The 71,602-nt window shown below is 42.3% G+C and overlaps 3 protein-coding genes across 4 annotated transcripts in view; all 3 read right to left on the bottom strand.

Moving 5' to 3' along the window:
• ICOS (inducible T cell costimulator) overlaps positions 1–862 on the bottom strand; it is a 12,450-nt gene extending 11,588 nt beyond the window's left edge. The window contains 2 exon segments of the mRNA XM_071562220.1: positions 746–818; positions 821–862. Of these exon segments, the coding sequence (XP_071418321.1) occupies positions 746–818; positions 821–862 (115 nt within the window).
• A 19,054-nt stretch (positions 863–19,916) lies between these two features.
• CTLA4 (cytotoxic T-lymphocyte associated protein 4) lies at positions 19,917–24,181 on the bottom strand. Of its 2 annotated transcripts, none has more exons than XM_071562206.1 (4): positions 23,813–24,181; positions 22,398–22,748; positions 21,813–21,922; positions 19,917–20,882 (listed from the first exon to the last, which is right to left on the bottom strand). In XM_071562206.1, the coding sequence occupies exons 2-4, from the start codon at positions 22,744–22,746 to the stop codon at positions 20,712–20,714; spliced, it is 630 nt and encodes a 209-aa protein (XP_071418307.1). In that variant the 5' UTR covers positions 22,747–22,748; positions 23,813–24,181; the 3' UTR covers positions 19,917–20,711. The 2 variants fall into 2 exon arrangements, with proteins under 2 accessions (XP_071418307.1, XP_071418306.1); XM_071562205.1 differs by having other exon boundaries at positions 23,954–24,181.
• Positions 24,182–55,343: 31,162 nt separating this feature from the next.
• CD28 (CD28 molecule) lies at positions 55,344–67,202 on the bottom strand. The gene is made up of 4 exons (XM_071562214.1): positions 67,039–67,202; positions 59,956–60,309; positions 59,580–59,698; positions 55,344–56,868 (listed from the first exon to the last, which is right to left on the bottom strand). Exons 1-4 carry the CDS (start codon positions 67,091–67,093, stop codon positions 56,728–56,730), a joined length of 669 nt encoding a protein of 222 aa, XP_071418315.1. The 5' UTR covers positions 67,094–67,202; the 3' UTR covers positions 55,344–56,727.
• Positions 67,203–71,602: the final 4,400 nt, after the last annotated feature.

Here is a 71,602-nt window from a genome sequence, read left to right as displayed (position 1 = left end):
TGCATGATACCAAATCCTTGGACAGAATATGTATAAAAAAAAGAATCTTCTTAATCATATATTTCCATTCTAACCCAACAATATGTGGCTTTCAGAGAGGTGGTAGACAAATGTGAGCTGTGGTATTTTACTTTGTGTAGATGGGATAAAACACTGAATCCTGTCAAATGCTATGTCCATGTTTATGGCTGGACCAGCATCAGTGCTGTCACTGTGCAGCTTCTCAAACACAGCACAGGAATGCTACACTTCCTTTTAACTCTGTCTGTGTTTCCAGCCTGCACCAAACCAATCTCATCCACTCTTCCATGCCATATACATTTTTCATTGTATAAAAATCCCCCATTCAAACAACTGCAGGTTTACTATAAATAACTTGGCCTCTCTTTATTATGTCATTCACCATCACGCTGCTATAAGATCTTATGCCCAGCAAGGGAAGGTGGCTGAAGTGCTACAGTCCAAACAGCTAAAGGATAACACCGAGCAGATGAGCTGAAGATATAAACAATTAAAACTCATAGGATTTAGTTTCAGAGCAAATGCCCTGTGATGGCAGGAATCCCCCTCCCACCAGCTCCAGTGATATTAAAGTTGAGAGCAGTCTTTTTGTGGCCATTTCACTTAATTACCTTGACCCTCCAGCCCCTTTCTATCACGCCTCATTTACTGTCTCCCATCATTGGCTTAGTTATATTCCATAGAGACATCTACTGCAAGGAGAATAATCCAAAATGCTACTCACCATATAGGGCTTCAAAATGAAAGCAGAGGAGACAGACAGTTACAGCAACTGACTTCATGCCTGCCTGACACAGAGGCACCAACCTTCTGTCTGTCGTGAAGATGGGCAAGAATGCATGGTAGAAAAGGAAGTGGTTTGTGGGCACTGGGGGAAATTGTAAGATTACCAGAATGACTTTTTAATTTAACCCCTGACTATGTTATAGCTATGTCAGCATTAGCTGTTGCACACACCTGTAGAGTTTAATGCTTTTTTTTTCCTACCTCATGGCTTGCTGACACAGACAGGAAGATGAAAGATTGTCTGACATTAGTTTTGATGTTCACTTCTGCAAAGACTTATTTCTGGTGAAGTCTATCAAGATAGAGGCTGCAGTCTCTACGGTACACATCTGCAAATGGCCCATGGCCAGCAACTTGTTCCTTTAACTAATTTAGGATACAACTAGCTTTACATAACTAATGGTCTTGCTCTATGTGGAAACCATTCATCAGTAGGGTAGGAGTTTGTTGTGTGCTCTGGTCCTGAAATCCATTGAAAGAACGTGGCCAAATTGCAAAAAGATCCCTTCAGCCCTGTGGCTTCCTAAAGGTTCACTCCAATGTGACTCCCATTCTGGAGTCACATTGGCTTGCTTTGCCTGCAGTTTCATGAGAAACTTCATGTGGCACCATGAGAGGAGGAAGTCAGATCCAGTGCCCTGGGGCCTTAGGTCAAAAGTTTCTCTCCTTCCGTCTTCCTTGCTTTTTGCAGCACACTCTATTCTGGCCTGGTATCCATCTGTATTCCAGGAATGTTTTAGGACGCTTTGTAACAGCATGTTCTACAATCACTTAGTCCTGGCTATTTGTTTTATGTCTACAACACTAATTTTAGTGCAGATAACATGCAAGAAAAGCAGCTTCTAAATTAAGTTTAATATATTAGATGCAGTTAACATTTCTGATTGCACAAAATGAAAACACAAAAGACAGACACTCCTGGGGTTGAGTCTTTGTAATGGTCATGTAGTGGTACCACATAATTGGTGAATAACAGGAATGTGTTACAGAGTCACTACTATTTTATACTGTGAATAAATCCTCACGTGTTGGTTTACCTTTCCTCAAAAAGTGATTTAATATCTTTCACTACTACTGCTAAAGATCTATTTACATGGACACTGGCAGCAAGTTTTACTTTCTTCAAATCTTTTTAAAGCCCTGCAAATCTTTGCCTTTTTAAAAATTAAAATTAGAGCTAAGCCTGAGTCAAGTTAGGATTTGATCTAAATTTTTAGCTCAAGTCTCTGGGGCCAAAGGTAAGTAACCCTAACTAGAGAAAGTTTCTGCAGTGTGCTTTTAATTCTGAAGCTCAAAAGCAATACATGGAGGTCCAGATCATGATAAAGCCACAAAAGATACATCTGCCTCCTGAATTTTGCCTATCAAGTTATGACCCACATTGAGATCTACTGAGGTTTGAGGTAGGATCATCTTTTCTATCACTCACAAAACCCATGAGAAATGCTGAAAGATCACAGCAGCCCTGTCCTGGCACAGGACCCTTATTGTCACCCAGGTAAGCATAAAGGAGGCAGACAGAAAGGCTTGTAGTAAAAAGAGCTGCTGCTGCTGCAAAATTGAGAGTGGAAGAGAATCATGTGTCAAGTACCCCCACCCACATCTTTGGGAGAGCATGCTGGCAACATACCAAAAACTGAGACCCCACAAAGCCTACCACAGGCTGGGAATGACAATAAAGGTGGAGAGGAATATGATCCTTTTGAGCAAAGTTTTAGTTATTTTTTAAAATGAAAACAAGCTTCAAAACAAAACAGTATTGTAAGAGTTAAAAATTTTGTTATCTCTCTTAAAAATTTAAACTTGTTTTAGGAAAGTAGTTTGATAAAGAAGATTTTTTTTTTCATCAATATAGTTATTTTGGAGCAACTTGCTACTTTCCTCTCTCTCTGTGATTGTATAAGTCATACCAGCACAGAGATAATTAATACACATCTATTTCACTTCTGGGTTAAGAATAGCTACCAGTGTAGCTTGGTTGGCATAGATCTCACTACAACATTTAAAGCCAGTAAACAGTTTGTGTATGTTATGTCCTTTCTCCTTCCCGAAGTCTGGAATTACCCCTTCTTTTTTGTGTCCTGGCACTTGGGATGCTAGGACACACTGATCCCTTTGTTTCAAAAGAGTCCAGCCCAGAGTACGCTTTGGGGTACGTTTGGCAGCTCTCTGAAGTTTCATCTAAACAGTGATTTCAAGTGTATTTGATGATGAGCCAGCAGAGCCTGTGGCTCTCACTGTGTGTATTCACAAGCAAAGGCACACAAAGTCTAGCTCAGGGCCCAGCACGAGGGATGTTCACCTTCTAGTCCTGCACCACCAGAGACTTCTCCGTTGCCTTTCGATTCTTCTGTCTTTGCCTCCCTCCTCAGTCAGCACTTACCTACTTCACAAAGACATCGTAACTGCAATTTGGAAATGTTTCCTCTAAATACTACAGTTGGTTACAGTTAACCACCTGGGACAAACAGTCTGTTTCCACAACACATTTCCTACAACTGTAGCTATTTTTGCTCACAAACACGTGCTTCCTTTTTCCATTCTCATTCACTTTTCTTCTCTGTGTCTTGATTTTCTCTCTCCCATCCACACGTGCCTCTCAGAGCTGGCTTCTTTCCTGCTCTAACCTGACTGTCCCCTGGTCCCTGACTACTCTTCTCCTCAAGCAGAAGCCGCCCATCACCACGTGCAGTAACTCCTGTCTGTAATGTAGCTTCTCCTTGTCTCCAAGCCCCATTCTTTCTTCATGTCCTACCCACAACACTACCCTATAGTGATAATCTTCTTATTATCTTGCTTCTGACTTGCCATCACCAACTATTTAAAACTTGGAAAATTCTTATGTGAATTTTTATGTCTTTAAAAATGCATTCAGTGATACACCAAGTTCCATAGAGAAATGAGCTTATCCCTTGGTTCTTTACCACATATCCTCAGTGCTTCTCCCTTCTTACTCCAAGTAACATGGAAAACAACACTTTCTGTTTCCCTAAGGCCACAGCAAAGATTTTCCCTGTGTGTATGATATGTATTTTCTTTGCTCTGTTTAATCACATAACTCTTATTTATACTTACTGTTATCACCTTAAACAATGCCCATGTTAGCAGAATGATACTGCAATGTCCACTGTGAAACCAAGGTGCATTGAAGTCTCTTTTGTCTCACCAACAGCCTTCCACTTCTACTTATGGATGGTGAGCAGTTGCCCACAGCAATATAAAGTATTCTTGCAATAGAATGTTTTGTGATCCTTTCTGCAGAGGCTGCCACAGTCTATCCACTCAAATTATATTCTGTTTTCTCCTGCTGCTTCTCATTCTTCTCTTCACTATCTGGCCTATATTCTCATGACTCTGGGTCATTCCCTCAGGACTGGAGCAGAGAGCCTCCACACTCATGCGTTTTCATTTCCTGTCCTCCTAACTGAGTAGAGGAACAATGATTTTCACTGTGCTATTTTTAAGGTTCTGTGATGGCTTTAAATCCCACTTCCCATCTGCACCACTCCCCATTAGGTGTATAAACAAGTTGCAGTCATTCAGGATGTAGAGATTTCAGCCTGAAATGCAGCTCGCGTGCTCCCTCATTTGTTCTGATTCCTTTACTGATATATCGGTCTGATCTCTACTGCAGGCCCCTGGGGCATGCTGTAATATTCTCTCCAACAACGTGCCAGTGGAGGCTACTGGGGCTCAGCTCAGCAGAAGGGAGAACACCTCCCTGCAGAGCAGATCTAATGGGACTGTCCCCTGTGGGGTGGGAGTGTGTGTGGCTTTGCTCCTTGGTAAAAGCTCAGGTACCCCATGAGTCACTTTTTTGGATGATGCTTGAGAATATTTCATTGTCATAGACTTCTCTAAAAGAAGAAAAAAAAAAAGAAGTATGTTGAGTTTAGCCCAGCTCTAAGGCTGGCAAGGGCATTGACCTACAAATTCAGTCAACAGGCACTAAGTGGCAAATTCAGTCAAGTCTAAACAGGTTGCCCAGAGAGGCAGTGGATACCCCATCACTGGAAACAACCTGACCTGGTTGATGTCCCTGTGTACTGCAGAGGCTTGGACTAGGCAGTGGTTAAGGCTCCCTTCCAACCCAAACTGTTCCATTTTTCTAAATGCCACTTCAGATCTGGACTGTTTTGAACTGGCTGACTCAAGGCAACTGAGAGCCACAGAGGAAAAGACTGTCCCCATCTGGTATCAGGAGCTGCCTCTGCGTGTCCAGCCCCTGTGCCTCCTGCAACACAGTTACCTAAAAGAGGTACCAAAGCAGGTCTCCAGGACATGGGGTATAGACAGAAAAGGCTCAAGGAAGCTCATGTGCATATGCTCGTGGTGTGGCATGGACTGCAGACCCATGGGGTGGCTGGGGAAAGTTTACTGTCCTGAATAGCAACAACAAAGGAAATCACCATGTTCCTGCCCCTCAAGGGGTACTAGAAAGAGGACTGTGAGCAGTAGGTGTTTTCAGGTGGTATGTGCCTGAGTGTGCAGGAGGTGTTTGGGAGAATACAAGGGTTGTAGGTGGCCTGGGTTAGTGTGCAGTGTTCCAAAAGGAGGAGCATACCTTCTGAAGCAATTGCAGTTCCCTACAGCCAATGTGGTGCTGTGTGGGACTTCATTACAGGGCTGCTTGTATCTAGGTTTGGAATGGAGGTTTTCCAGAATGGAGGTTTTCCAGAATGGATAGTAAATATGGAAAACCCAACTGAAGTGCACACCTGGGGACCCAGACAGACTGTTACAGTCTGGCACATGGGGAGCAGTGCATGACAGATATGTGCTGCTGAGCTGGGTGACCATGGAAACTATTCTGCTTTTGGATGTGAATTTAATAGTCTTCTAGATGTGACAGTGATGAATTATACACATTTTGTAAAATTTTCACACCCCAGCTCTTTCAAAGATTGTAGTAGGGTGGGGACTCTTGTTATGTGGTTATCTGGTCAGCTGCCTTGAAGGAGTTAGGATAGAAAGAGCCACATTCTGTGGTACTATTTGGGGTTTGTGGTGTGATTTTTATCTCGGCATTGTTGTGATTACTTTTTAAAGGTAAACTCTCACTGCCACTGCATTGACAGTATAGCAAAGAACTTTCTCCAACAGAAAAAGTCCCCAAAGTTGTGATGCATTCTTGTAGATAAAAAGAAAGTTACGCTGAAAATTGGAAGGACAGGTGAAGCAGCACAACCCTGGTTTGGACTTGCAGAAACACAAAAATGACTGAGGACACACACATGCTACTGTCTGTTCTCAGCTGTCTCAAAGTGCTTTTGGAAACCCTGTTTCTCAGGTGTTTTCAGGCCAGGCTTCACTGTTGTTAGTGGTTAAGTGGAGCTAGGCTTAGACAGCTGAGGCCTTGGTGGATTTGAAGGAGTAAAAACAATCAAATCACAACTATGTAGCTAGGTCTCCTCTCTTTTGTGCCTGTCATTCAGAATCTCACAGGTTTCTTGAGAACAAACTGCTTTGTACGCTCAGGCCAAGGCTCCCGAAGGCACTACTCCCATTTGCTTGGTCTATTCGCACTCCCCTGAGGGTACCAGAACAAAGACAGCCCAGCCGGACTGCCGTGCCGTGTCACCCCCGGGTCCCGCGGCACGGACCGGTGAGGCATTTGTTTCTCCTTCCGCAGGAGACGCTTCCAAGAGGTGCCCTTCATTCAGGCTGGGCGCTGTGACACGGAGGGAACACCACTTCTGGGCTGCTGACCCGCTGCCCCCCGCCCGCACCGCACTGCAGCCCCGTGCGTGCCCCGGGAGCGCCGCCCGGCCCGGCCCGCACTGCAGCCCCGTGCGTGCCCCGGGAGCGCCGGCCGGCCCGGCCCGGCCCGGCCCGCACTGCAGCCCCGTGCGTGCCCCGGGAGCGCCGCCCGGCCCGGTCCGGCCCGGCCCGGCCCGCACCGCAGCCCCGCGGCACCACCCGCCCCTCGCCGCGCGGGGGCGCTGCCGCACCGGGATCGGCCCCGCGGCGGGAGCCGGGCTGCGGGGAGGGCCGAGGGCAGTGAGGGAGCCGTGAGGGGAGCACTGAGGGCGGGGGGCACTGAGGGTAGGCGGGCACTGAGGGCAGTGGGGCAGTGAGAGCAGGGGGGCACTGAGGAGAGGGGAACCTTGAGGAGAGGGGCACCCTGAGGGTAGGGGGGCAGTGAGGAAAGGGGAGCCATGAGGGAAAGGGGGCCCTCAGGGGAGCCCTGAAGGGAGGGGGCTCTGAGGGCAGGGAGTTCTGACGGCAAGGGGCCCTGAGGGAAGGAAACCCTGAGGAGAGGGGAGCGCTGAGGAGAGGGGGCTCTGTGGGGAGGGGAGCCCTGAGGAGAGGGGGCGCTGTGGGAAGGTGCCCTTAGGGGAGGGGGCTCTGAGGGCAGGGGAGCCGTGACCGCAGTGGGGCCGTGAGCGCCGGCCGGGGCCGCCCGCTGGACTGCACGGCTGTGTGTGCTGCAGGAGGTGCTGTTAATGCCGGACTGGGGGATCTGCCACACCCCGACCTCGGCCCAGCGCAGCTCCCTCCGGGCCGGGCAGCCCTCCAGGGTGACCCCGCACCTCAGGGAGGTGAGACTGCTCCCTGTGGTTTCCTAGAATCCCACACGAGTCTCTGCACGTGCACGTGGCTTTATGTTTATGTTTAAAAGTGTTCTTTTTCATCAGAAAGAAAAGCAGAGAGCAGTGCAATGTCTGTGTCTCTTGATGTCTGTGCTTGGAGGGACAGAGCAGGTTTCATAGCGTGCAGTAGGTTTTGAAAGTGCCACAGTCAAACGGGAGTTTTGGTCTTCTGTGTAGGTATTTAACGTTGTTCATCTCTTCTTCAGAAAGAACAAGCTGTAAAAACAGTCCTTCCAGCAGGCCAGGAAAGACCAAGAGGTAATGGAGTTTGAATAGAAGTCACTTCTGTGTGTCGCTGTGTTTCGTTCTGGTAGGAGCACACCCTCCTCAGGGCAGTGGGTGAGGATTGTTGATTCCAGGCAAGCCTGGGTTGGCTTTTTAGTAAAACTGTGATTACACATATCAGAGCAGAGAGGCTTCAGGTTGGAAGGTCTCCCTTACTATACAATCTAACAATTTTGAGTTTAGTTATATGGGTGAACCTATGGAAGTTGGAGCAGTTAAATAAGGTTAAATATATGCTTATGATCAGCACAGCTTGTGGGGCCACACAAGGTCTGGAAATGTGCAAAACATGTTAAATGTGGTACTGGCCTGCATGTGTTAAACTGGAAAAAGAGGACAAATCCCTCACATGAGGGCATACATCACAACTTCAAGAGAATGAGGAAGTGGATCATGATTATATCTTTGTCTGGTATTGATACCAAGTCCAGTACACAAAAGAAATTCAGAGCAAAATTAATTCTGTCACAGCAATCCCTCTGTAAGGGAGGTGTCTAGGCACACTTCTTGAAGCCAGCTTGGATGATGTCACCACACAAAAAAGAATTTGCAGTAATAATTAGAGTGACAGCAAAAAATAGAAGTCAGATATCTATATTCTCTAGAGAACATGTTGAGATTGAAATGACTACTGTGAAACATCACTTCAACCGCATTGATGACATTGCAGATCACCATAGGATATTCTGGTGAATTGGCCTTTGTCATATAAAGACTCCAGATTTCCTCACTGCAGTTCCCAGCCTCTGTCCACACACCTTTCTGCTCCCGAGAAATACATCACTCGAGCAAAAAGAACTGTCTCTGCAGCTGCCCAGTTTCAGTCTTGATTAGCTGCCCTGTGTGTCTCTAGTGCACTCTCAATACAGTTCAGGGCGAAGGTATCCGAATCAACTCTTATCTGTGTCATCCAGAATGCAGGAAGTGTCTGGTTACCTTCAGGCAAGCTCCACAGTAGCAAATAGACCCTTGTGCTTGGAATAAACCCCCAGTCAGCTCTGCTCAGTCAAAGCTGTTCCCAGATACTCTTAAGTTGGTCTGGGCAGATGTATAAGCATTCTATAGGAATGTGCAGGGCCCTGTTTGCCCATGACTGACTGGAAAAGAACAAGCCTTACATGCTTGGTCTCTTTGATCTCGGGTCTGAGGTTTCCAGTCATTAAAACTGAGTCTTTGCCCAGGGGGCTTTTTTTCACCTAGCCACACTGCTGCTGCTTCGGTTTGGGTCTGTAGCCTCATATGATCCTGACTGAACCACAGCAAAGCACACCCAAATCCAGAGGAGAAGTCAGGCAGCCTGCTGGAGCCTTCTGCAGCGTAGTAAAGCTGGGGAAATAGAGGTGTCCATATTGTTTGTGTAAATACTGCAGAATCCTGGATTTTCTGTCTCCTCGACAGAGTCAGCTGAGCTACAAAGACAAGTCCTCAACTTGCAAATTTTTATAGGTTATGAGAGTCTTTCAGGATAGCGTTGCCATATGGTTTTCTCTTGTTACATTCTTCACTAGGCACCCACTGCTGGATATTTATCTGTGAGGCCAGATACTTGACCTATGATTATTTTTTTTGTTCTCATCTGGTACAGTCCTTACATTTACACACTCATGAATTTAGATGACTGTCAGGACAGGTGAAAGTTGCTGTTTCTCTGTTCTCCCTATGCTGACATGCTGCTAAACATTAATATTACATCAGCATCTGGGGCTAATGATAGCACTGTTCCTGAGCCTGACTTCAGAATTACTCAGGAATTCCCTTCTGGCTGGAAGCTGCCTTGGTTTGCTGCCAGGCCTGGAACAGAGCTATGTCTCATCATATGGCCCTGGAAAATATGGTGTGATAAATTGTTTTCTCTCTGTAGATCTGTTTATAGATTAACTGCTTATTCCACTGTTTCAGGTGTTCACATGCATATGTCCTGCCGCTCTTTAATTCAAAGCCATCTCTTCTTGTTGCTTGTCCTGTTTGGTTGCTCAAATTCTTTATCCTTTGCCTGCCTGCTCTCCTGGGTCAGCAGCAGAGGCAAAGTGTAGCCCTTTCCAGGCCATCAGCTATGGAGTTGTGCTCAGTACATATCATAGAGGTCAACATCACAGCTGATGCCTTTGTTTTTCAGCTGAACTATCCTCTCTTTGACAAAAGCAGCCCTCAGGTAACTCTTCAGAGATGCTGCTGGATGTGAGTATAGTCCTATTGGTTATCCCAGATGTTTTTAAGACTTACCTCTGTGCCTGGTGTTAGGAGGTGAGTATTGTGACCTGGAAATTTGTAAGTGCTGTTTGTTTTGTTGGTGTTCATGGTTTGGTGGGGAGGTGTTACTCCTTATCCTGGATGTCCTGCTGCACATGCAATCAGCAATATAGGATTCTGTACTTACCAGATCATTGATTGATATTACATTGATTTATGCAGGCCATTGGTTTCTTTCCTTCTGTGTTAGGTAAGAAAAAGCTGTAACAAAAGAAAAAACAAAAGGAAGCCAGTCGTGCCACTCTGCTTCTCATTGGCTTGCTGTGGTTGCACTGTGTTTTATGTGACATCAGTGAAAGCTCTGTAGTGCTTGCGTGATGGACTGTTTTGGTGCTTCTTTTGATTGAAGAAAAAAAATAGTTGAAAGGGAAAAAATTAATTTGGCCATTTGCATTTTTCCTTCTACTTACGTTTTTGTAACTAAGTGATTAATGTTAGCAGTTTACAGAAGAGCAAGCGGTGATTTTATTATTAGCTTTATATCATATAGCTACAAATTATTCTAGTTGAGATGGAAACATAACTAATTTTCCACTATGAAAATAAACATTTCATTGTTTCCAAACTTTGAAAACTACCCCAGATATCCCCTTTGGTCTCTCTAGGTTTTTCCACTGTTCTCAAGGCTATTTGTGTTGGTTTGAGTTTTTCCATTTCTTCTGTAATATGTAATAGCTGATCATCCTTGTTTATCTGTACTCAAAGTCCAGAGGGTTTCGAAAAGGGGCAGGAAAAATCCATGGAAGAGAAATCCTTTGAGGTTGGTAAATACAAAGGCACACCCTCTGAAGCTCCTGAGGTTTCACAGCATACTTTATTTTATACTGTTCCCTGACAGCCACTCTTGGTCACTGTTGGGAAGTGGGCAGCTGCTGCTGTGTCTTTGAGCATCATTCTTGCCTTTTTTTATTGCCTGCTCTGGTCTTGAATGATACCTGTAAAGCAGGTACTATTTAATTAGTACTCATTTATGTTATACTCTTCCTGATTTTTGTGAGTAATAATATTACCACATATTAAGAGTTCCTGCCACTGTATTGTTCTGTTGCAGAACTGAGTGTCTGGGTGTTCCCAGAGCCAGGGAGGTGGCAGAGGCTGCACAGGGCTCAGAGCCAAGGACAGTCTGCTACGTAGTTTACCAGTTTCAAAAAGATGAGCTGTGATACCTCATACTTAAATACCTACAAATACTGCAATCAAGATGCATGACTGCAGTATGTGTGACTTGGAGAGGGAAAAGAAAAATGAAACACAATATTACCAGCACAGACAAAACTCCAGCCAGGGACATATTCAAAAGACTAATCCTTGGTAGGTGGCGGCACCTAAATTGTTGATAAGGGTTACATATGAGTTTTTTGTATCAGAGGTCTTTCTTGCATATGAAATAATGATATTTATTGGTTTTGAACCTTATATAACCTGTTCCTTCTGTCATAAAAATCTACTCAGTAAAGGGTGTTTAAGTGTCTGGAAATTGTTGAAAGCAGTGATTCCTGGTTGTGTTGCAATACACAGATTCACAGTGCTGCCTGCTGCTGGTCCACCCTGTAACAGGACAGGGTTGGTAATGACAGATCCTTCTTTGCAATCTCCAAGAGCTTTAATGCAACAAATAAATCAGTACAATGGTTGCAGTTAGACTTGTAAAGTTTCAAGATAAGAATTTCCCAATCTTTATCAGTGCAAAATCACCACCTTTCACCTATTTGCAGTAGGAATCAAGAGGGCCTGCCAGCCTTCAAAGGTTTCCACTGAGAGTGGGTAGCTGGTGGTCTGGGCATGCCACTGCCTGATGTGGGATGGGGCAGCACCACCTGCTGCCTCACTTCCCAGCTGGGACCCACAGCCTTCAGGCAAGGGGCTCTTCTCATTCCTGTCTCTGACACTGAATATGAAATGTTACTTTGATGCAAGGAAAGTTTTGTCAAACATGGTTTAATGGATGCATTCATGCACATGCACACATGTACAGAGGCTTTTTAAATAAATGAGAGTGCTCTGTATGAGCTTTCTGGACAATTCTGGTTAAGTGAAGGTGACTAATTGGATCAACTCACCCACCACTGGAAAGTGTTAGCCTTGTACTTACCCAAGTGAACAAATTAGTCCAGGAACTAAATGAATTTTGCATAACCTATTAAAATCTCATGATTTGAGATTTTGCTAAGGTATTCTTTTTAAACACTCTATTTCAAAAGTGACTTGGTATCTCTGGTGATCACATATCATCAGTGCATCAGTTTCATGCTGAATGAACTGAAAACAGCACTTCAGCAAAAAATGCAGATATTTTCTGGCAACAAGACAGAAATTGGCAACACTTCAATTTTCTGATAATTTATAGGTTTTATTTCAGCTCAAAGTTAAGACAATGTATTACTGAATAAGTCACAGGTTTTGTCAAGAGCTTTTTATTATAATAAAGTGTGGGTTCAGGTAACATGGGATGTCTTCAGGCATGCTCATTATAGAGCAATGCATATTCCATATGCATAATTTTATATTACTGTATTTCCTTGTATATGTTTAATAGATTTAAATCCTAAATCTACTTTCCCACACTACCTGCTTCACACGCAACAAGCTATTTTCAGCTTCTTCTCTTCCAGTTCTGTTGCAGGGACAGCTTTCTGCAACACCTAAACATTCACTAAACTTTACCCTATTGTTACTATTACATGATGAGTAAGATTTTGTGACTTAAAATCACATGGCCTAAAGTCACATGAACAAGCTCTTAGTGTGAGTGATTAATTAGCTACAAGTATCAATGCTTTTTATCCATAAACTGGCCTCCATGACAATTAAATTAATAAGATAAAGAAAGGACTAAGTTAAAAGTTGGTTGGAAAGACCCAGATAGGTCCAACTGGCAGTATCTAAAGTTCAGTTTGTCATAATAATTATCTGACCTTGGAATCACATAATGGTAACTACCTGTAGCATAATCAGAAAAAGGCTGACTAGTTATTGAATAATAATTGGACCTTCATTAGCCAGTCAAATGTCACAAATAACACAGGGCACTCCTGGTTTTATTGCAAGGTGAGAAAGATCAAAACAATAGTTTACACCACATTTGGCCTTGTGGATTTTATGTTATTAAAGCTTCATTACCTTTTTTCTTTACAGGTTTGACACTCACATCCATAATTTCTGTTCTTTTGCAAAGACTAGATTTATGAAAATAGTTTTAAATTCACTGCCTAAACTGAAAATTTGAAATTTTTACAAACTAGGAAGTTGAGAAAAAAATTATTTTCTGTTGACAAAAAGGGGAGTTTTTGTTATAAATTTGAAAGAGTTAAATTTTAAAGTTAAACACTATTTCAAAGCAGTCCAAGTATTTAATTTAGAAATACCAACAGATTTCCTTTTTTCGGAACCTTTCTATACACAAAAATTTGCCAAAATAAATACAGACGTTTACTGTAAATGGAAGAGGACCCTCAATTCAAGTACTTCATCCATCTAGTGCAGAGCTGGGTGCTGAGTATTTCATGTTCTGCATGTTGAAAAGTAAACCTGAAGCATCTGTGTTGCCACATCTAAACCGACTTTTTTAGGGAAAACCATTTTGAAAGGTGCCACATTCAGAGTTGACATTCACGTGGTGTGCAGACAGACTGACTGCCTCTCACCTCCTCCAGACTCTTCCTTTTGCCACCTGACTTCATTCAGGTGCTGTGCAGGTTGGAACCCTCCCCTGCGTATCATACACCTACAGAATCAAATAGAGCCTGCATTGCCTTCAAACTATTTCCCACACCTGTTGGAAGAGACACAAGCAGTCGGGTCCTGTGGCCCAATCCAGCATTGAAAAACAAACAGAGAGAACAGATGGACACAGTTGGTACCGTGACTGCCCTTCCTCCAGGAACCATAATGCAAATGCATAAGGGGTATTTCTAACTGAGGCATCTGAAACACAAGAGTGAAGTGTCTTGTCCACGCCCATGAAAGAACAACACCTTCCTTGTGATCAGTGATAGTACAGCAATTGCTGTATTTAATGAAAGTACATGGAAGCCTGGTCTTCTTAAATCATAAAATATGGAGTAAAAACATGAGAAGCAGTGATGGAAGTTACGCTGAAAATTACAGTATAAATGATGGCATTAATGAGAGGAATTTTTACACCAGATGTGTGCCTGTGGCTTACATGTGGGAGGAGGAATAATGTAAGTTTGGAACCTATTGGAAAAAATTATTATAATGTTATTATATAATTCTAGAGACATGAAGAGAGAAAAGGACTTGAGATGTTTCATCTTAGTGAGAGAGTACTATGAAAAGAAGACTAGACAAATAGTCATATAATATAATATAAGTTTGGCATTATAAGAGAAAGGAAAATATTATTAATTTGTGGAGCAGACAGTCATCTTTGCTACAGAATTAAATGTGAGAAAGTTTTTATAAATGCTACCCACACGATATAACACCTCAACAAAGCTCAACTATGAAACCAACTTATTCTGCTGATTACTGCTGTTCTAGCCATCTTTCCTGCATGTAAAACATTAAGTCAGCCAGTTATGAAGCTGTTAAATGTTTCCAGAGTGTCACTTACCAGAAGGATTTGATAACTTACAGAGAAATGAACTGTTTTCCTTTCTGATCTAGATTAAGTAGTGCTAACGTACCACATTTTGTGACAGTTTCAAGAGTGCATTATTTTTAGTTCTTGTTTCCCCCTCCAAGTATTTTTATAATTTTTATCCAGCTCATTTCATCTACATTTGCAATCTGCATGATGCAAATCAATTAGTCCATAATACTGCCTAATACCCTTTGTAGCACAGGAAGGAGAAGGCCTATTTTTAATCCCCTATTTGTCGTATTTGTTTGGGTTCAAGCAAAGTAGAAGGATGACAATAGCAAGAACTAGCAGCTCTGCCTAGCAGGTAAAAAGGCCAACTCTGGAAGCACACATGATGAGAAGAAGTCTTACCAGAGTTTCTGCAAGACTTCAAACACGTCAGCTTTCCCCACATATGAGCACATGGAGAAAGGTCTCTGGATCAGCTGAAGACCAACAGAGACCAACTTCCAAAGCAAATGTTCACAGGAAGGAGGTTGGGATATTTCTTACAGTTGATGATGTTGCATGTGCCCAGCACTAAGTGCTGTGGAAGTCAGTACACACTGATCTTCACACTTTCTATGTTGCAGAGGGAAGACTTTCTAGTTTGCACAAAAGTAAGCAGTACTTCTGCTGACCCTTTTCATCACTAGTTTCAGGAAGCTACAAATTCCCAAGGAGGAACTCTAAAAACAGGACTAAGGTGTAGTAAGTTAACAGTAACCCATTTAATGTAGAGCAGGATTCATTTATTGCCTGTCTATACTGAACTCTAGGAGGAGTCTTTGTGGTCTGGCTACTCAGTTTCTAGTTTGAAAGAAACATGGAGTATTTGCTCAGTGTATGTGGGGGGTTTTAATATAAAACCAGCAATCCTACGTTTTTCATGTCAATGGCAATCTTGGTCCAAACATTAATGTTCATTTCCTATAGAAAACCCACATCCCAGGCACTGGTCCTGTCTAGGAAGAGCAAAGCATCCTGCTGCTTGCTCCAGCTCTCAGCACAAGCTGCTGCATCGCAGGGTACAGCAGGGATGTCTGTAAATCCCACTCAGAGCACAGCCTACTCCAGCCAGATGTTTCCCAGTGTTTCACGTTTCCCAGCTGTGTCACATATCCCATTACAGGAGGTGATCATCTAAAAGCACCACCTACTGGAATCATAATTGCATGAGGAATTCCATTTTCCTTAAAAGCAAGGGGTTTTTTTTTTGTTTAATGAAGCAGGTCAAACAGAAGTCAGAAAAGAATGAAAAAGAAAAGCCGCCAATGAAGAAACTGAGAATTTTTTGTTCAACTGTAACTTCATAACCACTAAAACATGTTCATTAAAATATAAAAACATGACTGTGGTTAAGACAGCTCACTATGGAAACAGAAAGAAAACTACATTTGAAAAATTGAAAAAAGTGAAATTTTTAGTAGTTAATAACCTCTTACTTCATGGAGACATCTGCCATGTCACCTCAGCAACAATTGCTAATGATTCCCAATGAAGTTTTGTCCCTTACTTAAACTCTTCTTAGGTTTGTCCCTCCAGTAAATAAACAAACAAAAAATTTAAACTGCCTTCAGTGGCAATTTTTGCACAACCCCCCAGCCCACTCCTAGTTTCTAAGATATTTTATCAATAACTCTTACTTGCTCAAACATACCACAGTTCCTCACCATTTCTCTTTCCTATAGAAGTGCCCTCAAATACGACTGTTCTTTTATCAGTCACAAAAACATTCACATAAAATGATAACAAAGTCATGTAAGTGCTGAATGTCTGTGTGTAGAAGTGCCCAAGTGTTGCTCAGGAATCTGCAGGACCAGCAGAGTATGGTGCTGTGGTGCTGTTTTAATTCTTCTGTCATTCTCTGCATCTCAAAAATTTCCTGAATTTCACCTCTACCCCACACCTCACTTCCAGACATAAACCTACATTCAAAATATACATTAACCTTCCAGGGAGTGCAGAAGTCCCACAGCCTGGCCATGACAGAAGATATCCCAAAGTATCTCTTACATAATGAAGCAAGCATGCACTTTGCAAATGACAACAATAAATTGGGTTTTAGTAATGCATAAATCCATCTACTTTGGTTTGGATTTTGTGTTACAACTCTTGAATCTGTATCTGATCCCTGTTTATTCCTGGCCTAGAGGCAAAGGTCTTTAGTCAAGGTTCGTACTGTTCCCATCACAGGGAACCTGGTGCATTTTCTGGTTTATTTTTCAATACTCACTCCTCATCCTCACCATCACATCTCCAGCTTTTTTCTAGTGAAAGAAAGAAGCCAGTTGTATCTTACCTTCCCATGTACTTTGCCTACAAATGTCATCTCAGCCCCTCACACGCATATTCATACCCTTTGGACCTGCAAACCTTGAAGCCAGTACTCAGACAGGAGTTGTATCAAACCCATCAGGTTCCTGAAAAACAAGAAATTAGGCCCAAGGGAATCTTGAGGAAAAGTCAGGAGGTTAGGAAGGATAGCAGTAGGTAAAAAATGTCTGCACTTGCACAGTCTAGGAGTCCTTGATTATTTTTTGGTGTTTTTTTTTTAATTTGGCAAAGGTCTGTGGAAAACAGAATTAATGGATTTTCCCTACAGACCTCAAGATCTGACTGAGTAGTAACTTCAGATTCACATATTCCTTCAAAGAGTGGGCAATCTCTAATGCTAAAATGGTGGACTACTCATTGCCTATTTATAGAGTAGCCATGTGGGAGACTTCTGTCATAGGGGTTTTTGTGTCAGATAGGACTCTGGTAATTGAAAATTACAAGGAAAAAGTAGTTCAGATAAAAAATTGGTTGAAAATGAAAGTAGAATATTTGGGGCTGGGGCGTGGTATGTGCATATATCACTGTCTTTGGTGCAGACAAGTACACCTGTGAATGCCCACTCGTGCAGCCAGAAACTCATGATCTCTGTTTCACAGACAGGCTGCCAGAGTTCCTGACTGGGTGAAGACCACAACAAAAGAGACTCTTCCTGAACCTCAGCAAGCAGTATGGTCTCATAATTTGGTTGTCCAGGTAACATACTCGGTTATGTTTTTAAACTCCCCAGTCTAATGAGCAGAGTTCCAAGACCAAATCCTTTTGCCTTTGCTTTTCTCATTCTTCCCAGAAAGAGGCACAATTTCCTCTTTAGTGCATTTTCTGGGATGTACACTGACTTAAAGTTTGCATCTTTCATTCTGGTGCTGCTGTGATCTGACAGAACACTATAGGTGACTTGTATGTGGAAACTATTTTGGAGTACTGATAATGAAAAGGCACTTTCCAAGTACCAGGGAAAAGTACAGATCTCAAGGTTCTGGAGGGCAGCACAGGACAATGGAAATTCCCTGGGGTCTGGGCTCTGCATTCATCAGAACTAGCTGCTATATGGACCATATGGAGATAGGTATAAATATTATCTCTGCAAGCATTTAGGCTCCACTTTTCTCTGTAGTGCCAGATAAAAATTACAAGAATATCACTGTCAGTAAAATCTGAACTGAAATCTCACCTTGGTCTTCACTGCAGCATCTGCTGATTTGAGTGCACCTATTACCCTGCCAGAAAATCCAAAAGCAGAACATGGCTTAGAACAAAATTCAATAAAGCCAACTGTATAACATTTAGCTCAGGAAAGGCTGCTACGTGGGTAAAGAAAGCCAGAGAAAATGAAGCACTGCAGAAGTAAAAGAAGGTATGAAAAAGTAACTACTGAGAATGAAGTTCAGAAGAGCTAGACAATTGGGGCAAAGTAATTTCTAATAGGATAATTTATAAACATCATACCAAGAACTATTTAAGAGCAGGAGCAAACACAAAATGTTGCTATTTTCATATGTGAGATGATCGTTTTTGCTCTTCTCTCACATAACCTTCACTATTCAGTTATGTTAGCAACCTGCTGCTTATTTATGCCAGAATTCTGGCCTGGTCATTACAGGCTGAATGTCTCAAGGAAATGCTTGTAGCTAAGAGGAAGTAGTCCAAGTGGATGCAGAAGGCCTGACTAACTGCTAGAAGGTCAACCTGTCTGCCAGAAATGGAGGTGAGTTGGAATATACACAGTTTCCACAGTGACACAGATTCATTGCCAGCTGTGGACAGAAGTCATGACATTATGGATACAGGTCCAAAGCATCTTTTCGCCCAGAAGGGATAAACTTAGAGAATAATTTACTTGAACTGCTTTTAGATTGCTTAAGTAAAGTAAGTTCTTGGCTTCGGTATGTAGGAATTGTCAAGGAAAGGACAAAGAAGAAACAACTGATTCCTGATTAGGAGACAGACACATGATTCACAGGATATCTGAACTACTACTTGCTATGGTGGAAAAACTTGCCCTGTATGATTATTCATGCTTTATAGAGTTTGCACAAGTGGATATGTGGGTCAAATCTGTTTTTCATCATGGAATCATGGAACACATTTCTCTGGCCAGACCGCACTTGAAGGCCAGAAATTTAGTCATTTTGCAGTGACACCAGATGTGATCTTTGACTATTTTTTATCCGCAAAACACCAAGTAGTGAAAAGTAACGTGGAAAATCCCAGGCAGATGTCAGAATACCAAAAACACCTTCAGAAAAAGGATGTGTCATCAGATGCTACTTTTACTAAATGTAGTTTAATTGTGTATCAACAAAGAGCAGTTATCACCTGCAAACCTTAGCAAATTGAGAATGGAAATGTTTCTTTGCACAGTTGGAGGTGGGACCAGAAGAATGGGCAAGAGGGGAAAAGCTAACTGAAAGAGCTGTGAGATTCAGTGTTCTGGGAGCTGCTGCCACTGCAGGAACATGGAATAAAGGGCTGTGGGGTTTGACTTCACTCCTGTGTAGCCAAGAAGATGGATTCACAGCTGAGAAACACAGACACATGCTGCCAGGTTTTTGAGCTGCAAGGTGAAATTTTGATAGCAGAGAGTCAAAGTACTAGGTAGAAGCTAAGAATGCTGAGATAGTTTTAACCTCCAGCAGCTTTGTGTGTTGACTAGCATTTAGTGAGTGAGAGTGTCAAAGTGGTGCAAAGGAAACAGGATTTGAAACTAGGACTAGTGTTTTGTTTAAGCATGTACAGGAGATGCTGCCAAAGTCATTACAGCTCCCTTCTGCAAGTAAGTAACTTTGCTGGAAGTGAAAAGGCAATTGGTAGTGTCTCTGAACAGCATCACAGCAGCTCTAACTCGACAAACAGAACAACTGGCAGGTTGTAATGCTGGCTGGCTGAGGAGGGAAGCTGAGAAAGGAGTGTTGGCATGAGCTCACAGGCTGCTTCTGAAGGGCAAAACACAGGGTCAGAGGGGAAAGGTTCATGTTGTCTTCACTGCTTTCTAACATGTAGCCACTTCCTGTTTCTTCTGAGAACAGTGAATAAGAAATGAACTTGAATTTGGGCAAAGCTTCAAGGTTTTTATTGACCAGTACATAACTGATAAACAAGATTATACGCTGTCAGTATTTTCATGGAAAATAGAGTCAGTTAAACACAGCAACATACTTCTGCCTTTTGGATAGATGCTAATTTAGCATTTGTAAAACACAAGGCCCAGCAGAGCTGGAACATCCTCCCAGCACAGCATAAGAGTTTCTGCTGGAGCCTCCTTTGCAACCAAACTGTCAGCACTGGCTCAGATACCATCAGTGTCAGCTCTAGCACAGCACTGCTGGGATACAATGCCAGTGAAGGGAACTGAGGTCAGGCTTTTAGAGCAGCAGTGTCATCAGTGCCAGCCTGTGGTGATGCCTCTGTGGAAGAGCACTAATGCCAGACAAGGAACCAATAAATATCAATGCAGGGAAACAAGTCAACATTCCTTTGTACATTAGTGTGCTCTTCCACCTCTGCCCTCCAGACCTGTAGAATCAGCCTTGCAATGACACACAAGCCTCTGTCATAATAGTGTTTGAATTTCAGTTGATCAGTAGGCGTGACAAAATTTGACAGTAAGATGCTCAACTACAACAGCAATAGCTCTTAATGCTATATATATATATATATGTATATATATATACACACACTACATATTGGTACAATACATCTCAAAGATTCAATGGCCTAATGTAGCCATTTTGATGTGACAGGGTTAATCTTCAAATACTCATGCATATACTGTTTATTCTCCACCAAACTGTAGAAGTCACAAGGAATATTCTCTCTCCTTCCCATACTCCTTTGTAATAAGACAATTAATTTTATTTCTTTAACTGAATTGAATTAGCAGACTCTCCATCCCAGCTGGGAAATGGTTTCTCTCCTTCCTTGTTACAGTTACCAGTGATGTGGAATGGAATCACTTTTTTCTGTAGCTTTTCAGAAGGCATTTTCACATAGACTCCAGTAGTGAGACATCGTCTTCTCTTTATCTGTGAAATATGGGAAGACAATAAAATAAACCAGTGATCATGGCATAATCACTGACCTGCACATTTTAGAGAAAACTGATGGATGATATGTCTTTACTGAGTAGAAGGCATTCTAAACACCTTTCCCTGACATGCTTCTTTATAGGAGATCTGTTGAGACCATTTGAAGGAGGATCAGGATGTACAGAGGCTATTTATATATATTTAAAAAAAAAGTTCTGCCATTTATTTAGCCCTTTGAAGGTGGCCCTACTTCAGACTTCAGTGTTGCTTCACAATTAGGAATGTTAACACCAGACAGCTTCATTTAGTCTCTGGGGACAAAGGCTGATTGAAAAGTATGGGACAGAAGGTACTGTGTGTTTTAAGGTTTTGTCATCAGGTTCATTTCTAACAGACTGTGAGTACTGCAGATTCCCACAGAAAGAGACAATACAGGCTTACATTTTGCATGCCTTTGTGCAGATATTTCTAGCTATGAAGTTAAAATTCTTTAAGTTACAATTCCCCTCTACCCAAGGAGAATACTCTTTAAATTTGCTTTGCACACAGGTGAATGATGAGAAAAGGAAAAATCAAATCCTAGGATTTTGTGTGAATTAGTTGTGAAATCAGAGTATATGTGAAGACTGTTGCCTTTGATGTCAGAAACATCCAGGACCTGTTTTAAGTATCCAACCCTACGCCAAGGCTCAGTCCAGCTGATGGAAGCTGACTGCTTTCTAGTACTCTGGCAACACAAGTGAGCCATAAATAAATATAAGTGGCAGCTCCAGCAAGTTCTCTTATTTTATATTGTTCTAATAGCATTGCATTAGGAAAATGGAGCATCCCAGTGCATTTGTTCCCAGTGTTCTTATTTCTTTCTCCTTGTCCTCATCACACAAAGGGTGTTATTAGCAGAATAGGATGGAATTGATGGGAACTTACCGCTTTGCCCACAAGAATGGCTGAGATGATGATACTGTAAAGAAAAAATCCTGAGGCAGTAGCTCCTAATACCCAGAGATATATGGCAGTGTCTGGACAAGGTTCTGGATCTAAAACGTAGGATATCACACAAGTCATGTCACAAATGAGTCACCTGAGGATGGCTCTAGAGTCAGTAAGTCAGCCTCCACTCTGCTTTTCTCTAGCATGAGCTGTTCCAGGATACTGCCAGGATTGACCTCGGAGTCCCTGCCCACTCAATCTCCAATGAAAATAGGCTTTAACTCTAAAAGAACTTACATTTTACTCTGCTATTTCTTCACTTGTATGTCTAACTGTCTAGGCATGCATGGTGTCACTTAAGCTGTCAAACATCCCTAAGTTGCTAGATACATTGCATGGCTATGTGCTTGCTTTAGGAGTGTGCAGGGAGATCTGAAAGGAATAAAAGCTAATCATGATTTTCAGAGCTCAAACCAGTATTTGCCCTCACTTCTTACAAATAGAACTCTAAAGACCTTTGAGACATAATAGCAACTCCCTTATCTTGGAAATATCACAGTACTGTAAAGCTGCTTGGCTTACCAATGACATAGATGTGTGTCCCATTTCCCTTGTTCATGAAATAGGGAGGGGGGTACATCCGCTCCATCTTGCAAATGTACAGACCGGTGTCATTGACCTGCAGGCCAGCAAGGGTGAGGGTCACATTGTTTTGGCCAGGGCTGACATGGCACTGAATGACCTCTTCCACACTGAATGTTTTAAACTCCGTGGTGTAGGTTGAAGCACAAATTTCAGTGAACTGATCGCCCTTCTGTCTGAGCAGTGTCACTCGAATTTCCTTTGCATTCCCAATGTGCTTGTATTTACACACCAAGCTGGCAACTCCTTGCCTGTTGGCCAGCACCATTGCTGGCTGAGTCACTTCCATTACTGTAAGGAAGTAAAGAGCATGGCAGTAAGTGAACTGTCAAGAAATGACCTGCAGTTATTTCCTTGAAACCTGCCAATAAGGAGTTCTAACACCTCCTATTATCCATGGGTAATTCCTAGAAATGCTGCTTTGAAAAGAAGGACTCCATGACCACAATTCACATTAGCATTGCATTTAATATTCTTTAAAAAGCTCTAGAAATTATTTGATTACTAAAAATGATATTATAAATCTCAGCAATTACTTGTTATTTAAATAGTAGGTTGTTTGGCCCACCTACTGGAGGAGTGAATGACATGCATGCCTCAATTTCCCTCAACACAAACTTTTAATATACATAAGAAAACAAACAAACAGAAAGACTTCACATGGTAAGACTGAAATTTGAGATTTAAAATCAGACATTTAAACTACAATTTCTGCCTAGTAGAAATAATCATGTCATATTTAGAAACAGAAAGGCTGACATCCTGTATGGAACAGGGAATAGAACCATTAGGGTAACAGTAAAGCTGAATGGAAAACCTGTTTGCATGTTTTTGTTTCTGAACTTTTTTTCTCCTTATATTTAACCAGCTATTCCCAAGCCACAGTATAGCAGCAGTATATACACCAAGCCACAATATAGGAACGCTTACCAAAGCCTGATAAACATAATGCAAAAAAATCATTACCAATCTTAAGGGGAAATTAGTGTACCATGTACATCCTCACTGTCAGCGTTTTACGACTTCAGTACTCCTGCTACACAACGAGAAGGCACTGACTCTTGCTTTAATAAGCTGTGAAGACTCAGTATTATTTGTTCCATCTCATTTTATATCCAGTCCATATTGGTGCAGGGCTTATCTTCTTCAATTCTGCAGCGCAAGAATTTGCGATGAAGAAGAGTGGAATTTTTCCATTCATTCAAACCTCTATACCCATGTTATCAGCTGCCACAACTACACTTGCAGGGCCAAGTTTGTCAAAATCTTTCTTCCTTCTTGAGCTACTCTGAATCCTGCCCAGTGTCCCTGCAGATGGTACTGCCTTAAAGTCTGTGTCTGTACTTTCCAGATACCTTGCAGTGCCCCAAGACCTTGCTCCCATCCGGTCCTATGTCACCTTCCTCTCCCTGTTGTACCAACTCCCTCTCCTGCAAAGACATGAAAGTGAAAAAAGGCAGACACCCCCAGATACCTTGCCTCCTTCATCTACCCACCTTCAGCACTGGCAGTGGCTGTGCAGAGAAAGCCCACGGTGACGAGTATTGAGAGCATTCCCATGCTGGGACAGATGTTGAAGGGGCTGAAGGTGTCTGATGCCTTCAGACTTTAAGACAAACTGGAACTCTCAGGACTGGAAAAGAGGTGACACCTTTCAGGATACTGAACCTTCGAAATGTTTGAACCCACACAGAGCCAGTGTATATATATAGCTTTGATCCAAGATGCTGTACCTGAAAGTAATATGAAGCTTTGTTTTGGTTTTACGAGAAAGGAAGTAGTGGGTTTGATTAGTACGTGCACAGTTAACCTCAAACAGCATGAACAAAAAAACAACTATTCAGCAAATGGAAAATATTTATTCAATCTGAAACTGCCGTCCATTCTGCTTGAAGAACTGTGGGAGGAAAGATAATCATCCATTAGAGCAGTTCAGCCCTTTGGTGCTGCCAGCTTGCAGAATCATAGCACTTAATATTTTAGCAATAATCACGTATTTCCTTCTAGGACAACACACAGAGAACTACTGCCTAATGTGGCACAGTGAATCACTGCAAGCTAGGGGTTTTTTTGTGGAGGACTTGCCTTCACCCCCAATTTCTTTGCTTGCTTTAATGTTAGTGCTTTTGATGTTAAAAAAATTGCTGCCTCCTTCAAAATACTGATTACACCTGCAATTACTTCATCTTTCATATCAGCAGTGTGACTTGAATCATATGGGTTAAGCCTCTTTAGGCTTTCCTGTTTCCAAGGTTTAGAGCTAATGACTTCCACATCTGTAGGGGAACTTTTCCTACCTACAGACTTTGCTAACTACCTTGGCATCAACAGATGAAAAATACTACAGGAGATGTGATTGTTGCTGTCTCTGCTTAGAGCACCTGTGTCATTTCAAATGTCAGTGAAACAGTTTTCAGCCATGGGCCTTTAAAAAGTCATGTAAGGTCTGAAAATAGTTTTGCTTTTTTTTTTTATGTGTTAGTCTGTCATATCCATGAATAATTGCCTAAAGAATTCCATAAAAATGGTTCACTTCAGTTACACTGAAGGTCAGCATTCTTTTTTTTTATCCACACTTTAGAAGGTGCTTCATCATTTATATGTGTAGATCTAGGAGGTTGCACAGACCTTCTTTTGGACTGTGACCTAAAAAATAACAGCTTAGTTCTTGAACAGTAGCCTGCCCAATCCAAAGATCCAGGACAAATACTTGATCTTGAAATCTTACAAATACCTAATGATATAAATAAGTTTGCTGCTTCCATACTTACATGATGCAACAATTGTTTGTAGTAACAGATTCACAGTTTAATCTTAATCAGCATTCAAAAGAGATCTGATGATAATAAAAACACAGCTATGGGAAAATGAAAAACTGCACTCTAATAATGAGTCAGGCACATATTGTATTACTGGTTAGACAAGCTTAAATCAATTTTAATATTCAATGAAATTTTAAATAAATGCTATTGCACCATCTTGTACCAGAATATCTGTGAGATTTGTGACATGAAATTACCAGGTTATGCCTGACATTTTCATATCCAGAGTAGTAACTACATTATCTGGGCTTGGGTTTTGTATGCAGTTAAACAAATGATGCATTTGGCCCTCATCAGCTATAATGTCACGTGATAATTGATTGGCACTGCAAATTGATGGTGCAATTAGCCATAAAGCATTGGCAAAGGATTGTCATGCAGAACTCAGTGCTCATGACCCACCCAGCCACAGAATCTTATACACCTAGAGAGAGAGTGCTCTGGCACTCCTCTCTGGTATTTGAGACCGCTTTGGTGAGCACTGTTTCCAGTGGTACTCATCTTGTTTCCTGGCCATTTTGTTCTCAAGGTGTCTTTTCAGATCCACAACTTTTTACTTTTGTTCCTCCTTATTAAAAGTCCCGTATTATAGTTGCTCTTTTAAGTAAAGCACAGTATGTTATTTTGTGGAGTCTCTTGAAGTCGTCTCTGTGTTCACAGCCAGGGCAGCCTGAGGTGAGCCCAGGCTGCCATGGGTTATTCCTTCTAATGACTAGAGATTACCTTGCCATGGTGCCCTCTATCCTTGCTAATCTGACTTTGGATCTTGAGTTAATGAATACAGATAACAGATGGATGATGTAGTAAAAGAGATCTTGTTCCAAATAAGGTCTCACTTTCACTGTTCCCATCCTTCCCAGATGATGTAGCATGGTGTTCCACGGTACAAGGTATTGGTAACTGGATGAGTTCCCCCCTAAAATAAAATCTGCAAGAGTTGCTGGCGACACCTTTTCTCTCTGCTGTGCCCCTCTTCTAGCTGCTTATCAGCTGATAAAGAGGCTCTGGACATCTGCTTGATCCACCTTCCCTGTATGTCACAGCTGTGCTTTGTGGGCTACAGCCGTAGGATCCATCTTACACACTTACTGCACCTTCTTGTCTGTATAGTCTGGTATCTTCCTGCTGTGACCGTCTTATCTTGAGAACTCTTTTTCTTTTACCCTTTCCCATGAATGTAACTCTACACATGGCCAAGGGCCAGGGCAAGGGAATGGGTGAAAGAAGGCCCCTACTTCTGAGATTCAGGTTATTCCTCAGGCTGTTTCAAATGGCCTGTGCTTTGCGCTTGCCGTGTCCAAAAGCTCAGTGTAAGTTACATATTTCCTTTAATGCACATACTTATACTATAATACTCTTTGTCCATAGGGGTGATATTGATTCCCAGGCTACAGGAAACCTTTATACCCTACATATGCTACCATAGTAAAGGGTCAGAGCAGGGGAGAGGACTGAGGGCCTTGCAGAGCTAAACTGCAGAGCCTTAACTGGAGGCATCATTTTAGGAGTGGTTTGGGTCTCATGGCCTCTTTGAACTTAGCTGACAGAGGGACATGCAATTTACACTGAACACTGGACTACACTCCTGTGATTAGTCAGATTGCTAGTAAGTTAAATAATCATGTTTCTCATTGAAGTTTCTTTCTCATTTGGGCTTAGTCACTTGCATTCTAGTGATTTCCTTTTCTTCATTGAACACTTGTTAGGGCAAACCTTCCTGCTGACATCCTGTTAGAATTCCCACTGTAAAATGTTATTATTCACAAAGTTATTTTCACACTTTAAAGCCTGTCTCATGCTGCACATGTTTTTTTCTTCAGTGACAGGAACTTACTTGGTGACTTGCTTGAGATGTAATGGAGAGAAGAGATTCTTATAATTTGCATAAATATCTGGTTTCAGTATATTTTGTTAAACTAAAAATGTGAGATCATGTCTTATTATGTCAAACAGTTCACATTTTTACCACGTTACTTTGCCACAAACCTTGTTGGGGTTTTGAAATGCACTGTCATTTGAAAAAAAATCCAGACCTCTAAGTGCCATGGCTGAAAAAGTCTTTTCTACAAAACAATAGGTAAAGAGAAAAGGAAATAACACAGTGACTGGAAAATATCATTTCATTACCATTAAAGGACTAAAACCTGATTAATGTAAGTAAAGGCCTAGATATGACCAAGTTTGGTGGATCAGTCTTAGTTCCTGAAGAGACCTCAATTCATATCACAAACCCACTGATTTTTAAGTCTCTCAGAAACGTTGCCTTTTTATCAGCTTCTATCTGGTTTTGTGGATGCTTCTCTCCAGTCCTAAGCCTGTGCCCTCAGTCCAGCCTCAGCGGAGGTGAGGACAGCAGTAGCTGAGGAGGGCACACTCCCTGCACAGATCTGCTGACCAGCAGATTGTCCAGAAGGATTTGAGATGTGGGTGGATGTGTGAACTTTTCTTTGTGCTACAATTTTTGCCTTTTCTTTTTAGAATGTAGGCTTTGTTTCCCGTACTGTAATCCTAATTATATCCAGCAAGCGTTCCTCATATTCAGGGCATCTATAGTTATCTAATACAGAGGGCAAATTCCCTCAACTTTTCATGCTACCAGTTTTAAATTAGCTCTGAAGGTCTGCAGTGTAGCTCTTACACAGCTGGGTTTGCTGCATGTTATTTGTCATAGTCCATATGTGCCCCAGGAGCAACCAGGCCCCTGCTCCCCCACCCCATGTAGCTTACAGTCAAAATGTAAGACCTGAGGTGTATGGAAAGAGATACAGGCAGAAGTAAGAGGAAATAGAGAGACAGGGCTGAGAAGCAACACAGGCAAAAGGTCTATACACACTGACTTCCTTACTCTTCTCAGTTTCATGCAGGGGGTTGTGGCAAGGGAGAGATTTTAGGGGGAATTTGAACAGAGACCCTGAAGTATATTAGCAGATGTTTAAGGACCTTCCTTTATTGACAGAAGCTTTCCAAAGCAGAGCTCCACATATCTGCTGTTCCCAGACCGATCACTTGTGAGTGGACACAGAATAAAGCAGATGTTCACCCCAGAGTGAATACTGAAAGCTGGTCTGTTTTCATAAATAGGCAAAAAAGAACCAAAGAACCCCCCCAAGTCTAAAATTAAAGTTAAGTGTACTCTGTGACTGGAGAAATACTGGAGAAATATTTTGCTTCTGTTTTACTTTATTTAAGCCTTGCAAAAGGGAAAAACAACAAAAGATAGCTGTATAGAAATACAGTCCCTGGCTCTGACAGTACAGCAGTTTGCATTTCATGAGGGACACAAGAATAAGTCATAAAGCTTTGCTGAAAACATGTGAGGAGTGATGTTCTAATCAAAAATGAGATGTGTAGGAAATATTTTTAAAGGGTACAAATGAAGATATAATTAAGAGCCTACTTCCAGTTTACACACGACTAATTTAGTCCCTGATTTAAAAAAAAAATGTGGCATTTCAAACTATAAGATCAAAGCAGGACTCCTGGAAAACCCAGAATTAAACCTTTATAAAGCAAAGGACTCAGTGAAGTTTACATAAAGGAGCTAATGCTCCAGCTCAGTAGATATACAGAGAATGCAAATAGTTGAAAGACAGGAGACCTGACAAGGGAAGGCATTTGCCTAAGGTCTCAGTGGGAAGTTCATCCAAGGAAAGGCACAGAGCACATTCTAATGTACCTCTTTGAGTGGATAACAAGTGATAACAAGAGTTATGAAGATCAGCTTTGTTCGCTGCAATGTGGAGGCCATTTCTGATGAGTGAATTTGAGCTAATAGAATGGGATAGGATGGGAAATTAAATTAAATTAAATTAAGTGAAGGAAGGAAACAGTAATGTAGCAGAAGTGGGAAGTCACCAGACAGGCACAAAAAGAATGACAAAGTGTTCAAATTGATAGATTACACTAACATTTTGAATACAGAGCAGTGAGCCAACATTTGTCAAGGCCAGTAAGAGAATGCTTCAGCAGGTGAGGTTGAACAGCAGCTATGGGCTAAGGCTTCCAAAGGTATTTTGTCACATTCAACCACATCCATGTTTGGTTTGATTTGCCTTTGTAGGGACTTGATCTCAGAACTATAGCACAGGTGTTTGTCTCTCCCCAGGGACACGCCAAGTTTTGGAACACAAGCCCCAAGCCTTGGACATCTTGGGGAAACAGCTTCTGTGTGAAAACCTCAGAGGGTTTGTGATGAGATGGAGGTAGGGAAATGAGAATACAGAAGTAGAAAAGATGTTCAGATGGTTGGGAAGAAATATGAGTGGCTGGATTGGTGAAGGTTATATGTAGCTTTTCAGTGTTTTCAGATGTCCACCATTAGGCTGTGAGTGGAACATATTTCCAGACAAAACCTGCCCAGAAGCCCGTTATGAATGAAGAAACATTTTATTGAAGACCAGATAATGCACCATCTGCATCACTGTCAGTAATGCTCTTTAAATTTTGCATGACAAAGCAAGGTGATATGGAAACACAGCACTGAGGGATGGGGACCACTTGAGAATCCCTCCTAGCTATAGCCCAACCTCACTTTTCCGCTTCCCACACCTTCTCCTTGCTTCTTTCCTTGGAGTTTTATTTACAGAAAACATAGAATATATAGTGGGTTTATCATAGATTGTTTATTCAGGCCTTGTCAGAGAATCTGTTCCTGGGAAGTATGTCTAAGATCTGTAGGCTGATGTCCTGATGTAAGGAAGTTATATGCTCAGTCTCAGTGGGGACGGTCCCCTGGCAGTTCAAGCCTCCCTGCCATCCCATCCTGTCACATCTCGGATGCTCAGCAGGGTCAGCCCCGGTCAGTACCGGATGCTGTGACAGTCCCGAGGACTTCACTGTCACTGTCCAAGCTCGCTCAGCTGTGGCAGATGGACCTCAGGACTCAAATGGTGGGGCCAGTTCTGCACACTGTGCCTCACCTAAAACATCCACTGCGCAGACTGGAAGGCACAGCCACGTGGGGAGAGCCCTGCCCAAATCTTCGTTTGCCAAGTCTGGCCATACATACATACATAAGCTCAATCTGTTTACCTTTGGTCCATGCCACCACGTGTTTCTAAAAGTTTACCGTGAGGTATGCAAGGATTGTGAGTCTCCATTAGAATATGTATTAAATCATAGTCTGGGTGCTCTGGAAAACTATGATAAGGAATTTCTAGCGGAAGATTGTAGAATAAATCCCAGACTTGGCAAGAATCTATATGTTTTTGAAGTGTAGCTGTTGTAAAAAGTTAAAAAGCGTAAACTTTTAAAAAAGTTAAAAGTGTAAACTTTTTTAAAAATTGTCATTCCAGTTTTACAGCAGACCCTTGTGCAAATGGAATACTATAGCCAAGCACTGGGTTTGTGGCTGGCATCCTGTGAGTCAGTAAACTAAAAGCAGGGCCTTTACCTTCCAAAATGTCTCAGCTGCAGGATTTGTTGTTCAACCCACTCTTCACCACAGAATCTGATCTCATGTACAAAGCCTGACCCTTGCATTAGTGATAACTCAAACTTCCTTTGTCTTCCCTAGTTTACAAAGTATTTGAAACCACATTTCTAGGACTCAGCAATTCCCCTTTCCCCAAGTGCTTACTAGGGCTAAGCATGAAAAGAAAACCATGAAATGTTAGAAAGGCCAGATGTGCAAGGAGGGGCTGAAGTTTTTCATTAGCCAAAATGACAGCTTGAAAAAGCTGACAAGGCTCTACCTCTCTGCTTGGAAGCTCTTTCTTACTATACCTGTTTGCTGACAGATACTAATGCTCCCTACAGGCTTTATCTTTCCCACATTCTTAGACAGTCACATCTATAGCAACCCTAAGAATATTAACTTGAATGTATGAGTTTGGCCAGTTTGCTCTCCTGGTTATTTAAGTTAAGCACTGATTAATGTCTGCTGTAAAGCCTCTGACTGCAGTGAGCATCCAATTAAAGAGTTTCTTCACAGCTCCAGCTGGCTCCTTCCACTATCATCACCTGGAAACTCATCTAGGAAATCATGCAATTTAAAATTCAGATCCATTCTCCAAAAGGATTCTTAATGTTTTGGCCATAGAGATAACAGATACTAAAAAGTATGGCAGCCAACAGTTTGATTGGCCTGTGTACTAGGGATGACAGGGAGAATCAAGGTTTGCAAATGTATTTCTAGAGGGGGAAGATTATAAAATAAGGCTTCAAAGTCAGTAAGAGGGGTTGTAAAAACGAGGACAGGCTTGTGGGTGACACACCACTTGGGGAATTTTTCTTTTACATATCAGTGAGATTATATCTGGTACATACAAAGAAAACAAATGTGTTGGATGTGGTCCAATAAAAATCAAGCTCTGTGCAAAATGGGAGGAAATGTTTTGAATTTTACAATTTTGATGAAATGTTGAAGGAAAAGGGGAAATTTTTGAGAAAATTCATGTACATATTTTCCTAAAACTTTTTTCAAGTCCTCAACAACATTTGTCATTTGTAAATCATTAAGTCTTTTGCAAAAAAGGCCCAATGGAGCCTTGCAAAAACACACTTGCAAAAAACAATTTGGTCTTTTTTCTATCTACAAGCAATAACGGGTGAAATGAGAAAAACGTGAAGGGAACCTTTTGCAGCAAGAACAACTGCAGTTAAGCAAAACTTTCTTGAGAAAGTTTCACTTCCTAAGGGTTTTTGCTATATTTGCTCCTTTAAATGGCCATTGTATTAACCCACTTTTTAAAATTTTCAAATGTCAGCGACTAACTTGTGTCATTTGAAAGAACTAGAATAAAGCAGACAACCTCATTCTCATTACTCTAAGGATCTAACTGCATTAACAAATTTTGCTGCCACGGCCTTGTAAGTGGCATTGTTGCAGTACTACCCACCTGATACATCAACTTGTGTTGAGTTATTGCTGGGGTCAAGATCCAATAAAAACACTTTGGGCTAGAGGGGTTAAGCAGGACTTGGTCTCTCTTCATTGCCATTCCTCCATTCCTTCAATAGCTACTAAACTACTGCACCACCCATTCCTGCCTTGAAGGGACTTAACTAGAAATGCTCTATAAGAGCACTTTTGTTGTTGCTCTTTTAATACTGCATCCTGAAACAGAGTAATTCCATTTCCAAGCTATGTCATGGTAGACTGTGTGTTAGGTCATAACACACTGAGCTGGCAAATGCATGCTCTGGAGAGAGTGCAGCTATAATTTCTCTCTGAGACTTTGCAGTGACTGGTTAATTTTTTGTTAGAGTCCCTAGGCCACTGGGGACCTGGAGACACATTGACCTGCAGGCTCTGGAGTCTTGAGAAATCTGGATTTGCATCATGAAATGTTGAGCCTTGAAACAGAGCTTTTGTTTTTGAAATGAACTGCTGCAGCCAAAAGTTCAGGCCAGGAGATAGCAATAAATTTCAGGAGCTAGGCCAGTACAATCATATTCTTTAACTACAAGTAAAAAACCCTCAGAATTTCCAATTAAATAGTTTTCAATATTTTTTCAAATAAATTTATTTGGTTCTCTTTCAAAATACTTTTTCCAAAATCCCTATATTTTTAAATGTTCAAATTATATTTAAATAGCCACCATCAAAATCAAGCATTAAAATTTTTAAGAACAAATGTCTGATTTGAAGCCTCCAAATTATTATTTGTTTTACTTCTCAGTTCAAAAAAAATTAATTCTTTTTCCTTTCAGTCTGACTGAAATGAGTCCTCCTGACTTTCCAAATTTGCCAATGAAACACAAAAAAATAATTATTCATTGACTTCCAATGAACACCGTTCATAAAACTTCCGAATTATGCAAAGTAATCTCCTTCTGGGAAATAGTTAGAGATCATTTTATGGTACAAGCTTGCAATGTGACTCAATGCCTCTTCACTTGCACACTATAACTTTCCTCACTCATCTGAGCATTCAGACTTTTGCCTTGTCTATGGTTTTGAGCTCCTTCCCCCTCAAGCCCCCAATACCACCATGAATTTTCTCTAGTTTTGCCTTTGCTTACAAAATATTCTTTATCTTTTGACATATAAAATGCTGCCATGCTGTGAGAGAAGTGCAGCTGGGAGGACAGAAATGGTTACACGAATTGGCTTATGAAGTTGTAAGATTTGTTGCTACTCTGATGGTGTCAGTAGAAAGGGCGAGGAGCAGCCACCTGCCCCTGTCCCAGATACAGGGATGGCAGGGATAGCAGGGGTAGTGGGGATAGCAGGGATAGCAGGCCTGGCCTGCCAGCTCCTCTTGCTCAGGATCTCTAGCAGAGCAGGAGTTCTTCTTTGGCACAGTGTGAAAGGGGTTCTCTTCACAGAGGTCTCTCCTTGCAGTTGAACCTCTAGGGAAGGCAGACACCAAGAAACACAACAGAAAGAAGACACAGAAGTTCAAACTGAGGAACTAGAAGCAGAAGAGGGAAAAGGAAGAAGCTTTGATCTCCACCTCCTCTTGCAGCCACCCCAATCTCTTAAGTTACCTCTTCTCTGTGCCCTGTGACTGCAGACACTGCACCAGTGAGTGTGGTGGGAAGCATGGGCTGCCAGCCTTCTCCTTACCATCAACCAATGCTCTACTGAAGTGAATCACAGCCAGTCGCTCCCCAGCAAATCTCTGAAGCAAGACCCCAGCCTCATTCACCCACGTACTACCAGACTTTTCAGCTGATCTCAAAGAGGAACACACCTGCCTCTTGGTTTTAGTAACACTGCTTACAATTTTAGCACAAGAAATGTTCTCTTTCCTGCACTTTTTGCTCATGCATAGGGCCAGTGGGGCCCTGGGGTGGCATTCTGGGTGCCCCATATTGAGCATTGGTACTTCCCTTTGCACTAAAAAGGACAGCAGAACTGTGCATGCCATGTGCATGGTAATTCATTTGCTCTACACTTTCAGGAATTACTTACATTTTTATTTAATCTGCTTTAGCTGTTATTGGGTTCCACTTTAAGTGTCCATTGTTTCTTCAAGGCTTTTGCTCAGTGACTTGGTTTAGTAGCAAATGTCACAAAGGCCACAGCTAGTTTGTGCACTCCAAGCTGTGTAAATGCCTACTACCACAGTTGTCTGCATAGTAGTTGGACATTTTTTCCCCGTGATAGCTGAAAGTTTTCTACAAGAGTGTGTGCCTACAGCAACCGTCATTCATTTAGCAGGAAAGGGAAGGCAGATGCCAAGGTATTTTGTGATCAAGGACAGATTGGTTCTTTAATCCCAATGCCACCAAGAGCTCCAGTCCATGAAGACTGGGCAAGAGCAGGGCTTAGTTCATGGCACCTTATCTTTTAAGCTACTTGTGTGCATTCCAGGGACATTGTGAAGCCTAGACAATCAACACATTTTGGTGACAAATCACACTTCAGGTGTCTTAACCTCTGGTGAAGACATGACTAAAAAGTTTGTTCTTGTACTCTTAAAATTACAGGCTGCAGGCAGATCTACTTTGCGTTGGGAATCATCAATCTTCAAGAGGAAATTCTCCTCAGGGAGCAGCACTGTTTACCAACAAACTGGGCTACCTTTGCTGTTACACTGTGGGCACCGTTGTTCTGCTTTTGAGCTGTTAAAACACTCCTCTTGTGACAGCAACATTATAAAAGGCAGCACCAAGCCTTCCCCACCAAGGGAGGACTGGCTTGCAGTCAGGTGTGTGCTCCTGCCAGGTATGAGTTCGTATGTCTTAAGCTAAAGTAGCTGTCACCTCAGGATTTCCCTCAGCCAGGCCAAACCTGCCATCTTTAATGATTAAATGGGTGGGGTTTTACTGTATAAATTACTGTGATCCAAGTGAGAAGACATTGCACAATGCCTGAATTGTCTCATCACACAGAGAAGAAGGAAGGTCCCCTGTCCTGCAAGTGTGGTTTTACCGACAGCCTGACCCCATCTAAGAGCAACTTGTACCAAAATGGGCAGGATCTTTCCTTGCCCCCCAGGTCCCTAGTCCAGTGGCTCTTTCTTCCTTGTAGCAGCCATGCAACCTAAATCCTGGGTTTGCTCCAGTTCATCTCGTAGCCAAAATAATCCCAGTGTCACCACAACAGGGAAGGGTGGTGCAGCTGGAGGCCAAAGGGGCAATCTGGACGGTGATGCCTTTTCTTGACAATGTTGACTGAGATCAGGTAAAGTGGATCATGAAAACATGTCCTAAAATATTGTGTGGTACAGAACACTCCCAACAGTCAAGATAAGGCTGGAGAATTCCTCAAGGCTTTCTCCTCAACCACATGCATTTTAGTTTGTTTAAATCTTTCTGAGTCTTGACTCTCCAGTAGATCATATATAGTACATCTCATATATAGAGAAGATAATTAAATCCTAAACATGACATCTGTAATATGACTGAGCTCTGGAGTGGTGACAGATCAAGGAATAAGTTAATTAAGTGGATCTTCGAAATTGAAATTTATTTCTGCACAGTTGCTTTGTGAGGCACTTGAGGTTTTCTCACCTTTGACCTAAAGGCCCCCTAAGCAATGACTGCAGTGGTAAAGTCTATAAAAATGGTACGTTTGCTCTGATAGAAAAGGCTGAAGGAGGGGTGGATTTAATGATGACTGTGAGAAATACAACGGATATTTCATGTGGGCAGGGGAACATCTTCCCAAAACACACAGTTCACTCCAGAGACTGACAGACATGGCAAGTGAATGTGAAGAGGTTAAAGCAGGACTGAGCTGTCCCTCCAAGGAATAGGGCATATCTGGGCATGTTAGGAACCTCAAGAGGGAGCTCAGGGAAACGAAGTTCAGGGTGCCCAGAATTTCACTGCAGTTCTCTGTATTTATAAGGTAAATCCTGTTGGATCAGCCACAGACATAGGAACGACAGGGGTGTGAGGAACCCTGCTATGTGTCCGTGTAAGCAGCAGATGCTGCTTTGGGTGTTTGCCATAAGGTACTTGCTTCTGGAATGCATGGCTCTGGGCTTCAGGAGTACTCTGGCTGCTGTCACACCATTCTCCAGCAGCTGTGCCTGAGTGTTGTAAGGTATTAAAATACAAAGATCAAGTGTTAGTTACCAACTCCTGGTGCTGGCAGGAAAACAGCCCGCCCTTACCCTGGGGCAGCCAGTAGGTGCATCACTGAAGAGCCCCACACATCTGGAGCGAGGATGTTCCAGTACCAAATAAGAAGTTTGGGTGCAGCCACCTGGCTTTGAGGCTGAGAGGTTTTCCCAATAGTGTCCTTGCACCCATTTGATTTATTAACAGACACAAGTCATATAGTCTGAAACAAGATTTAGCCCCAGGAAAATGGTGCAAAGGAAACTTTTTACAAGCTTTCTGAGCCGAAGTTCCTGTAACTCTGGGGGTTGGCACCCTGAGGCTTTATAAGTAACTCTCCGCGTTACCCCCTTCTAGGAAGAACCTACCTTTTACATTAAAGAGTGGGCCTCAAATCTTAAAAGCATTGTTAGTTTCCCCCCCTCCTCTGCCCTAAAATACACCCACACCTTCAAGAAGCATTTGGATAACACTCTCAGGCACACAGTATGATGCTCTGGGTTGTCTTGTGCAGGGTCAGAAGTTGGACTTTGATGATTCTTGTGGGTCCCTTACAACTCAGGATATTCTGTGATTTTGTGATATACACACTTCACATCTATGGTGTGGTCATTCTCACCTTAGAGTCAGGTTTTGTCATCTTGTATCTCATCCTTGTCAATGGGAGTGTGATTGTCATTGTAAGAAGAAATGACAGCTGCTAACTGCATTAACTTACCAGCTCCCCCAAAAAGGGGAAGATAAAAAGAAATGGGGAGTTTAATTTCTCTAAATTCAGCATCCCTTCAAAATATGTAAGCAGAGCCAATTAGGTTATGACTCTGGTGTAAATGGATAATGAAAAAAAAAACTTAAAGAAAAGTAAAAATGAGCTGAGTATGCAATAATGTTCTTCTCAGACCTCCTTGACAGATGGCAGGGCAATATGTATCCTTTGGCCTTTTCCCTTTGGCAAGTGTTATGAGTTAACATGCAGTATATTCTTAGAAAAGCATCCGCCATACCTTCCTGAAGAATTCACTTCTTGCAAGCCTTCCCCTTTTTCAGTTTGAGAGCTGTGGGCTGGTATGAAGCGTCACTGTAAAATAGGTCTACCACAGCCAAATGTCACTTGACATGTGTTCTCAGAATCAGCAGTACTGTGCCCTTAGCAGGAATGATGAAATACTGAGGCTAACTATGAAACACTTGTGAGCCAGCGAGTCTTTCCTTTTGTATCATTCTCAGCACCATTGGTCTTTGCTTTGATGCTGAATGGCTGTCTAGCTGGGTCCCCCTCTCAGATGTTCTCAAGAAGGGAATGTGCTCCTTGCTTTTTCTACTCGGTGTTGCTCGCAGTTGTGCTGGCAGCCCACAGCTGAAAACTCACTCTCCTTCTGCAGGTGACAGGCAAATTGTAATGAGTTTCAGTCACACAGAGTCACCTGGCCCCAGCCAAGGCCCACAAGGCCCATTATGGTGTGTGCTGCATGAGATAGGGAAGAGGCACTACCAGTATCACAGGAGTACAGCCCAAGGCTTGAACAAATCTGATCCTTCAAGTTCATTTCTCACTGTGCAGTCACTACACCATTGTCCAGTCAGCTGGTGAGTCATTGCAGGTGTTGTGTCCTGGCAGTTGTTCTGGTGGGAGCACCAGAAAGGAAAAAACAGCGAAAGTCCTTTGGCCAAGTTTGTGCAGACCCCAATTCTCCTGGCAGGGAACATTTCATCATCACCATGTTTGCTCAGTGCTGCTGTCTGCCTAACTTACGAGGCTGAAGGAGTATCACTGCATGAGGATGTGAGGTGAGAAGCCCAAAGTTTATCAGTAGTTTGGAAGCTCATGGGAAATGAAAGGAATATTTCCTGCTGTTCTGGAATGGAGTCATACTTTGTCTTGCACAGGTTTAAACTGGGAAGCACAAGCTTAAACCTGGAATAGCTGACTACATCAAGTAAATCTTATTCCTGGGTTTTGTACCATTGGGCTTTGTTTACCAAGTGCAAGTTAGCACAATGAAGTGAACAGATTTCTGAGAACTGTGGTGAACCTTCTGGAGCCTCCAGTTCTCTCATTTGGCTTTTCATTTGCTGAAAGAATAAGCAAGCAGACCTCTGACCTACTTCTTGTCTCCCACATCCTCTCATGTGGGAACTGTCCAAGCATCTCCTGGGAGACCTCTAGTACTCAGCACTGAATGTCACCACTTTGGAGAACATTTGTTACTTTCGGAAATGCATCAAATTCCTCTAGACCCTGGGGAAAGTCTGAATGGGATCTCAGCAGAAGAGGCACCTCCAAGCTCCTTTTCCCACATGCAGTTTTCCTCAGCTCAGCTCACAAAGTGCCCACGTTGAACAAAGGACTGCAGCCCCTTGTGTGCGGCAGCCCATCGCAGTAGGTGGTTTCCCAGAAGGAACACACAGCTTTCCCTGCAGCTGCCTAACTTAGCCTCTTCTGCTTGCAACAGTGCATTCAGGTGCGTGCAAGGCTGAGGCGAACCCAAAATCTGTGGGGTGCTCATAGTTAGATTCTCCTAGGCCTTTAAAGGCAGAAGGAGAATTTTAGTCTGGATGGATCAGCAGGTAAACGCTCCTTGAGATACCAGGTACTACCCCCTTTCCTAGCGACCTTCCTATTCCCAAGCGCTTGTGGCAGAAGGGCTGTGGATGGGTGTGAATGTGAGGAGAGACAGAAGGCAGCCCTTGGCTGCGTGCCGGCCGTTTGCTGGCACTTGGTGCGTAAGAGCAGCTCATGGCTTTCTCCAGAGGACCTGAGCTGGGAGCCGGGAGAGGCAGGAGGGGACTCGGGCGGCGGCGGGCGGGACCAGCCGCAGGGGCGAGCGATGGCCGCGGGGGGGCGCGCCGTGTGCGGCGGGGATGGGGCGGGGATGCGGCGTGGGTATGCGGGGCGGTGCAATTCGGTGCAATCGCCGTTGGCAGACACCATCGCACAGCCCCTGCACCTTTCTACCCCCTGTTGTTCCTTCCGTGGTGCTTCTCTTCCGCCCAAAACAGGCATCACTGCGGGAACGCTGTGCCCGCGTACACGGAATGACCGGCGGGGAGGGGAGAGCGCCTGTGTGCTGGGAGAGGAGGAATGCGCGGGACTCGGCGAGTATGAGCTTCAGGGCAGCGCATGCCTCAGGCTGCTGTCACTGACGAGACCACAGCACGGGAACAAGAGGTGACAGCGTGAATGCAGCTTTCTGGAAATTTTAGGTGCTACTGAAGCCCAGTGCTTTTCCATCAGCACACCCACAAGTAGACCTAATAGCAAATAGAAGCAATACTGAATCCACTTGCTGGAGATCTTGGAGAAGTAAAACGTAATCTCAACCACACAAGAGCTTTCCTTCTTTAATATCCATGACTCAGGGGCTCTTGTGCAAGAACATAGCCTATTTTTTAAAGGCAGGGGAATGGTTTGCAGAATTTTTTAGTATCATTTCAGTCATTTAAAATCTCTCTGCCTTGCACACTTGTATCACTGTTAGTAAAGCAGTTGACTTTCCAAGTATTGGGCACACACAGTAATCTATTTAATATTATGATTGTTACCATTTTATTCTGAAAGCAATAAAGGCATAGATGAGCATTACATTTCAGGATCATATTCTGTATTTCTGCATTTCCTCTTTTAATATTAGATGCTCCTTTTAATTTTTGAATCATTTATTTCCTTCTGTTTTATTTATTTATCTCCTATCTCAAAGACTGCCCATGTGTTCAAGGGGAAAAGCTGGATTTCTATGCAACCAAGTGAAAATTGAAAGAGCAAACAGAGCTGTTGCTTGTGCCTTTCTCACTGAGGCAGCCCCTCTGGCCCATTTGAGTGTTGTAGCTCTTAGAGGGTGGCTGGGCTTGGATGACCAACGTACTCCCATCCCCCAAATTACCATGTAAGAGTTACTGTACCACTGCCATGGTTTGCTGAGCAGTCATGGTACAGAGACACAGTTTTTTGTGAGGTCACTTGAGCTAAGTAGCTTGTTGGCAACTGTCTGCTTCTGTGGAGCTCTGGACACTATAAAGCCTTTTAATTCTTTTTCTCCTAGCAAGTGCTCAAGCCTAGAGAATTTTTCTTTTTAAATTCCCTTAACTGTGTCAAAGAATAAAGAAGTCTGCATGTGAAGGATTTCTCTTCTAATCTCAATTTTGTTCACCAGCTTGAGCAGTCTTGCTTGGAGGAGCAGCAAGCAGTTTCCTACCCACCTGTGAAGGAACATCTGCTCTCCTACAGAGGGATGCCAGCAGCAATATCTTGCTACTCCCTGCCCAGGTTACTTTTCCTTTCCAGCTGATATTGTGGACTAGGCCAAAGATGTTATTCTCTTAGGACTTCTGGAAAAGTATCCAGCTCAAAGAGAAAATGAACCAAACAGAAGGTAGAGTGGGGGACAAGCGGTAGAAATTTTTTTTTTCTGGGAACTGCCTAAGGCAGTCTGCTAGCCCATGCATCTTAAGGCAGTTCTCCAGAGACCCTTCAAATCAGCAGAAAGAAATCATCTGTTCACTAATGACAGATGTTAGATGAGATGAACCCTGCTTCTTTAGGCTCTGTCATTGGCCATGAGTGGATTCACTGTGGTGTCATGAAATACAGGTCATTTTAACCATATGGTCTGCCAACTTGTAGTTGTGCCATTGTGAATAAACAAAGCCACTAGGAAAATGGAGAAAGGGGTCTTTGAGTAGTCCTGACAGGAAACAGGATCAACCTGATAGGAATTAAAGAGCTGAGTTCAGAGAAGATCACAATCATAAAGTAGTTCAAGTTGAAAGATACATTTAAGGGTCTCAAGCCCAAGGTTCCTGCAATGAGCAGGGACATCTTCAACTACAACAGGTTGCCCAGAGCCCTGTCCAACCTTACCATGGATGTTTCCAGGGATAGGACACCTCCCACCTCTCTGGACAGCCTGTTCCAGTGTTTCACCACCCTCATTGTATAAAATTTCTTCCCTATGTCTAGCCTAAATCTATTTAGTTTAAAACCATTGCCCCTTGTCCTGTTGCAATCAGGCCCTGCTAAAACTTCTATCCCCATCTTTCCTATACACACCCTTTAAGTACTGAAAGGCTGCAATAAGGTATCCCTGGAGCCCCCTCTTCTCCAGGTCCAACAACCCTAACTCTGTCAGCCTTTCCTCATCAGGAGAAGTGTTCATCCTTCTGATCCTAATCCTCCTCTGAATCCTCTCCAACAGGTCCATATCTTTCCTGTGCTGAGGACACAGTACTCCAGGTGGGGTTCCGTGAGATCAAAGTAGAGAGACAGAATCCCCTCCCTTGACCTGCTGCCCAGGCTGCTTTTGATGCAACCCAAAGTGCAATTGGCTTTCTGGGTTGTGAGTGCACATTGCTGGGTCATGTCCAGCCTCTGATCCACCAGCACCCCCAAGTCCTCAGCAGGGCTGTTCTTGACCTGTTCATCCTTCAGCTTGATACCAGGGGCTGCCCTGACCAAGGTGCAGCACCTTGCACTTTGTCTTGTTAAACCTCATGAAATTCCCGTGGGCCTCTTCTCAAGTTTGTCCAGGGCCCTCTGAATGCCATCCTGTCCTTCAAGTGTGCCAACTGCACCAGTCAGTTTGGTGGTATCTGCAAACTTGCTGAGAGTGCACTCAATCCCACTGTCTGTGTAACTGATGAAGATATGTAGCAGTCTAGGTCCCAGCACAGGCCTCTGAGGGACAACACTTGTCACTTACGTCCATTTGAACGTTGAGCTATTGATCGCTACCTCTGGCCACAATGGGGCAACCAATTCCTCATTCATCCATCAGTCCATCCATCAAATCCATCTTTCTCCAATTTAGAGAGAAAGATGCTGGGGGACCTTGTCAAAGACCTTACAGAAGTTCAGATAGACAACATCTATAGCTATTCCCTTGTCCACTAATGTAATCAGTTCATCACAGAAGGGACACTGGGTTGCCTGGGTTGATCTGTACCATGATATTCCTATGCATAGAAGTGAGTTTGACAGTTCAGTAGTTTACAGGGCCCTCCTTCCTATACTTCTTGAAAATGAGTGCAATGTTTCCCTTTTTTTCAATCAGTTAGGACTTCACCTGACTGCTATGTCTTTTTAAATATCATGGAGAGTGGTCTGGAAACTACCTTAGCCAATTCCCTCAGGACTGGAAAGCATCCCATCAGGTTCCCATAAATGGTCACAAACCTGATCTTCTCTTGCAGTGGGAAGGACTTTGCTCCCCCAGTCTCCCTTCCATGCAGTCCATCCTCTCAAGATGTGTAGGAAAAGGGGTTTCCAGTGAAGACTGAGGCAATAAAAGTTCTTGAGTACCTCAGCCTTCTCCTTACCCATTGTTACCAGTTTGCCACCTTACTTACTGGAGTTGGGAGGGGGGCAGAGGGGCAAAGTGCACTTTCTTGACCTTCATGGGGATATGGCATCAAATCAGGGCATAACTATTTCTAGGGCAAACTATTCATGAACACAAAGTTCCCAGGTATAGAAGACAGCTGTTTTGTTATATGATGATAGTATAGTGAAATTGATAAACAAAGGGAATACGTTCCCTCCCATAAGATTTATTAAGTGTTTGAGCTCTTTTATTGAGGACTCCATTCCAATTTTCTTTTTTTTTCCCCTACATCAAATCCCTTCAATCTTCCACAAGGGTGTTACTTTATTCTGCACCAGAGGAGGGAGATACATATCCACAAACCTTCTGAGAAACACATTTATAGGAAATAAAAACCAAATAAGCAAGTCTTTCTGGCCCATTCTCTGTGTGAAGAGACAATTCACTCTCACACCTGCTAAATAGCTTAGTTCAGGATTAAACTAATGCTAAATACTGAAAATATAATGGGCTACGTAGTGATCATCACGTGGTCTTCAGGTACTGCAGTGCATGAGTATTATCTGAGGGAATTGTAGCCCACTGAGTGTCATAAACAGTCACTGCTGTTCTAAGAAGTCCATCTTTCTAATTGCTTTGCTGGCAGATGGATTATGCGCAGGGTCTCATTTTATCACTGCAGGCTGCCTTTGTTTTTTTCTCACTTTCTAATCATATAATTCAGTATGGTTTGCAGACACATCACACTGTGGAGTCATATACAACACTAAAAAGTTCTCATGTGTTTTTTCTGCAGCATTGGAGTTTCTCCACACCAGTGATTTAACCCTTCAGAAAAGGGAACAGAATTTACACAGGTAAAGGTTGCCATTTTACTTTTGAGATAATGGAGCAATTTCCACTTTCTCTTCATCCTTCTTGCCAAATGAAAGAAAAAAAGTTGACAATCAGGCCCTTCATTTAGATTCAAGCTGTCTCCTGAAATACTTTTTCAGTAAGAGCATCTGCAAAGTTTTTGCAAAATTATTTACTTTATTCACCATGGAAAAGATGATCTGATATTTTGACTCATTCTAAGTGTATGGAAAACTCAAAGGCTTTTAAAGGAGTCCGTGCACTAGAAATTTAATGGATTGCTTTGGTGGCATGGAGAGTTGAGCCTTGTAGTGCCTGAAATGGTTTCTGTACATCTGGTGGCTCAGGAGTTCCTGATTTATTTAAACTGCTTTCAGGTACTTGTCCATGGCGAATAGAGACCTCATATCGATTTGTGATTTTGTTCCTTCAGAATATCTGATTCCTTGAAGAGCTTCTGTCTGTCCTTTTCCTTCTAACAACAGTAGGTTGTTCTGGATGTACAGATGTTCTCACAGCGAGACTTCACCTTCTCACGATCCAGGCTGCTGCCCAGTGAGTGGACAACTAAATTTCTTCTGAGGTTTTGAAGGAATGCTTCCTCTCTGCACACAGGACTTGCTAAGCCTCATCAAGAGGGCTCTGCTTCAGTAGCAGAGACCTCAGGTTTGAAGGCAAAGAACCATTAGACAGCCTCTGTGTATTTTTTATTAGTTTTTCAAACCAACCTCTATATTGCTATACTATTTCCCCAGGGTACAAGATTCTTGCTATAATGTGGAAATACCTCTTCCTACAGTTGATATAATCAGTGAGATGGAATCATTTGCTAAAGAAATACCAGGACATGCTGACATTGCAGAGGGCGCAGTGCTTGTGCTTTCATTCAGCATCACTGTAACCAATTTTCCTATCCTGTCAGTTAATATTTGCAAGTGCAGCTGGAACCTGGAGGCCAATGGGCTGTAGATGACAAATTTGTTTTGATCCAAGGAATGGAGAGTTCTTTTGAAATCAAAGTAATTGGTGTTGAAATCTAAATTAACATGGCCCAATTGCCAAAGCTTCCTTGATGCAGAAGGAGGTTAATTAAGCAGCAGTCTCTTCTCCTGAGCAGCGTCTGCTTAGAGAGAATGAATAACAACATGAGCAGGAGTCTACATAAAACCATTAGGTTTATTACCCCGCTTTTACAGCTTGCAGTAAAGAGGACTAGCAATTAATGAATGAAGTGGATACAATACTGCAGCCAAGATCAGGGTGAGGCATAAAATAGGGAGCCAGCTCTGCCAGAGTTACATGCTGGCAGGAGAATGTACCACAGTTTGTCAGGAAAGGAAAATGGGATCAGGTCATCCTTTCAGAGCCAAGAAATCTCTCGCTCACATGTATGTGACAGCATCCTACCAAAACTCTCTGGGACTGATATACAGGAGCAGAGAGGAAGTTAATGAAGGCCTCAGAGCCCAGGAAGAGAGAGATGATTCAACCAATTAGCCAGAAACTGGAGATACTGCTTTGCAGATTTGCAGATTGCTGGCTGTGGCATGTTATATGTGCTGTTATTTAAAAAAAAAAAGGTGGCTCCAGTTCCAAATTTCTTGCTCTTGTACCAATATAAATCCCAAACAGTCAATGCTGACAGTTCGCTGTTGTGTACCACAGAGATGTAGATTTTGTTCCTCTTCTCAAGCATGAGAACTGGTGCTTGGCTGAAAAAAACCCAACTAAGCCTGAAAGGCTGTAACAGTATATACTCCTCTCTTTTCATTCCTTATACATCCAATTTAAAAGCAAGCAGCCACACATGCCAATCACATTACAATTCCTTACATTTTCTTGTATTCTGTTTCCCAGTCAATCAGTTCTCATCTGTTTTGCCTTTACCCTCTAAAGTCTTCAGGGCATGGAATATTACTTTTCAACTTGTACAGCATGGAAAAAATGGGTCTTTGATTATTACTGTAATATAAAAGCATATTTGTGGTCACAATTATTGCAATTGCATAAAATGGAAATCATAAAGATTATTTCTCAAAGTTCCTATTAAAGGCCATGAAATGATTGCTAATTAAGGATAGAAACACATTTCTTTCAGGGCTAGCTAGACTATCATGAAGGCTTAGTGTCTTCCACTGGAGCAGCTTGTTTGTTGGAAACAGGACACCACTGCCAGATGGAGCATAGGTCTGTGTGTATCTTCTGATGCAAAAAGCCTCGTGAGTTCTGGATCCCCCAGGATGAGGCAAGAGAGTTACTATGATCTAGTTTGCAAGAGGACTAATAATGCATTCCAATAACAAGTTTCTTCAGGCATAATTTTTTCCATTAGAAAGGGCCACACTTTGCCAACCAGAGAACAGGGCAAGCAGCAGTCACCGAGCAGTATGGACTGTTTGTGCAAGGAGACCTTACACTGAGCAGAGCTGGGGGAATAGAAAACCATGCTGGCAGAACTGTAAAAGAAACATTATATTTTCATAGAACTATTTATGTGTGTAAATGTTTATGCCCTTTCAACCATATACACATTCCGTGTGGGATAAAGCATTTTCAGCATGTTCTAATGGTGGGGCAGAGGGTAAGGAGAAAGGGAGCAGAGGGTTGTGAGATAGGTATGCAGCTTCCTTTTACCCTTTGAAAAACACCCATTTGTCTTCTGGCTTGTGTATATGTGCTTGAAATGCACTCTGTTGTTCCCTTTGTACCACCCCCAGCAGGGTGATGTTGCAAATTTGTTGCGAGTGGAGCATCAGCCATTCTCTCCCTGTGTGGAACTGCTTCAGAGCAGTGCTGTGCTTGAATTCCGTGTAATGGGATCACCTGTGGTTTCTGGGTTGTGAAATGAGAGAGAATGTTTGCAGAGCTCCCTGTTGATATTGTGTTCTTGGTTTCCCTTTGATGATGACATGTGTAGCCACGTAAATAAGTGATCAAGTGAAAAGTAAGCTCTGGATAGACCACAGCTCTGATGGCCAGATGTGTTGCAAATGGTAAATAAGAGACACACCATAAAGGAAGTGAAATGTGTGGAAGGAGGAAAAAAAAGAACATTTATGTGTTTCTGTCCCACCCTCTGCAACTTTGCAGGTTTGTTTTTATGATACTTTCTCCTCCATGGCTTTTTGTGATGACATTTGCTGAAGAAGAGATGAGGATCTGATATAACACCTTCTGAAGTTATCACTGTCCTTTGTACTACAACATGAGGACCTTGACTAGGACTTGGGGTCCCAGGTACTGTACAAAGATGTAGTCACTAGTAAAAATAGCCCAAAGAGCTTGCAGACTCTATAAGGAATATGCACAGGAAGTGCCAATGAAAGCCCAGAGGCAGTGCTGACAATGGAGCTTATCTATCTACTTCTCTGGGTCAGTCTAATGAAATCTCTACATTACACTGCTTCTGCCAAATTTTTCTGATGACCTCTCAGCTCAGTTGATTTTGACCACCAAATTGTTGATTTACAGGAACAGCAGATACCCAGAGCTTCGGGGTATCTGTAGGAATAGATGAAGGAATAGCCTTCAGTCTTTGTTCTTGCTGTACATGAATATGCTCACGATCTGTGCAACAATGAATTGCAGACTAATTTAACCTTGGTATGCAAAGCAAGTTCCACAGTTTGCAAAGGGAATGTGAGTCAATCTGAACTGCCTGTTCCCAAGTCAGACACATCACCTTCACTTGCCTTCTAGCTGTGTAATGAGGTGTATTCCTGATCTTTCCTGAGAAGCAGTGGGACATGACCTTCACAAGGGTCTAGACTGGTGGCCCAGACAAATTCTAACACAGATCTTTGACTTTCTGCTGCTTCAATTTGCCATACTCCACTACTACAGTGTACTGCCATACCACTTTGCTCCCACAGCAGCAGATAGGCTGTCTACTTTCTAAATGGGCATGTGTTTCCCAGCACTGTCTTCTGGTAACCAAAGGTTGTCATCCTCTGTCTGTAAGTGCTTGGGGACTTCTTGGGTTATGGAAAGCCTGTGAGAGATGGGCAACTCTTTGACCACAGGAAAACTCATTATGAAAAAACCCAAAACAATCCCAAAGCTTACAAGTGATCAGCCACCAGCTCCTCTAGTTCCTGTGGAGCAGAGTCCGCCACAAGATGCACATGCACACGTGGTGTGTGCGGTGGGTAGAGGTTACAAGTGGTGTGAAGAATGGCCTGGTTGTGCTTTGTGCCCTCACAACTGCTGAGCTTCATACCCGTGTGTTAGCACCCAGCCTCTGCTCCCCCCTTCACTTCCTTTTTCCATTGTTCGCCTCCTCAAGCAGGGACTGGCACATCACTCCTGTGTGTGTTACATGTATGTTCTGTATATGTCACAAGTACAATGTCGAGCCCATCACAGTGCAAGCCCAAGTGCTTTCCACATGATAGCCTAACAGGTAAGACACAGGGAGAGGCCAGGCAGGATGAGCCAGCTGGCTTCAGCTGGAGGAGGGACATTTGAGTGCAAGGCATTGTCACAATGATGATGAGTCACCCAGGTATGCACAGTAACTATAGCGATGGCTCTTCCAACACCCGCAACATCTTTCACACTATCTCTTGGTTTCCTGTTCCCAGCAGAAAACCAGTTCACCTTTAGCAAGTAAAATCTTTTGTTTCTTTTTATTTTCCCTGTCTGAGATCCTTTAGGATTTTGCTCTCTTTCCAATCTATATGCATATATGAGATGTTAAACTTGGAGTGATTACAGTGTGAACTCAGTCCTAACTGATCTGAGAGTGCTACTCAGCTGCTACTGCTCATGCTGTTCAACAAGAGGCAGCACTGGATTGATCAGTCCCTCAGATTTCACAGATTTTTACTTCTGATATTTTTGCTCTTCTATAGCCAAAAGTGCTAAACGTTAGTTTGTTGACCCAGATTGCAACCCGTTTACATGAGGGAAAAGGACACTCCCACAGCAAGTGGCACAGATGTGCAACTTCCTCACACAACTAATGATACATCACCTGTATTCTTCCCCTCAGTAAATGGACATAATAACTTGTTGTTTGCAAAAACAAGGAATTAGTCTTTATTGACTAAGCATTCATTGTTATGGCAGCTATTGAGAACAAGTGAGTTTAATTTTTGTAGAGAGGTCTGTTTAGTGGGGAAGGTGAATGTCATATTGTGCACTTGGGCAAGAAGGGTTAGTCAGGTCCTTGGTTTTCCTGGGCTGTCGCTGGGGCACAAAGGGAGTGCAACAAGCACTCTTGATGATTCAAACAGTTACAGCAGAGCCACAGGGAATCCTCTCTCTGAACTGCAGTCAAAAAGGGATGGTCAACAGCGTTCTCACTGAACTTAGGAATAAAAGTCTTAGGAATATATCTTAAGTCCAGGACTAGAGCAAATTATAGCAAATTTGGAGGTGTAGGAAAGTCTTACTTTTAAATACAGATAGTCTGACTTTAAAATTTTTCTGATACTTCTTATATTTCAGTGGCTGGTGAGTTGATCCAGACAAGTCAGCACACAGCCACGTCAAACATCATTAATCTAAAGGTACCTTAGACACAATGAGCATACTGTGCTTGATGTGCAATCCAAGACATATGCTCACTGGTTTTTTTAAATTTTATTTTATATTTACATATATACAGAATGATGGAGAGAAAAGACCAAAGCTTGTGTCTATGTTTGTGCAGTTGTTTGCATGCCCATACACATCATGTTCCTTAGTCATTCCAAGGTAGGAGATGCCTTTGCTTTAATGCTTTTTTTTCAATAGTGGTTTCTCTGCAATATGTGCAGTAAGCAATGTTTAAGTGTGTGCAGAGATTCATTCTGTCACAGACACAAACACACAAGGACAGAAGAACCACATATTCTACATCTACACAGACACTAACACTTGTGTCATGGTTGGTGACCCAGGACTTGCAGTTTCTGCCAGCTTCCCTCAGCAGCAGCCCAAACAAAATGCTATTCTGTAAATTGATTGCACAGCAGATAGCTTTTCTTGTTGCAAATCTCCATAGTTCAGCAAATGGGGGAGGGGGAAGGGAAAATCAAATTCCATGCCCTGGGAGCCAGGCTATCTTAGTGATTTGCAAATGACCTCGGTGATTACAGTCATTCTGGGCCCTTAATATTGCTCAAGTCTCTCTGTCTCCCTCTCTCTTGCATTCTCTCTCAGCATAATAAAACTGAGGAAATCCAGGAGACTAAATTCAGTGCTGAAGATTAGTGACAGGAAGGAAACTGGATATGCATGAATTAAACAAGACCATTTGTCTTTTTTGACCTGCAGATGTTTTTCTCATAGAAATGCAACCTTTTTTTTTTTAATGCAGGTGACACCCACATGTCTCCTTCTCTTACTGGTGATGATAAAAAAGGAGATAAACAACTGGAGCTTATGCAGTTAGGCTTAATCTTTGTATGTCATCATCGCCAAGCAAACCCACAGCAGTAGGAAAACAGAGCAGTTTCTGCTGCTCGTTTCTAACTGACATTTTTTCACCAGGCTGCTCATGTAACCTGTGGACTCTTTGAACTTCCCTTTGCACCTGCTGTCTCTCACAGTGCGTGGGTACTGCCATGCAGTGCTGAGCTGCAGTACATATATTCTCTGCCTATACCCCAGGCCTCATTTTGCCCCTCTACCTCAGTGGTTTGAAATCAGATTTCAGAACTGCAACATAAATATCTTAATAAAATTTAAAAAAAAAGAAAGTAGGAACAAAGGAACACTGATTTTATAAACCTTATATTGCGGGTTAAATTTAGGATTTGTAAGGAAGTAATCCTATAATACAGAAAGTAAAAATGGCAGAAATAAGAGTATTTTAAATTTTTTTGTATATGTATGGTATTTTTTCTTAAATCTCATTAAATAACCACAGAACCTTCACCCTTCCAAGAGCTGATTTATTGGAGGAAATTCACCAGAGCTGCAGTTCAACCTAATGCATTTCTCTAGTTGCTGGAGAAAAGCTCTGGAGGTGCTTAACTCCACTTTTCCCACAGTTAGCCATTCATCCATTCTGCCTTTACAGCCAGTTTGCTTGTCCATTGACCTTTGAATATAGTTTGTGCTTTCATGTCAAGGGTTTCTCAGGGGTCGACAGTGTAGCTACATCCACTCACAGGGCCTAATGCAGAGCAGCCTAAGCAGTAAAAAGTACTTCTTGAGTCACGAAGGGCTAGGATGTTTTTAATAGTTGTTTCTGGTAGTTGGCTAGGGAGAGGCAGAAGTCTGGGTTATGTAGTGAATCCTGCAGCTGGTTTGTTCACTTCCATTCCCTGAGCTTCCAGAGCTTCACTGAAGCAGTTTCAGAATGGATTCTCCTTTAACCCCTTTTGCTTTTCCCATCCTTACTGATGGATTGTTCCATCACAGGGCTGGGCTTCAAAGCAGTGTCAACTGTGTGTGCCTGCAGCAGGGAGAGTTTATTCCCCTGCTGTCCAATTCTGTGTCTTCACAGCCTTATACCTTTTTGTTGTGGTTAAGATAAAACATTGGCATTACTTCAACATTCTGCTGAGGGAAAGAGCTACAAGGGATAATACTCCCAAAGGTGACATTCCACTCTGGACTTCAGCCTCCGTCCCTGTATATTGGGAGCAGGAAACAGAGAAACAATTTCCTTTCTGCGGCCAGTGTTGATTTGTCTGGGGGAGGTTGAGAAGTCTCAAGAAGAAATGCGAGCAACTTACTTCATCATTCTCATGAGAAAAAAAAAAGTCAGCTCTCATCTTGACCACTGGTGTTTGAAGATTAAAGTAGCCCAAGGGCTGTCACAGGCAGAGAGCACAGCAGGAAAATTAGTTCGTTCTGACTCACGACAGAGCGATCTAATTTAATGGAGCACTGACAAGGCTATCAGGCATTAATTTAGCTGTTATCTAAGACAGCCTGGTGGCTGGTTGTGTCCTGCTGCAGCCCTTCCCGTGCGGCGCTTGAGCTGTCGTTCGGAAGCTGTAGCTGCAGCGGGGCCAGCTGAGCGCCTGCCCCGGCCGTGCCCGCAGCGCTGCGCTCGCAGCGGGGCAGGCACCACGCAGCGTGGGCTCGGATTAGAAGGGGAAAATGCAATTGTGATTAAAGACTCACTCCGGTCACACAAGGGGGCAGAAGGGAGGCTGGATAGGAAAGCTTCATTCTGGCATTTCCTGACTTTGATTGCTTAATTTTGCAACCTGATCTCTTGTCTTTTAAGGTACTTTAGTATGTAATTTCTTAAGCTTTTTTATTATAGAGAAAAAAGATATTGTAAAAAGACCATTCGATCCTCCTGTCAGATTGAAACCACTATTCTAATTTGCATAGAACTGTACTGTTACTAATTGCTTGTTTGCGTCTTTGATTTTGCTGGTTAGGTAGCAATCTTTCCTGTCTCAAAATCTAGAGTTGTTCCAACCCATGAGAATATTTCAACCTAATCCAGAATAGTTCCCTTGTACAAATAAAAAGTCAGTGAGGAAAAGGAATGATGTAACTTCATAATGACATAATGGCTAGGAAAACTGTGGCATTTGAAAATTCCTCACAATTTCAATGGTCAGATGAATGGTCAACTCCCCAAAAGTGATGAGGTCCTGGTAAGTTTATGGAACCTGAAAAAAAAGTTACATTTAAGTTTTCTTTTGAAAAAGGGCAGGAGACAGAGGGGATATGGTGGGAGGAAGTAAGAACCAGTGCCTTGAGCCTGGAGATCTAGTTAAAAAAAAAAAAAAAGAAAAAAAAGGAGGCAAAAAAATCCACCATGATTTTGAGACTATTCAACTTTCTACTTCTTTGCAAATTGTTTTATATGAAATTGGCAGCCTCCTAATACTTTGTCAGCCAAATTGGCCACATCAGACTATCTGCATGGCCTTGAGGCTGGAATAGTAACATACTGTAATGTGATGCTCTAACAAAAGCACCTAATTGTGAAGAACAATCCATTTGCATCAAGATAAGCAGCTAGTTTCCTTCTCACAGCCACTTTAAGACACTGACTTGGGCAACAAATTACTGCCTAGTGCTGTTTTCAGCCCCTCCCTCTTTACTAGACCTTAACAAAGCTGATGCTATACTCATCACCCTAACCTGTTTTCTGGTTAGTATGAGTGACTAACAAAATCATGTCTTGGTCTGTGATTCATCTTGAATAACGCATTTTCCAGTCACACAGCAAAAGCCTTGCTGAAAATGGAAAGATTTGATCTTTAGCATTTTGCCTGTGTGCTTCTACAACTCAAGATTTTTGTACCATGTTTTTATTACTCAAATGTACCATCAGCAGGCAAGGTTGCTTCTGCTGTCAGGGCATGTCTGCAGGCATAATGAAATTGGCAATAGCCAAAAGCCTGCTATGCACAGGAAATGAAATGCACAGAAATTAAATACACTGTTGGAAGCACGTGCTGTGTGGGATTCCCACGTGGCTGTTTGGCACAGCTGAAGATCTGAAGATGATGGGGCAAATGAAAGGGATGAAAGACCCCAAATCCTTCAAACACAAAACAAGTACCTATCCACTCACCACATGGCTTCAATCTCTCCTTACCCCAAACTGAGAAGGAATGTGGCATACAAGTCTTTGTGAAGCAAATAACTAATCAGGCATGGGCCCATGTGGAAGGCTGCACAGTGGTATTAGAGATTAGCAAACAGGATGGGTTCCTGAACTGCTCAGTCTGGCATAGAAGCAAAAGGAAAAAGATAAACATAAAAAGCAAAGAAGGGAGATGTGATATTGTTTGGCAGAGATGCAGGGTTCACATTTGTAGCTGCAGAAGAAATGAGAGGCATTTTGAAAAAAATGTGATATGGAAGGAGGATCTTGGAATTTGGGATATTCAAACTAGAAGGAACATCCAAGACTTTTGGCTTTAGTAAACCTGCCACCCCCAATGGGGAAGGGTCAAGACACTGCAAAGATAACACAAGCTACCTCCTCAGCATTTGTCTTCTAGTGGCTTGGTTCCTGGGAGCATAGAAGAGCCAGGTTGTGGTTTCATGCTGTGCTGGAGACGTGCAGAACAGAAATCGGCATGCAGGGAGCTGGAGCTGCACAACCCTTGGTTGACCCCTTGCAACATATGTTGATTGCTATTCAGATATGATGACTGCAGGTCAGATGTTCACTTGACACTGAGATCAAAAAGTGGGGGAAAGGATGATGAAAAATTAAATCACTCTTGAGCAGGATTATATTGGCGTTTGAATTAGAACCTGTGTGTGGGACAGAAAACCCTACTGATCTTCTGCTGCCCTACATGAGGGCCAGTTTCCAAGTTCAGAGCAGCAGCAGAGGGAGGTTTCTCTTTACATCATCCCATAAACAGCATATAGACCCCAAAGGCAGGGCCAGGGAGAGCCAGGGCTGTTCTGGCATGTTATGCACTACCTAAAACCAGATGGAATAAATTAGAATTGCTGTTTGTCAAATATGCTAATCCACATACAAAGAGCCAGGCTCCAGGACTAACTGGCTTGCTTCTCTGCAAACACTTTATTTTAGTCCCTTACAGTGCTGGATAAAAAGTGTTTACTGGTATCCCATCTCCAACAGTCTGTAATTCATGTCCCTACACAGCTTTACTATAACAGCAGTGAACACAGTGCTGGGGCCTCTCCTGTCCTGTTTGTCCTCATTTTTTCATTTTATGTTTAGGATGTTTCCCTGTATCTCCCTTCCTTTTTGGTCAGTCAAATGAATTAATACTTGTTCCAGATGTTCCAGGACTTACTTTTCAGTATCCTCAGAGCTATCAGTATGTTTTAAATATGGAAAGTACAAAAGTGTTAGGGGAAGGAAAGGGAATTATACCAACATTTGCTTTAGAAAGTAATACTTTTCTCTGAGTAGCCTCAGGCCTAATACATTTATTCAGGATTTAATTTACTGTATCTAATAATTTTAAAAGGAGATTTCAAAAAGTATAATAAAACTCTAAGGAATATAGATATAATGTAATAGATACATTTATATCTAAAAAAATATATATACATTTTACACAAAGAACATTTATCCTGTTTTGTGCTTTTGATACACATTTGTCATCTCACCTTATATCTGCACTGGAAGATGTGATTTTTCACAGCGCATGGTAATCAGAGCACTTGTTAATGGTGTGTCATACAACAATAACACCGCAGCATTGCAAGACAGTGCCATGCCCTGAGAGAGGATGTGCTCAGCCTGCTGCTCTCTGTAGGACCATTCACATCTCCCCTCCAAGTGAGCAGGGAGGTGACAAGGCCTTTCAGGGTCCCCCCAGTCAGTGCCAGCAAGGAGGGCCAGGCTGGGGCCCTGCAGGGACTGCCACGTGCCTGGCTCTCTGCGCTCTGCCCGCTGCATGTTTCCTTCCTGCCTCAGCTGCAGTGAGGGGCTTTTCAGGAAAAGAGAGTAAAAATTGTACATGGAAAAATGTCAGCCCTGGGGTGGCTTTGCATGTGGTGAGGGGAAAGGAGAAGAAATAAATAAGGCTTCATTTTGAATTTCTTCAGCCCAATCATAAGCTTTTGGGTTTGCTGAACTGAGCCAGAGCCAGGCTCTGAAGGCCTGCGGAGTCCATGGCTGCACTGCCATGCCAAACACACATCATTGCCTCTTGGATCTCTTGGGCCTCGCTTACCATCACCATGGGGGGCTCTGCCCCCAGAGCTGCAGCCCTGGCTGGGGGACAGCAGGCACCTCACCACTGCTCAGAGGTGGCACAGCACCCTCCAGGAACATGTTTGTGGTGATACGAGTCACAATGAAAGGTTTGGGGCCCAGTCAGCAAACTCAAATAAAGCTTTCTGTTTGGGATAGCCAAAGTTTTTTTCTTGGATTAAGACATCAAAGCAGATTGTTGCCATATTTCCACGTCTACTTTTATCCTGTCCCCTCAAAGAGAAAAAGAATCTTCTTATCCTGATTTGGAGGAAATTAAATGTACAATCCCAACAGTATTTCAAGCAGGGAATGTGGATTTTTTTTCCTTTAATTGTTTATTCAGTAGTCTCTATAAAACAAACCTTGTCTCTACAGCATGAAATGGGATTTTATGCCAAAACAACCGTAATTACAATTTAGGATGTCCTGTTATTGTAAACATGCTAAATCGAAAGAATGAATCAGGTTTTGCTGAAGACTTTGCCATACTCCAGCATGGAACAGTCCTGAGGAACATCTTTAGATAGAAATGTAACCTCCAGATAACACAAAGTTCCTCAAAGTGCCCAGAGCAGATCTTGGAGATGGCTGACTTGCAGGTCCAGTTCACAATACTGGGAGTGAAGAACCTTCTAACACCCCCAAAATTTGGATGCTTATGGGAAAAAAAAAAAAACAAAACCAAAAAACAAGTGATCTTCAGCTGCTCATAAGTAGATCCAGATTTTGGAATGAGCTCTGGTACAACCTAGGGGCCAGAAGATGAACATGAAGTTTCAGGAGGACTCAGCAGAACACCTTTTGGATAGAAACACAAATTCAAAAATGAAAGTAAAAATCTTCTTAAAATCTGACCTCTGTGTCTTCTAGTACTTCACATAGGACTTTGTGTTCCTTTGCTGTAGAAGGCCAAAAAAACCCCAGAAATGGGGTTCTTCATGACAAAGACAGATCTTTCCTCCTCTCCTGCTTGTCTTGATTTGGTGATCAGGTCAATTGCTTTCTTACTCTCTGAAGTTGCTTGATCATGACTGCAGATGGCCTTAAGAACATTTACAAAGTGTCCAACCCAAGGACTTACCTGTCCAAGGTTTACTGGTTTTCTATCAGCTTGATTTGTCCTGGTGGATCATTTCTACCATAGCTTAATAGCCCAGATGTCTTCTAATGGATCTTTCTCTCTTTCTTTTAAGCATGTGTTCTGTACTTCAAACTGTGTTCTGGTCTTGTACAGAGGAAAAGATTATCTTTTACATTTTGCCGTGTTTAACAGCAGCAAGGGTTTCTGAGGATTAGACACATAGGAAAGGAAACTAAGGGTTAAATCTAAGGTAACAGTTATTGGAAGAGGTCAGAGCTTCCATTCTTCCCAACAGCTGAGCAAAACTGCAAGTGTTAGGAAGAGACCAGCTCTGAGGTCTGATGCCATCTCTTCATCTTACCCACTGACAACCCTCAACACTAGCTGGGCCTCATTTTCAGCTATCATGGAGAACAATTCTTTTTCTACTTTCCCTTGTCCCATTTTTTGTTTGTTAGTTGTTTTTTTTTCTTCTAGTATATTATATCATAATTTAGCCAATACTTGCTATGGTGTAGGTGTCCATGATCAATAGCAACAAACATGACGAGAAAATGAGCAGCTGTCCTTCCATGTCCCAGAGCAAGTGGCTGCCTAGAGGCGCACAAGGTTCCTGTGGGTCAGCTGTTGGGTCTCACGGCTGCCAGGACCGATAGGCAGTGTAGTCTCGTGTTGGGGCATAGGATGGGTAACCCTTGTTCTTCTGGTATGGTGGGTGCCGGGGGGTCATGTTCATGTAGTCGCTCTGATGGAACATATTCTTTTTGGACTTTTGCTGTGGGAGAAGGGTGAAGAGGATTGTGAAAACTCTCATCCTAACTGCTGACAGTTCGGGCCCTAGAAGCAATCATGTTTATGAGGCAGCTTCAGGTTTAAATACATTTACAAAATAATTAGAACACACATTTTCATAAAATAATCTATGGAATTTGCCCAACCTGAATGTAAGTCTTCATTTTATCTGCTAAGAGATTTACAGTGTTAGTTCTCCAGGTAAAGGAATGCTACAAACCAAGCATATAAACTGATGCCTTTCGCCATCACTTCTCATCTGTGGAATGATTCAGCAGAAACAACACAGTCTGAGCTGTGAAGACTGTCCTCATTTATTAGAAGGAAAAAGGAAATGAGCTTAACTCAAACAGAATAAAAGCAGGAAAAATCAGCCCAGACTATGTGTACTATAATTTGCCTACCATTTACAGCTGTAATATGCAATGCACATGTTGTTCTGAACCTTTCTTCAAAGGGCAAAAAAATCAGAGCTGATGTTAATCATTTATGTCTCCCTATCTGGGCCTCAAAGATCTCATTTCTACTGTTGAATTCCTGCTTATAATGCTCCTGTAAAACAAGGGAAGCATCAGGTCTTTCAGAAATAAGAGTAACAGAGGGCAGGTGAAATAATTTACTTAAAATCACAGAGGAAGTTGCTACAGCAGCATTTCAGCCTTTGACTGCTGCAGGCTGTGCACAAGGTTGGTGTTTTTCACATAGCTTATGGCTTTATTGTTCAGGGAAAGGTAAAGTGCTTCCATGCTTTTTCCTTAATTCTGATCATACCTTCTTTTCTAATCTCCTTATTAATTAAATTTCTTCCTATGTACAGAAATAGTTGAATATGCTGCAGGATATGTGTGATGCTGTGGAACTGGAGGATGTTTGCATTGGAAAATCTGATGGCTAAATTATGTTGTACTTGCAGAGGGAGACAGTTGCTATGAAATATTGTAAGGTTTTTTATATTAATATTATATATATGCAAAATGTTGAATGTGAGTTACATACTGCTTAAGCCATGTAATGCATTCAATGCATCTAAAGCATTAGCTAGCAAAGCTTTATCTGTTGGTGTTCATCTCCATAATACAGCATTTTTAATTCACCTAAGAGGTAGTTTTGCATTGGAGAAAGACATTTTGCTAGTACGAGTGAATGCTGGGCTGTTATAGGATCAAAGACTGCTACATTTGGAGAAAGCAGTTTTCCTTCAGAGAAGGCAGAACTGCATGAAAATAAGTAAATCTTCAGCTGCTTTCAGGAGCTCAAGTGATCAGGCTTGCCATGTCTGTCGAGTATCACATTTAGGACCATTTTTTACAATTCACAATGTCTTCTAGGCAGCTGTGTTTACATTCAGCAACACTCTAAATACATCCACAATCAGAGTTCATATTATGCAAAGAATACAACCAGCAGTAATAACAGCAAGTGAAAACTGATGCAGCAAACAACACACATGGCAGTGCAGCCTTGTCACTCTTGCTGGGGGCAGACATGTTAGTCGGAAAGTGTGTAGTCATTAGGTACCAAGTGAATATAGCACAGAGAAAATGGCTCAGATGGTAAATGATGGATTTGAAGCTATACTATCTCATCAGGCAAGACACAGCAGCCCAGCACTGTAACATCAGCAGTTGTTCCCTGTAATCCTCTCAGCTCTCCTCAGAATCAGCCTCTACAACAGGGCACAAAGAAGGACCACTTAACCTGCCTTTGCATTTGCCTACAGCAATGCTCCCTTGGTTTCTTTTTCATTAGAAACAGCCATAGATTAGGGAAGTGTATTTTTGTGAAACACTTTATAGACCTCAGGCTTCAGCTAGCAGTGACAGTGGCTTTCTGTATACATGCAACATTGAACCTGTGAGGCACTCTGGACCCTTTCCACAGACTACCTCATAATGTGCTGAAAATCACTATTTAACAACATAGAGGGGAAAGTCAGAGTGCAAGGAATAGTTTTCTATATTCAAGTCTTTCTCACATGTGCCAAGTATAGTAAAATGGCTCTGGAGATGACAGTTTTAAGGCTTGTCAAGGAAGATGATCTTCTGCTACCTCTGCATCATGCCTCACTCTCTCAGAACTGGATGTGACTTGGGCTAGATAATTCTCCAGAGAGGTTGGAAAGCACAAATAATGAGCCATAAGGCTGTCTCAGCTTTCTCAGCATTAATGTACAGATAAGGAACTGCAGAGATCCAAGTGCTCCTATTCGCTTGCAGTCAAACTGCAAGAAATGCTGGTTACTCAAGGGAATTTCTGAACAGGCATAAGACACCAGTGCAGCTGGTCTTGGGCTAGCTGAGGGCTGCCTAAAGATTATTTTATTGTAGGTGAACTCCTGTCAGTATAGTCTCAAAGGGTTTTGCCAGAAATGCTTGTAATTCTAGATTTATCTGACAGGGACAACTGGCAGAGGGTCCCAGTACTTCTGGTGTGCAGAACATTGCTGACACTATGGCATCAGTGTTCGCTTTAGGAGTCAATGGCAGAGGCCTGACTGCCCACCTGGAGAGCAGCTGGTGTTTCAGCTCTTTTGGGGTACACACCAAGGGTGTGTATACACAGCTGGGGTGAAGAAACACTGTCTTCCTGAGCTGAAAGGCTATCAGTGAGTTAGGGGTAGGCATGACAAGAATAGCCTCAGAAGTGAATTAGGGACAAAAAGCATTCAGAACAAAGGAAAGTAGAGTTTCTTACCCAGTAGTTAATAAAAGCTGCAGTTATTAGCATGCTGTAGAAAGCAAGAACTCCAGTCACTGTTGCCATAATCCACAATGGAATTGCAGACTGAAGCTCTTGTGTTTGGATGGGTGTCTCTTTAAGAAAAGAGCAAAGAAAACTTTAGGTGCATGAAAAAAACCAACATCAATCTCTGCTTATTTACTCCTTGTTCCGATGTGTCATTTGTATTAATCATCGTTTTAAGATGTCTTCTTCAGGACATCAGGAGCAGGAATGTAGTTTTACTAGGCAATCCAATTTTTTTTCCTTTCAAGGAAAGAAACTGCCTCAAGCCACTATGTAGGGAGTGTGTACGGGGAGGATGTTGGCCTACAGAGATTTCCCAGCTTACCTTGCACATGAATGACGGTCCCGTTGCTCTTCTCATTGTTGACATATGGGGGTGGGTACATGGCCTCAATTTTGCAGAAGTAGATGTCAGTTTGGCTGGCACTCATGTTCCAAAGATTGAAGATAACTTTGTCTTTATCATGAGCCCCCTGACAGTTGAATTCTTTATTCAAAGTACTGCTAATGTTGGTTGTGTTCCATGAAACAGAACAAACTTCAACTGCACTGTCAGTTCCTTTGTGCAGTGAAGCTCGAAATTCTTTCCCTGTTCCATTGTAGGTGTAGTTGCAAACTAGAGTTGCAGTCTTATTAGCTACAGTGAGCAAAGGACTCTGAGCCACTAAAATCTTGTTTTCTGGAAGGGAGGGGAGAAAAGTGAGAAAAGCAGTTGTTTATAAAACACAGCATGAGACTTCAGAACCACACATCCTCCTGTGCAACTCTTCTCCATATCCCCTCTCCCCTGCTGACGCTCCCTACCAGGGAGTAAGTAACCACCAACGTGCAGAAGCAGTTTCTCACAAGAGCTATTGTTGCAACAATCCACCTCAATATAAATACATAGTCACTAAGGGATACTGTGCAGTCATGAGTGCTTTTCTTCAGTCAGAACACTAACACAGACAGTGCCCTGTGTGATTAAGATTTAACATCAGGTGTCTGTTTGCGTGTGTGTATATATAATGCCACTAAGATAGAAGCAGTTTCCCAGGGGACGTTATGGACTGAAAATACTGTGAATTCAATGCTTAGTTTAGCAGTCAGATAAGAGATTATTTATACATCTGCTTTTTAATTCAAGGAGTCCTGAAGAGCTTGGAGGTGGATATGTAGAACCATTTCAGGGGTCTGGACCTTGGGCAATGAACACTAAAAGCATGAACTGCTATCATTTTAATGTAAAATAAGTAATTTCTCTAGCTAGCAGCTGTAGTGGATTCTTAATCTCTCTAAGGACTCAGGAGCTGACTAATTTGACACTGCATTGGCACTTAGCACCTAAATAGCCTGCAAAAAAACATGTCACATGAAGGTATAATTCAATTTGAATTGACCAGACTGATACATAAACAGGAAATGTTTTGTGCCATGTAGACCTCTGTGTTACCATCTGCCAAACAATGAAACACTGCAAGGACTCTGGAGAAAAAAACTTCTTCCAAGAAAAATTATCCCATACAAATGAGGCCCTGCTTTTCAAATGATGACCCCTAAGCAAGAGGAAGGGAGCTTTCCCTTTTAAGTTAGCAACTTGCCAAAGCTTTTGTGTGTGTGTATGACTGCGTAAATCTTCATGCAAGCTCAGCTCATATGGGGTCTGGACAGTCTTATATAGATCGGTGAGAATTGCTCTGGCTGTGAGAATGGTAATTGTACCTCTTGTCCTCAAAACATGCTGCAAACCTCTATTCTTTCTACTTGGTCTACGTGATGAGACTTCAAAAAGGCTAGTAAGGGAAATGAAATGGGAAGAAGGCCCATCCAGAATGCCCAGAAAATTAGCATTTCACTATGTTTAACAATATTTAGGACCAAGTGAGTACATTTAGTGTGTTCACGCCTGCACAGGAATGTGGAGTACCCCAGCCTCTTGAGCAGGATGCTCCTTTGAGGTGAATGTGGTCCAGGGAGTAAGCACAGAGATTTGTGAGGTGACCAGGACTAGTGGTAAGATGTAGGCAGTTTCTAATTAGAGCAGGAAGACGTGAAACAGGAAATGCTCTACTGCCTCATCTTTAGCAAAGAAAGATTGTGGTCCATCCTCCTTGTGTCTCTTTGTTCAACATCATTTGTGTGAGGGGTGGAGGAGAGCTCCTCACTGCTCTGAAACCCCATATTTGCAGGGAACACAAACACTGGAAACTTTGGATGAAGAATAAGCATTTCCAGGCTCTCCAGAAGAAAGAGACATGGATCTTGGAATCCTGGGACCGAGTGGCAGAGAAAGAACAGACAAGGCAGGTTTTTACCTGAGGTGGTGCCTGTGGTGAATTTTCATTGAAATGAAGACATTTCAGCAAAACATTTCAGTTTCATCTAATCAGCATTTTCCAACCAAAGCTCTCACATAGGCTTATAAGGCATTCTAGTAAGGGGTGAGGTTTGGATTCCACCCCTTTTAGAAAAGGTATTTGATCATATTTTTGTTGGCCAGAAAATTGATATTTGGGCTAAGTGGCAATTTGCAAATCTGCAGTAGAATTCTTTTACCTTTGGCACAGCAGAATTCTACAAGTCTCACTTGGACAGAGTTATTCTTCTAATTTATGCTGTCATAGTTGCCCACCACTAGAACCTTAATTGTCACAGGGACTGAATACACCTTCAGAGAAGACCTTTTCTGTCTCAGATTTGACAACCAAAGTAGGTGTTCCAGAACAGACACCTGCAGAAGCATTAGCCTTCAGAAACATGCTCACTTGTTCTCACTGCAAGCACTTATAGTAAACCAATGGATATTTATTGCTCAGCCTGATTGGATTTTCACTCTGGCCAGAGGAAAGTCAAAGAACACTGAAAATCTCATCACTGAGGGACTACCTTCAGATGTTATTTAGGCCCATCTGCAGACCCGTATGACTTATCCTCACCTTTTGCTGTTGTCAGCTAATCTGGATTATTGACATTTAGTACCTTGCTTCGCTTGAGCTTTACTATATAACTACAGCTTGGGACTATTTATGTTCCTGTCATGATGTTGTGCTAATTGGCAACCAGTCTTTTTTGATACACCTGCCTTAAAAGATAAGTTCCTTCAACTTATTTCCACCTCTTGGATTTACAGTCTGGTCTGTTTGCCTTGGTTTGCAGGCTGGGTGTGATAACCCAGCCCCATGCTACTGAGGCTGGGATGAAGGCTGGCCCAGCAGTGGTGGATCATTAAATGAGGAATGCTCCTACATGATTTAACCTAAGCACCCAAATCCATCTTCACAAAGTGACTCTACTAGTTCAAATCTAAGTTGATGGAGATATTTTTGGTTTCATTCATAGGAACTAATTAGCACCACATGAATATGTTGGGTTGCAATGTCAGCAGGGGCAAAGAAAGCTTACCCCACCAGTATGCAAGGCAAGTCTGCTCTCATCCTCCTCCTCTGCACTTGGAGGTATTTTGAAATGAAGAAAGTCAATCATGCCAAAATGTGTATTAGTTTCATGGGGAAAACAGAGTAATGCCACACATCCCTCACTTGTGATCTGAATAGGATTTGACTGCATTCCGAGTAGGGTCTGAACCATTCTGAGCAAACATGGGCTGAGACTGCTTTTGCCTTCACAAAGGCAGTTGTTCTCATAAGTGTCACTTTGGCTTTGTTAAAATGGTGAAACTCTGAAACATTTATTCATTCCCCTAAATAGGGTTATGACTGCCACTTCTATCATATTGTATAGTAATAAATATCTGTATCTCAGCCTTACACAGCCAGGAAAATGGCAGTTATGAAAAATTATTGGTTACAGTTTCAAAAACCATGAAGTTTAGGAATGTAAAATCATTTAAGTCAGTGTGCATAGCCTGAAAGCCTTCTCAGGATCTTAGGATTTATATGCAGTGGTGTGTAAGAGCTCTAAATGTTTGCTAAGGTTTTTGGTAATTTATTTGTCATGCTAGACATTTCTTATAATCACATGTAAGGGGTATTTGCATAATGAAAGAAAATGCCATCCATATATAATATCTGTAAAATACTGTCTCTTTTATCATAGACCCCTGATGTAAGCAAAACTTCATTGATTTTTTTTTGTCTTATTTGCCAAGAAAGTGAAATAGAGTCAATGAAGTATGGAAAATAACTATTTTGAGATGTTTTGGTTTGGGTTTTTTTTCCAGAACTTTCCATGAATCATCATCAGCTATTGGAAAAAATATTCTACTAAAAATATTTAGTACTCTCCTTTCTTTCTTTTTCATGCCAGTTGACTTCAAGGAGATATTTTCCAGTGCAAGGAATCTGAGACAAGTTGATATTTCTATAAGCACAGGAAAGAAATAGACCCCTTAATTCCCTGGGGGGGTAGGGAAAAATCTGAGGAGTTTGTTTAATCCACAAACAGAAATGCACCCGGATATGTTTATAAACAAAGCTATTCCACTTTTCCTGCTGTTGGTCTGTTGTTCAATTACATTTACTCTTCTTTCCTGGGTATAAGGGTCTTTGTCTTTTACTTTGGTTTGAGGCCACCCAGATGCGTGTCCAATGTGCAGCTGGAGGGATCTGCCCGTTCTGTTCATTGCAGACTTGCTTTCTGCTACACTGTACCCATAAAGCCCAGCTGATACTTTTGCTTTAATCAAACCCAGGGTGAGCACAGGGGGTTTTCTTGGCAGTTTGTGATGTTTTTTTTTAACAAAATTTGTTGACGTCATCGTAATCTCAGCTACCCTTGCCTCATCCATCTTCTATGTTCTGATAACCTCAGTGGGTTAGAGGTTGATTTTAATCCCCAGAGACCATAACCCAGAGGGTTATGTGGGTAGTAAAAAGATGAGGTCAGCTGTAGTACACTGCAGTGGCAACCTGCTTCTATTGGGTATTTCATTAAACACCACACACTTGATCTTGCTGCCTCTGTGAGACCACAGCAAGGTCATCATTTAGCAAACAAAAAGAGGAGGAGGACAAACTTAGTAAACATTATGTTTCTGCAAAAGGAAAAGGATCAAACTAACATTCTAAGTCTCTTTCTGTGATTCACACTCAACCTGCAGCAATCACTGGGATGGTCTAACAACAGCAGAACAGGACAAATTCTGCTGTTTTACCCAAACCAAAATATTTGAGGCCTATAATGCCCTTTGTGACTTAAGGAAGTCCTGCAGGCTTTTGACCTGCCTTAATGTTTTCCATGTACTAAAGATCAATCATCTTGATGAAACTGAAGAGGTGGAGAAAATAGACGGGAAAACCATGGGAGCCCTGAGAAACAAATGACCTTATGTGCTTCTCTTAAAGCAGTTCAACAGTCTTGGTGAGGCTGTTGGAGAAACTCAAGTTCTTCAGGAGAAGCAAGTGTATAAATGTCTATAGTGTCATGGTATAACCTCTGTGTCTGATAATCACACACTGTATTTTATTTTGCTGCTGTTCAAAAGAGTTGCTTAAAAGCTGTTCACACCTCATGGAAATCTGTTTAAAACTGTTAACCCACTGCTGATATTTTTCACCTCATGGAATTCATGTCTTATATGACAACCCAGGGGCCTGCTGTAGAAATAATTATGATATTGCAAACACAGAATTATAAATATAGGTGTTGTAGTTTGGGATTATTATGTAAATTCTCTCCCCTGCCACTTAACTGCCCAGGCCAGCGGTTAACAAAAGAAGCAGTTAACTGTGATCGCTGGGGTGGGGGCAGGTTTGTCTCTTTTGGTTTTTTTTTTGGATATTCTCCTCAGTCTTGGCTCGGCGGAAGGGGGGAGTGGGGACTCCAAGGAGGCAGGCTGCCCTGCTGGTTACTGCTGGGGTTTTCCCTGGCTGTCTTGCCGCTGCCTACTTCGGACCACCTTTTCCTGCCGTGCTGCTGCCTGCCTTGGATTTGCTGCTGGTTGCTCGTACTTTTTCTGCTTCTTGGACGGGGAACACAGGGGGAAGAGACTGAGTCCATCTGAAAGCCCACTGCTCGTCTGTTTCGCTGGAGAGGGACTGAAACTCACTCTGCAGCCAGCCGAGCTGTGACAAGGACACTTAAGTATAACCTTTTCTCCCGGAGGAAAACCTGCTGGGTTTTGTTGTTGTTTTTTTTTTCTCTTATGGTGTTGGGGAAGTGGGTTGCACTAGTCTGTTTACATATATATATATATATATATATATATATATATATAGCAGTTATCCTTCTTGTATTAAAATTCCTTTTCTTAAATTTGATAAAGAGTGGTGTGATTATTGTGGAGGAGGCCCCTCCCCTGCTTGTGGGTAAAACATTTTGGTTTTTCCCCTCAAACCGAGACAATAGGAAAGGACAAGGAAGAAAAAACCTATGATTTATGAAAGAAATGTAGATCACAGTGCCATGTGAAATTATAATGCCTTCACTGAGGCAAAGAAGTAGGAAAAAATAAGGGGAAAATGGATCTCTCATTTTAGAAAAAACAGCTTTTAAAAGATGTTCTATATGTTAAACATTTTGTACTGGAAAACAGATTTTTATTCCTAACTGTAACTTCCCTGTAAAATACAAACAGTTCACACCCAGTTCACAGCCTGCACCTTGAAAATCTGTCTGTTTCAAGATTATTCTAGCAAAAACCAGCATCCTTTGCCTGGCTTTGCAATGTAATGTACTTGTTGGAAAGACACGCTAGCTCTGAACATACAAACAGTGATCAGCAAGACAACACCGAGATAAATACCCTCAGTCACAATAACTGAAAAGTCAGGAGGATTCACTAAGACTCAGGATTTTTCAAAATCACAAATAGACTTTTTTTTTTTGCTGAAAATCTTCAGAAAGAAACCAAATATCTAGTAAGTATCAGTAAAACATTTACCAATGCAAAAATCAGGAACTTTGCAATTCCATCCTCCCATATTTGAGCCCAGTAAGCAACTCTGCATTTGACCCTTTTATTTACTGGTCCTGTGAGGATGTTGGTGGGCTCAGCTCTGGAGCCCATCACACTGAGCCAGGCCATGGAGGGATCTGAAGCTTCACACAGGACACTTGGGAGTAGTGGAGAGGCTACCCCAGGAGAGGCACTGGCACCAGGTCTGCTCAGACACGCCACCCCGCAGGAGAAGGCACTGGTGTGAAAACTTGTAAAGCCCAGGGGAAGGTGGAATAACCCCCCTCAACCTATGCATGCCATTTCCAACTGGATCAAAGAGAAGTCAAATTTAAAGAAAACTCTTGGGTCTTATCGCAAAGGGATACTTGTGGCAGGAGAAGAAGTGGTCTCTTGGTTGGTCATATCAACTGGATCCATGTGCAGTGTTAGCAGCTTGCTGTCTCTCCCCTTTCATCCAAATACAGAATAATTTGTGCAAAATTAATTCAGAGCTATACTAGACCTATCACTTGATGATCAAAGTGAGGAAAAATAGTGGAAAGGATTGAAATGTGGGGGTTTTTTTGTTACCTGTTACATCAGCAGTGGGGATGAAGCAGAGCACCACGAGGATCCCCAGGAGCATGGTGCTGATGGTGGGCCCAACGCCGTGTCCCCACCCCCTGCAGGCACTGCCACGTCTCCCAGGCACCACACCAGCAGCCTCCCTGCCCTGTGGGGCCAGCCTGCACCCTCAGCTGCTCACACAACTTCTCTCCTCCTCCCTCTGCAGCACATGATGCACTGCCAAGTGAAACCACCGCAATGGCAAGGCTAGAACAGGAAGTTAAATTGTTTGATGGTTTTAGTCTTAGGTAGTTGCCTCTGCAAAGCTCAGTAATGCCTAGAATGTGATGGGAGCCTGTCTTTCAAAGTAGGGACTGTCGGCCCTGTATTGCAAGATGTGCTTGTGTTTGTGGCTCTGCAAGGCTGCTCCTATCAGGAAGGAGTGGACTTGCCTGGAGACACAATGCTCTTTCCTTGCCAAGGGTACATACAGACTGTTTCCATCTGATTCCATCACCATGGTTAGAAGCAAACACCCATGGCCAGACCTGACCCCTCAGGAAGTCCTGTGCTCAGGAAGCTCCATCTTTCCTCATCCCTAGGAGCAGAAATCTTCCTCTCTCGGCCTGCTGGCTTGCTTCTGCCTGCCTTCCCAGCCCCTGGGAACGCTGAGGTATTTTGGCAGTAGTTTGTTCACATTCATTTTTCTGCATCTGCTTGCTGCCTGAATGCAGAGCAAATAGTGCCAGAAATAGTGATCTGGTATACCTCCACATTTTGAAAAATGTTATGAATGAGTAATCCAATTAACATCTAAGTGCAGGCAGCGTGCAGCAAACACACTTCTCAGTCAGTGCTTTGATAGAGGTCTTATTATGTAAAGTTTTTCTCTTCAGCTTACTGAAGAGAAAAACTTCTTTGCCTTGGAACTCAATGCCTTCTTTGCCTCGCTCTTCTTTGCCTTGGAGCTCAATGTCACCTCTTCCTTTGCAAGGGAACGGTTGTGAGAGCCAGTTGATGGCATTTATAACTGTGAGGAGCTCTGGTTATTAAATATTTATTTTAGTTCACCAAAGTAGAAATACTTAATGATATTAGTGCCTATCATTGTGATTTATATGAGAGAAAAGGGAAGGTGTTTAGCAGGAAGACTTTCAAGCAAATTGGGCTGTTACAGAAACGGATGAAGAGCCTTGTACTGTTCTTTCATTTCCCTTAGTATCTGAGGTCTTTAGGCTATGTTTTGTCAGAAATTACAAAAGCAATTTAAGAGTGGCTTTAGCTGGTATATCCATTTGCAGTCTAGGAATTTTGACAATATTCTTTTGTTTTGTGATCTGTGTAAGTTGCCTGCAGTACTGAAAGTTTTGGAATTTCCTTGTACTTAAAAAATAAAAACAAGAAAAAAAATCAGATTCTCTCTCTCTTAGCCCACTTCTGCAGTTTCTACATAAATGTCCTGCCACATTTTATGAGTCACATGAGTGTACCTGCAGTTGTCAATGAGGGAGTCTCAGCTTAAGTTGAAGTGAGAATCCCTCAACAAAGTTACAAAATTCAGGATCTTTTTGCTGAACTGTCCTGTCTCAGATATGAAAACCCACTGTTGTCACATCTTCTGGCTTGGGTAACTCAGCTTACACAATCTGCATCCTGGCTGTCAGATCCTTTCTGTACTGGATGTGGATATGGTCTGTAAATGCCCAATGAGTATATTTTATCCTCATCACAGAATTAGCAGAATATATCCCCCAGAGAGACTTACTGTCATTAATTTCACTGGCATACATTGGCAAAGGGACACCATTTAGATGGAAACCTGATTGTGGAAACAGTCCTGTAGGATGAGATTCTGCTCTAAGAAAACCCGTGAGGGAACAGTGTGCACTCCCTGCATGAGGACCCATTTATTCCCTTCCCTCCCTTATTACTCCTCATGTGCCTCTCCCATCGTGAGGACAGACCAGGGCACTGATTGCAAACAGGGACTGGACTGGTGGAATAGAGGAGAGGGAAGAGGAGCCACTGAGCAATTCTCCATTGTGGCTCTAGAGACCAAGCTATGATGTATCACTGCTCTCTGAATTCATGAATAGGGGTACCAGTTTTGCCCTTTTCAGAGGCTCCTTTTTTCAGTCATGATTTCAGTTTTGTGTAATGGCTTCCTCTTTGATCCCTGGAATAAGGAAGGGCTTTTATTTTTTCAAGTCCCAAAATAGCTCTTGAGTCATCTGCATTTCTTGATTTTCTAGGATTTTCAAAGGGTACAAGTCATTATTGTGTTCCTGAGGATATGGCTCCATTCCTTCTCCAAACTGCATCTCTTTCTCTGATTTAAACAGTTAATTTCCAATCATTGGACACTTGATTTTCTCACCTCACTTGTATGATCTTTTTCTTTTACCAAATTTATCATGAGGGTATGGGAAGATTTTCAGTAAGCCATCTTGTGATTAGAGCAAACCACATAGAAGTTTATCTAGGATAAAAAACAAGACAAAATGCCCCGTGGTATGTCCTCACACTTGTATTTTCGTTATTCTCCAACCTCTCCAGGTATCTTTCTTTTTATACCCTGAGCATTATCTAAGGGATTTCTGCAGTAAGATTAATTCAGGCACTATTAATTTCTATTCTTACTCCATTTTACATTAAGATTTCAGTCTGTTGAGTCTGTCTGTGCACTGGCAGACTGGATCTGCTTGCTGTCACAGCCATGGAAATCCTGACTAACATTATCATTTCAGTGGAGCTAGAGATGTGAGAGCACTGAAAGAGCTAAATGCAATTTGGCCATGTTTGGGAAAAAGGATGTTTCCATCCCATCACGAAATGGCTGAAATTGCAGTCCAGGAGAAGAAAATTAAAAATTTGTGAATGGGTTTTCAGGGTACACAAGAATCTAGACTATGGGCTTGGGCTTTTTACATCACAGTTTGTAAATAAAACAACTGTCTGGGCATTTGATCAGAGCTTTTCCTGCTTACCATTAGAAAAACATGCACTGACAAGAGCTGTGACCTGAGTTTTAGAGAAATTTGACGTGATCTAGTCTGGTTTCTCGAGGATTTTCTGGAAATCTTTAAAAGAATCCCAAGAAATCCCAAGCAGGCTGCCAGTTTGATTTTATATTAAAGAACGAGGAAGTAATGACCAACATATCCTGAGCCAAGTGTTCAGCTGTTAGAGTCAAGAAAGGCATTCCAGATTGGTTATGATTAAACAAGGGGATAGTTTTGAAGTTAATTTTAAAATAAATGAAATCTTCCTTAAATCATTGGGAGTTTTATAGTGCCATAATTTTTCCCAGCACATATTCCTGTTCTCAAACAAATGGAACTGTATATGCATACTAGAAGAGCAATTGCACCAAGATACTATCATTCACTAATTTCTGAGGACTCCAATCCAATGGGAGAACAGTAGGTCACGAAAATTCCCTTTAGCTACTATAGACAATTAACTTTTAAGTCCCTGGACTATCCTGAAACTACATACTAAGGTTAAATTTAACAGTTGTCTGAGAGAATCTTCCTCTCTTTTCCCTACCATAAAGAATCATGACACAGACCTTGATCAAGTATTGTAGGTAGGTGTTATTTTGCTTGTTCTGCATGCTGGTGTATTGTCAGATGCTAAAGTAAGCGCTCTCTTTGCCATAACTGGAATTCTTAAAACATCTTTATTCTTCCATTGCTGCTACAAGTAATGATTTGTTTTGAATAGTGCTGTACATTCTTGGGACAGAAGAAAGGTTGATTCTTTCACATCTTTCTCACAAGGGAAGTGTGATTTAACCAGCTGCTGTAGAGATGCAGAAGTGGAGTGACAGAAAGGGTGTAAGAAGTAGATGTAGTATTTTTAACTAAGAAGACAATGAGTGATCTATGTTATTCACCTCTTACTGTGTTCAGTAAGTTGGTCCTTAGGAATTACACTGCATTTGTCATCTGAAGAACTTCACGAAGTTACATGTTGTTATCTTTCCTTTACAGATGGGGAATGCAGTCATAGAAAGATAAAGAGACACGCCAAAGACATACCTGAGGATAGTGGCAGAGCTAAGAGCCTCTACAATAGCCCTAGTAAGCTCTCTACCTTCCACAGTCTGATTGCTTTTCTGGCAGCCTCCATTCTATAGTGTTATTTCCCTTGCACAATGACAAATTTCCACCATGCTGAGTCTTCTTCGCGCATCCTTCTTTCTGTGAATCTAGATGTTTCATCCTACAAGTACCACCATCACACTTAGAAAGAAAATCAATATACTCCTTCAGAGGGAATTTTAAGTTGGTTTTCTGTAATTTAAAATGTTACAACTGATGTCTGGTAAGTAAGAACCTTCTAGGGTCAGAACTCAATAAGGTGTGTCACAGTGGAAAAAGAGCTTTCTCTTTTGGAACCATGTTACATTTGTGTTTCCAGGCCTCCAGACGGTGGCCCATAAATGTGTCACTGATGTAGGAGTAAGCACTACCATCAAACACATACAAATTTGAGACAGAGCTTGAGGGAAGCCTTCCCTATCTGGGAAAAGAAACATTTCCTTGACAGACTGATTGTTTTTAATGCTAATAGCTGGAAGCTG

The sequence above is a fragment of the Pithys albifrons genome, chromosome 8, assembly GCF_047495875.1.
Source record: "Pithys albifrons albifrons isolate INPA30051 chromosome 8, PitAlb_v1, whole genome shotgun sequence".
NCBI classification, from domain to species: Eukaryota; Metazoa; Chordata; class Aves; order Passeriformes; family Thamnophilidae; genus Pithys; species Pithys albifrons.
This window is presented reverse-complemented; position numbering and strand designations above follow the sequence as displayed.

Coding starts and splice junctions, on each gene's coding strand:
- CD28 (XM_071562214.1), bottom strand. CDS start 67,093: ATGCTCCTGGGGATCCTCGTGGTGCTCTGCTTCATCCCCACTGCTGAT. Junction 60,310..67,038: donor CCCCACTGCTGATGTAACAG/GTAACAAAAAAA, acceptor CCTCCCTTCCAG/AAAACAAGATTTTAGTGGCT. Junction 59,699..59,955: donor GACCGTCATTCATGTGCAAG/GTAAGCTGGGAA, acceptor CTTTTCTTAAAG/AGACACCCATCCAAACACAA.
- CTLA4 (XM_071562205.1), bottom strand. CDS start 24,017: ATGGGAATGCTCTCAATACTCGTCACCGTGGGCTTTCTCTGCACAGCC. Junction 22,749..23,953: donor AGCCACTGCCAGTGCTGAAG/GTGGGTAGATGA, acceptor ACTTCCTTACAG/TAATGGAAGTGACTCAGCCA. Junction 21,923..22,397: donor GACACACATCTATGTCATTG/GTAAGCCAAGCA, acceptor CCTACGTTTTAG/ATCCAGAACCTTGTCCAGAC.